We start from the raw sequence: 60,948 nt of genomic DNA, 5'->3' as shown, positions 1-60,948 counted from the left end.
CTCTGTGTTCATTTATTTGCAGCCCATGTCCCGCAGCCCCGCCTCCTGTACTATGATGGAAGCTCTGTGAGGGAAGGAACCTTGTGTTTTGTGTCTACAGTAAAGACACCAGTGCCCACCATTTAATGGTGCTTAATAAATGGCTTTGAGTGAACAAATGAAAGTATAAGTTTACAGTACATTAGGCATTACTGTTCAAACCTTTGAATGCCAACGTTTTAGCATAATCCACTAATAAGAAAGATTTAAAGAATGCAAATTACAGGTAGTCTACCAAGTAAATACTGCTTCCTAGGGCAATGTGGCAGGCATGATGACTCTCTTTAATGCTGGCCGTCTTTAATGCCTACTCATTTTTTCAAAATTATACTGGAGCTGAGCACTTGGAGGTCCCTTAGTGACCTAAAGAGGAACAATCCACATCCCTGAGAGAGGCTTAAATGCTAAGGGGGGGAAACCACATCATTTAGTGGAGGCTGAAATCCTGCCTTAAGAATATCTCTGTTCCCAGCATTTGGAACTGGGTAAATATTCATTTTGCCCTACTTAACTGTTGTTTGTTCACTTTTTAACTATGTTATATAAGACTATAATATAGTTATATATTATTATATATTATATAGTTATAGAATCTTTCTAATCACCTTCCTATTTATTTTCACAGTACTTCTTCAAAGTAAGGTCAGTTTTTCAGATGAGCAAAGTGTGACCCAGAGAAAAGAGCAACAATGCAAAAACTAACCTTGGCAATACACGATCTCAGGGCAAAGGTGGGTATTTCTTTTTTTAGAGATTTGATTTGATTTTTAAATATGTACTTTTTATTTGAAAGATGTTTTATTTGAATGAATTATTTATTTCAAAGTCAAAAGTGTCGAAGATTTTCCCTCTGCTGGTTTACTCCTCAAATACCTGCAACAGCTGGGGCTGAGCCAAGCTGCAGTCAGGAGCCAGGAACTCCAGGCAAGTCTCGCACATGGGTGGCAAGGCCCCAAGCACCTGAGCAATCATTTGCTGCCTCCCAGAATGCACATTAGCAGGAAGCTGCATAGGAATCAGAGAAGCTGGGACTCAGTCGAGTATGGGATGCAGGTGTCCCAAGTGGCGTCTTAACTCCCCATACCACAATGCCTGCCACCAAGGGTTGAAGAGTTTCTAAACAGACCAGTAAGGGCCAGGTGCTTGGCTTAGCTGTTAATGCACCACTTGGGATGCCCACATCCCATGTCAGAGTCCCTGAGTTTGAGTCTAAGCTCCACTTCTGTTCCAATCTGCTGCTGATGCACACCCTGGGTGACTTGGGGCCCTGCCAACCATGTGGGAGATCCAGATTGACTTCCAGGTTCCTGGATTCAGCCTGGTCACTCCCAGCTGTTGTGGGCATTTGGGACATGAACCAGCAGATGGAAGATCTTAATTCTCTTTCTCTCCCTCCCTCCCTCTCCCTCTCCCCCTCCCTCCCACTCTCCCTTTCTCTCCCTCCCTCCCTTTCAAATAAATATTTTTAACAAATAATATAAATGAATCATAAGACTAAATGGGCATCTGTGGCAGAAACTGCTTCTTTTTTTTAACATGTATTTATTTATTTGAAAGGCAGAGTTAGTTAGAGAGAGGCAGAGGCAGAAAGAGAAAGAGAGAGAGAGGGAGGGAGAGAGAGAGAGAAGTCTTTCATCCCCTGGTTCACTCCCCAGGTGGCCACAATGGCTGGAGCTGTGACAATCTGAAGGCAGGAGCCAGGAACTTCTTCTGGATCTCCCACGTGGGTGCAGGGGCCCAAGGACTTGGGCCATCTTTTACTGCTTTCCCAGGCCATAGCAGAGAGCTGGATTGGAAGTGAAGCAGCCAGGACTTGAACCGGCACCCACATGGGATGCTGGCACTGCAGGCAGCAGCTTTACCCACTATGCCACAGCATCAGCCCAGAAGCTGCTTCTTATCAGTTGCTTTTATGCTCCGCTTAAACCATGAATAAGCAAATCTGAAGGTCAGCAGAGTGCCTGGGTAAAAGACTTACATTTCCTCTACAGATTGGAATGGTCAATCTACCGACATTATGGCTATTGAAATATATTATATTTGCCTTTCATCAGGATGGCTGCATGAAGGAAAATGACAACTGGGGCCAGTGACCTTTGACCATTTTGCTTCTACCCCTCCTCCTTCCTACAGCCTAAAACGCATGTGATAGTTGGAGCTGCTAAACCCCTATTGGACCATGAGGCAGCACACCGAAAATGGAAGCCATAAACTAGAACATGGAAAAAAAAGATAGGAGTCACAGTCCCTGGTAACCAGGAAGCTGCCACACAAATCTTTGAACTACCAACTTCCACATATCTATTACATGAAAAATAAAGCAATTTGCTTCTTATGTAGAGTTTCTGTTCTATATAAACAAACCTAAATCTGCATATGTGAGTATCTAATTGCAGATGTTATTGGATAGGTGTCCCACACACCTTCCCACTCACTCCAGCAAAGGCATTCAGTGTCAGAGCAGACCAGTAGCTGACTTGGAGCAATCATGCATCTATTCACACTGCTCTCCAAGGAACATTTTCTGTTTTGCCTTCTTTCCTCTTCTCAAATTAGTAGGGTCTCTTATTATCCTACAAGTCCAGATACTCTCTACATCTTTAAATGACATTCTCATTGTATTTCACACATAGTCTTAGTAATCTAATAATAATCTTCACCCATCTTCAGCAATTCTATTCCCATTGCCTCTTTTAGGCCTAGTATTGACAACACCACTGATTGGGTGCAACCATATGGGATGCCGGCACTGCAGGCTGAGGCTTTAACTGGCTGTACCACAGCACCAGCCCCAAGCACTATACTATGATGAGATCCAAAACAATGGTTCTCAAACTTGATGTGTTTTAACAAACACATACTGGTGGCCCAGTAACCACAGATTATGATTTGGGTGAGTCCCACTTTCCATCGCTGCTTTGGCACCTAATTCAAATGCCACACTTTGAGAGCCACTGGTCTAAAGTCTGGCAAGCAAGTTGGGCCCCTCCAAGCATAAGCAGCCTGCTTGGTTTCCAGTCGTGGCCTACCAATTAAGAATCAGGAAGAAAAATTAGAAAAGTGTTTTTTTGTTGTGCTATGGTCTGAATGTTGGCTTCCCCCAACATTCATATTGTTGGAACCAAGCACCTGATGTGATAGTGTTAAGAGGGTGGACCTATTAGGAAATTTTTAAGTCAAAAGAAGTTAACGAAGGTTGCCCTGCCCCTTCAACAACGCGAGAATTCAGCAGGAGGTATTAGCTACAAAACAGAAGGTGAACCTTCACTAGGTAGCCAGTCCTTCTAGAACCTTGATCTCGGACTTCCCAGCCTCCAGTACTGTGAAAAGCAAATTTCTGGTATTTATATCAGTGTATGCAGCCCTAGTGGACCATGACACATTACTGCTTGGCACTCATGCCTAACTTGGCACACATGGCCAAACACTAGCATCCTGTCTAAATAAGAAGCTCACCATTCACAATAGCCAAGATGTGGAATCAACCTAGGTGTCCGTTGACCAATGAGTGGATAAAGAAAATATGGTATATACCCAATATTATGCAACCATTAAAAAGAACAAAAGCCTGTCATTTGCAGAAATATGGATGGAATTGAAGGACCTTATGTTACCTGAAATAACCCAGGCATGTAAAGACAACTATTGCACATTCTCACTCATATGTGGAAGCCAAAATTAATCTCAAAGAAGTAAAGATAGAACAGTGGGCCTGGAAAATAGTGAGCCTGGGAGAGGTTTGGGGGGGGGGGGTGGATAGAGAAAGGATCATTAATGGATACCTGAGTACAGACAGAATAACTTTTAAAGTTCTTTAAAACTATCCTCTTCAATTCTTTCAGGTTGTTTTGTGTGGGTCAAATACAGAATGAGGAGCAGAAGTACATAACCTTTCAGATCTAAAAGACTACAATTCTGGGAATCTGGAGGTTGAACTGACGGAAGTTCCACAGTTAGGAGGCAAATGTAAGTAGCCAAGTTGATGGTTTCAGATGTTCCTAAGTGACTAGTATCTCAAGGGATTTCCCTGAAATGTCACATGCGATAACATGCTGGGCCGTGGGGGGAGACTTTTAAGCTGAACTGATGAATTATTTTGTATGCTTTACAGTAGGTATGTATAAACATTCACTTTTTTGTTTCAAAGTCTCTAGCTGACTTGATTTCCCTGTGGGTTTCCCAGCAGAGAGCTTTAGCTGGAAGTGTATGTAAAGGTTGGAAAGTAGGTAACAGGTGGATGGGCCTGGGTGCAGCATGGCAGCCTCTGATCTGGCTCAGCAAGTGGCACAGTCTCAATTCTGTGTGCACTACTTATTATATGGTCCCCTGGCTCTTTCACAATAACCCATGAGATAAGAAGGGCCTACATCTAACAGATAAGGAGACTGAATCTCCAAGATGTTGAAGGTGATTTACCCAATGTTATTGACGTGTGAGAATAAACTACACCTTTCTCTGAAGGGAGGAGAGAACTTCCACTTTGATTATGGCCTTGTCTAAATAAGGTCAGAGTTTGTGAACTCCAGAGGCTTCCATAGCCTTGGAAGCTCATGACAAGAGCCTCGGGTGATTACTGATGCCATAAATAAGAGTGTCAGTTGTTAAATCAACAACGGGAGTCACTGTACACTTACTCCCCATGTAGGATCTCTATCCTTAATGTGCTGTACTATGCGAATTAACAGTAAAACTAGTATTCAAACAGTACTTTATACTTTGTGTGTCTGTGTGGGTGCAAACTGTAGAAATCTTTACTTAGAAAATATACTAAATTGATTTTCTGTATATAAAGATAATTGAAAATGAATCTTGATGAAGAATGGGATGGGATGGGAGAGGGAGTGGGAACTGGGATGGTTGTGGGTGGGAGGGAGGTTATAGGGGGAAAAGCTGCTATAATCCAAAAGTTGTACTTTCAAAATTTATATTTATTAAATAAAAGTTTTTTAAAAAGGGAGAATAAGGCCAGCACTGTGGCTCACTTGGCTAATCCTCCACCTGCGTCCCTGGCACCCCAGGTTCTAGTCCCGGTTAGGGTGCCAGGTACTAGTCCCGGTTGCTCCTCTTCCAGTCCAGCTCTCTGCTGTGGCCCGGGAGGGCAGCGGAGGATGGCCCAAGTGCTTGGGCTCTGCACCCTCATGGGAGACCAGGAGGAAGCACCTGGCTTCTGGCTTCGGATTGACACAGCGCCAGCCATAGCAGCCATTAGGGGAGAACCAATGGAAGGAAGACCTTTCTCTCTGTCTCTCTCTCACTGTCTATAACTCTCTCTCTCTCACTGTCTAACTCTGCCTGGCCAAAAAAAAAAAGAGAGAGAGAGAGAGAGAGAGAATAAACTACACATCAAAGGCATTGTCTGAAGGGCATCTTATGAAGAATATAACCATGTATTGGCATCATTTTTTATTGAGAAATTAGGAAAGATATTAATACCCCCAAAGCTGTCTCAGTGAAATGAACATACCCAAGTTTGTGAGCTCCCCCACCATGCAACTCCCACCGTCACACTTTGTTTTGTCATCATCAGGCAGTTCCAAGGCCTTTGGGGATGTATACCCTTGGTGAGCTCAGAAACTATTTTTATGACATTGCTCATGCCCAGACGGTCTGCAAATACCATAGATGCTGTACTGTGAAGAATGTTGGAATAATTCCAGAAAAGTTTATTAAATATTACAGTGTTCTTTGGAAGAAAAAAATGATGTCTGGTCTGTGCAAAGAGGATGAGACATCTATGTTAAAAAGAAGAAGAAAAAGAAAGAACTCAAACCAATAACCTTATTTTATACTTTAAGGAGCTAGAAACTAATTTCAGCAAACTAAAGTCAAAGTTAGCAGAAGGAAGAAAATAATAAAGATGAGAGCAGAGACAAATAAAAGAGACAATTGAAAAAAACAGAAAACAAAACTAATAGTTGATTCTTTGAAAAGATCAATAAAAGTGACAACCCTCTAGTCAGGCTAAGACAAAAGAGAAAACTCAATTTATTAACATACACCAAAATGAAAGTGGGAACATTACCACTGACCTTACAGAAATAGCAAGGATTATAAAAGAATGATAAACAATGGTCCATGAATGAATTAGACAACCCAGATGAAATGGGAAAACTAGAAACACAAACTACCAAACATAAGTAGGAAATCTGAGTCAACCTGTAACATGTAGAGATTGAATTAATACTCAACAACCTCCCAAAAAAGGAAAGCCCAGAACCAGATACTGCAGGGGTGAATTTCATCATTAAAGGAGAATTAATGCCAATCCACTTCAAACTCTCCACCCACAAAGAAATACATAAAGGAAAGAAGAATCCCTAACTCATTCTGTAAGGCCAGCATTACCCAGATACTGAAACCAGACAAAGCACAAGAAAACTATAGACTAATATTCCTTATTGCCAAAGTGGGAGAAAGGTATAATTTTTTCTCAGCCCTATTAAGTTCATAGCTGAGATACACTCCTGTAGCAAAATGTGGATTAACAAGAGAAAAGCAAGCACATTTATTAGCAGGTGCAGTACACATCCAACAGGAGAAAATACACCCAAAGCAGTGGAACCTGCCTTAAATAGTATTTCAGCAAAGAACACTATATTTTACAGGAATGACAAGACAAGGGAAAAGCAGTCCAAGCCTTCAGAGGTGGGGAAGTTGTGGAAAGGTGAATGTATGCGGACAAAATCTGCTTCCAGATTCCTCTGGAGCGGCCATCTCTGAGCTGACCAGCAAGTGTGGAAAAGCAGAATTGTCATCCAGTCTTCAGGTGGGATAAGAGGGTAGCAGCATAGAAAGTTCTTTGTCTTTGAAGATCTGTGTTGTGCTTTTCATGAGACAAAGAGAAGGCAGAGAGTTCCCTTGCATTGTGAACCTCTCCAGCTCAACAATCTTTTATATTTTAGGGGAGAAATTTTTCTTTGAAAGACAGAGAAAAAAACAACACAGAGCGATCTTCCATCAGGAGGTTGGAAGTCAATCCAGATCTCCCTCGTGAGTAGTAGGAACCCAACTGCTGAAGAAATCACCTGCTATCTCCCAGAGTATGCATCAGCATGGAACTGGAATTGGGAGCAAGATCAAGACTCAAACCCAGGCACTCCAATACGAGATGTGGGAGTCCCAACTGCTGAACTAATCATGACACCAAGCACCTGCCTCTGAAACTTTTTCAGAGAGGCAGAGAGACTGGGAAAGGGAGAGATTTTTTCATCATTCATAACTCCCCTTATGCCTGCAACAGCCAGGTAGGGCTGACCAGGCTGAAGCCAGGAGCCCAGAGCTCATTCTGGCTCTCCCACTTGGGTAGCAGGGACTCAAGTACTGCTGCTTCCTAGGGTACACGTTGGCAGGAAGCTGGTTCAGAAGCAGAGTAACTGGGACTTGAAGCAGGCGTTCAGGTATGGGATTCAGGCATCACAAGCAGTGACTTAACTGCGGGGGAGTGAGGAAAGTATTTTGTCCTCTTGGAACTGTACCTGTGGAATGTATAAAATCTGTACTCTTTATACCAATAAAAAATTCTTCAAAAAATTAAAAAATAAAAAGAAATGTTTCTTTTAAAAAGGGAAGGGAGGTTTTTATTGAAAGAATAGAAAAATAAAAGTTAATCATTGGAACAGCCAGTAAACTTGTTTCTGAGTCCAGATGACATCCAGCTGAGAATTCTAGATGCTGGGCTCTTCAGATGCCGCAGGGGCAGGCAGAAGCAGTCTGACAGATGTTTCTGGACTGCAGTCCAGGTCAGATGCCCCCTGAACTCTCTAAGTAATCTGCATAGCAACAGGCATACAAGTTGTTCACTAATAAGTTGTGACTTCTCTGCAGTCTGTTTATCAATCAGCGTCAGCCTGCAGGGTTTCAGGAAATTAGCAGTTTTAATTCCATGGATTCCAGGTCAGAAAAACAGGAAGAAAATTGGAAACGTGAGTTTAGAGACTTGTAGCCAGATATTGGAGGAAACCAAAAAAATTCAGCATCCAGATTGCAGGGAAATAATCAAATCTCAAAAACAATGAAGAGTGTCACAACAAATGCACTATATTTTTCCTGAAACATAATTTTTCTACCAGTCATTCTTACTTTACCAATGACTATCATGGTGCTACTAATTTATTTACAAAGTCGGTGTAGGGTCATTAAACTTGACCTGATCATTTACGTAAATTCAACAAGAATAGTGATTGATTACATAGGCTCATTGTTTACATCTTTATTTATTTGAAGCACAGAGAGAGAGGGAGAGTTTCCATTGGAGTTCTGGAAAATTCTTACCCAGGAGAAACACATATTCAAGAATATTTGTCAGGAGTGGTGTTAGAGCTCTAGACCACCTTGGAGCCCGTTGCATTCTGCATAGCTGGGAAATTCTTAGTAATGCGCTTATGGGGAGAAAAGATTTTTTATTGTAACATGGTTTAGCTTCAGTGCTCCTGCGATCAGGGGAACAGTGGGTAGTTAAAGGCTCCTTGAATTACATTAGTATTTTCTAGCTGGAATTGTCCTATGAGAAAGAGGGAAATGAAATGAAATTCCCTACGTACAAGCCTTTATGCTATTATAGTAAAGTGAACTGACCCGGAGAAAGTGCAGTATGCCTAGAATAATGGTTCAGGAAAAAAAAGCCTCCCCAAAGAAAAGGAGAAAAAGAGTTAACACCAGAAGCCAGAAGATGAGAGATACTCCTTCAACAGATAACTACTCCCAGGGCTCCCCATCACCAGACAGGGAGCAGAGGGAAGAAGAGATCTAGCTGGACCGACTCCTGAGAAGTTGTAACAGGCCCCCAGCAAAAGCCCAGCAACAGCAGTACATTGCTTGGCCAGCCCAGCAACAGCAGTGGTTCATCTGTGAGATGAGACCGAAGTGGGGGAGGGGTGACGATCTCCCCATCACATATCGGTTTGGTCAGGGAGCCACCCTGGGTCAGGCAGGGCACTTGCGTTGTCACATCCCAATCAGAGAAACAAATGACGCAGGTAAGACAGAGGCTTTCTGTGGGTGCACTCTCCGCCTTCCACCTCTGACTTGTACAACTGAAAGAATGACGTGGTTGACGCAAAACAGATGGAAGAGTTTTTCTCCCCCATCCTCAGTACTCATAATCCCAACTGGGCAGATGTCCCAAGCCCGTCAAAACTGTTGACTGCCGAGGACACACAGACGGTCATTAGGAAGGCCCGTGCAGAGGCCGGCGGCTGTCTGCATGAGCAAAACCCAGGCAGTGCAGTCACGACAGACCAGAATGCGATGGTGCCTCTGTCCTCTCGCAGCCGTTCTTAATGCAATGGGAATGACCCGCAGGGAGACTCCGCCTCGAGCATCAGAGACATTACATTTTGGTAGGCTTGAGAAATGGGGTACCCAGGCAGTGTCGTTTTAACAATGCACAGGAAGTCTGGCAAAAGTCACAGCAGAACTCCTCTGAGTGTCTGGAAAGAATTTACAAAGCTCACCGACAACACGCGGATGTGGCCACAGGCGACCTTGAACATTTTAAATGGATTAACCAGACCTCTCTGTCGCAGAACTAAACAAAAATAAATAAATAAATAAATTGTAGCAGCAGAAAGGGTCTTTGTGCTCCCTGGGAAGCATCTCAGTAGGAATCACTGTGAAGGCTCTCAGTATCAGGGAAGAGGCTTTGGAATGGAAGAACAAGACAAGGAGAAACCAAGCAACCCTGCAGCCAACAGCACTAAGTGGACAAACCGAAGTCAGACTGGAAGGGCCCAGTGGCCCTGGGAACACAGGGGAGAACCCCTGAAGGGAACCCTGGAACAGAGCATGCAAAAAAGGCCCCAAGCAATGTACTCACTGTAACAAAAGGTCCACTGGAAGAAGGAATGCCCGGGTTTGAAAAGAAGGCTGGGCAAGGAAAGAGAGGAGGAAAAGGTGCTGGTCACACCAGGAGCTGCTAGGAGTGACAGAATGAAGGGGCCCAGTGTATCCCATGGGGGAAAAGGGCTCCATCTCCATCCCTTACCAGGGACCTGGGAAATCCTATCAGTGGGAAACAAGCCAATGGATTTCTTGATTGACACTAAAGTCACTGTATCACTTTTGAACATAAGACTGACAAAATTAAGCAAAGAGACTAGGATAGTAAATGATGTCTCAGGGAGGCCATCGCAGAACACTTTTTGCAGCCTATAAATTGTCAGTTGGGAGCTATTCATTTAAAGCACAACTTTCTAAACTTGCCAGGATGTCCCATTGCCTTGGTGGAGAGTGACTTGCTAATGAAATTAAATGCCAAGACACTTTTTCTTCTGGCACAGTTGGATATTGAAGTGCACCTCCAACCCTCACCCCAACAGGCCTGCACTCTCCAGCTGCTCTTCTGAATCAGCACACTGAGGACCCTGCACCGAACATACCTGAAGGCATTAAAAAAAAAAAAAGATTATTTATTTATTTATTTATTTGAGAGGTATACAGTTACAGACAGTGAGAGGGAGAGACAAAGAGAAAAGTCTTCCTTCCATTGGTTCACTCCCCAAATGGCCACAACGGCCGGAGCTGTGCTGATCCAAAGCCAGGAGCCAGGAGCTTCTTCCAGGTCTCCCATGTGGGTGCAGGAGCCCAAGAACTTGGGCCATCTTCTACTGCTTTCCCAGGCCATAGCAGAGAGCTAGATTGGAAGAGGAGCAGCTGGGACTAGAACCGGCTCCCATATGGGATGCCAGCGCTTCAGGCCAGGGCGTTAACCCGTTCCGCCTCAGCGCTGGCCCCTGAAGGACATCTTGATGCAGGTAAAGTCAGGACTGTGGACCACTGGGAGATTGGGAAGAGAAAAGAACTGCCATTCCCACAAAAATGAAAGCTAAAGCCTCACATGCAAGGTCCAACCCCAACACAGCAGCCCTGGAGGAGCAGGTGAGAAGGGAAACACAGCCCCCTCCCTCCCCTTACAGCCATGCTGAATCCAAACTCACCCATCCCTGCAGGTCACCTTGTGACACTCAGCTCTTGCCTATCCAAAAAGCCCAGCATGGACGAGGATCACTTTGTTAAGATCTGAGGCCTGTAAATCAAGTATTCAAGCACATTCAGCCTGCAGTGCTGGCACTCTGTATTAACAAGCTTGTTCGGGAATGTTTGTTCTTTCACTGCGTGGGACTTAAGGAACCAGTCCTCTGTGTACCTCTAAGCCCCAGGTCACAGGAGACATTTACCTTTGAATGGGAAGACTGTGCTGTAGAGCAAGCCACAGTATTGTTCGGCTGTTTTGCTGCAGGGATTCACACACTCCTTTGTCCCGATGCACTGGCTAAAGACAGAAAGGAACTGCAGCTCCAGGAAGGGGCTTGCTTCCATATATGGATGACGTCTTGATAGCAAGCACCTGCAAAGACCCTACAGCTAAAAACACCATGACCACTTCGGCAGAGCAGGGTATAAGGAGTCTCCTGGGGGAAAAACTCAAATTCTCAGCCTTCAGTAGAATACTTGGATTCTGATTTAACTCACAGGCAAAGAAATGTGCTCATGACAGCAGCCATCCTCATTACCAGAAGCCAGCTGTAGGGGTTTTTTAGAAATGGCTGGGTTTTGTTGCATTTGGATACGAAATATTGAGTTTATTGTAAAACCTTTCCATGAAGACTTAAAAGGAGTTGTTGATAGTGAACCTTTAGTGTGAGATGGGGAATGTCAGAGGGCCTCTTAGGATATTAAAGGAAAGTTGTTAGTGTCCGGTGCTGTGGTATTATAGGTTGGTCCTCAGCCTGCGGAGCTCCCACATGGGCACTGATTTGAGTCTCAGCTGCTCCACTTCCAATCTTTAAAAAAAAAAAAGAAAGAAAGAAAGTTGTTGACAGCTCCCACACTAGAGTTTCCAGATCTGCTGTGCATGAGAGGCAAAGATTGGAATGGAATATTTTGAAAAGTATTATTATTATTAATTTCTTTATTTCTGAGACAGAAAGAAAGAGACAGAGAGCCCCCATTCATTTGTTCACTTCCCAAATTTGCAGCGATGGGTTGGAAGTTGGAATCTGGGCACTCAGTCTGAGTCTCCCATATAGATGACAGGAACTCAATCATTTGAGCCATCACCTGCTGTCTTCCAGAGTCTGCATTAGCAGGAAGTTGGAATTGAGAGCGGAGCTGGGATTCCAACCACTCACAATCCACTCCCCAAATGCCTGCAGTGGCCAAGCCTGGACCAGGCCCTAGCCAGGAGCCAGGAGCCAGGAGCCAGGAATTCAGTCAGGGTCTCCCATGTGGGTGGCTGGCATCCAACTACTTGAACCGTTACCTACTGCCTCCCAGAGAGCACATTAGTAAGAAGTTGAACCCAAGCATTCCAATATGGAATGGGGGAAACACAAGCAGCATCTCAACCACTGGACCAAACACTAATGAGTGCTTTTAATGTAGACTTATCAGAACCACGTCTCCCCTGGCTGTCTCTGCCCTACTTTGATGATTGCAAACCAACCTCTTACTGAAGATTAACCCACTAAATTAAGGAAGTAGTGCATGAGTCAAGCTGCCCACAGCACTCCAGATCATAAGACTCAAAGCTCATTTATCTTCTCCATAGATAACATCTTGCTGCAAGGCCCTGTCCTGAGATGTTTTACAGGAACCCCATGCCCTGATCAACAAAGTAACAGCCACCCCATGGACCCACTCTGCCATCACAGCATTCCCAGATCACACTGGCTGTCCTGTCACTGACCAAAGGAGGGCCATGAGCTCTGTTAACCAATCAGAGACCTGCACATGTGCTGATCACGCATCTCTCAACAGCAACTTCAATCTCCCTTCATCCCTTGGGGGAATCTTGGAATTCAGCATTAGGTGCCCAACTCCAGGTTCTGTGCTTTGCAAACAATTGCCCACTGTGTCAGTGATTGGCTATCATCATCAATACTACATGAAATTTTTGCTTTTTTTTTGACAGGCAGAGTGGACAGTGAGAGAGAGAGACAGAGAGAAAGGTCTTCCTTCCGTTGGTTCACCCCACAATGACCGCGGTGGCCGGCACACTGCAGCTGGTGCACCACACTGATCCAAAGCCAGGAGCCAGGTGCTCACTAGCCAGGTGATTCACTAGCCAATCCAGATATTTTTTTTTAATTTAGAAGCCAAAAGTAAATAAACCTACATTCATAAATTAATGTTTTAGTATTTTATGCTATTTGGAAATGATCTAAGTATTAAAAAATAATCATTTAATTTAACTTAACAACACTCTAAGGACATAGTTACCAGAGATTTGGGCAACTTGTTAAGTAAACATAAAATATAATAATTATTTAGAAGTTTATAAATTTTTATCACATCTATGGCTTACTTAGTTTATTTATTCTTAATTATGCTTGGAAAATGTCATGAAACATTTGACAAGAGTGCAGACTCTGCGTCATTTAAGAGTCACTTATTGAGGCTGGTGCTGTGATGTAGCAGTTAAAGCTGCCACCTGCAGTGCCGGCATCCCATATGGGCACCAGTTCAAGTCCCAGCTGCTGCACTTTTGAGCCAGCTCTCTGCTATAGTCTGGGAAAGCAGTAGAAGGTGGCTCAAGTCCTTGGGCCCCTATATCCACGTGGGAAACCCGGAAGAAGCTCCTGGCTCCTGGCTTTGGATCAGTCCAATGCTAGCCATTGTGGCCATTTGGGGAGTGAATCAGTGGATAAAAGACCTCTATCTGTCTCTGTCTCTCTCTCTGTCCATAACTCTGCCTCAAGTAAATAAATAAATATCGAAAAAAAAAGTCACTTATTAGGCAGAAGTCCAAAGGTCATTCTAGGTTGTTGATTGCCCTGGAGTCAGTGTAATTTCAGGACTATCTATTTGGAAGCATTTCCTTCCCATGTTGGCTAGAATGCCAAGAAAAACAAAACCTCCAAACAGGCTTAGAAATCAGTAACAGAGTCTTCCTGTTTCATCCATAGGTCAGGTTAATGGATCAGTCTTTGTGGGCAGGAAACACCTTAGTAGCAACTTCAGAAGTTTACTTGTAGTGTTTTTCCTTTTTCTGTCCCATGTGTGGCAAACAATGTATTTTTTATGTCAAATATGGAGAACAATCTATAATTACTCAGAGATCAAGATTTAATCAATGTATAAGGATGGATTAAAAGCAGAATTGGCAAATCTGAAGGCCTACATTTTACAAAAACTTACCTAATTCTTTCCTAGTAACTCAGAAGACATTGTTGCTATCACCAAACCAACAATATTTTTACTTCTCAAAGATTTACCCAAGTCATGTGAACTTGAAATCATGTGGGTTAGTTCCTATGTTTTGACAGATATAACTGTGTTTTTGTGCACTCATTTATCTTTCAGAGGGGCCTGGGAATATATATTTACCTATTAGAAGTCTAGGATAACAGCTGCTTATTCCTTATCTTCCTTGTTCTTAAATACAGGGCAGATCCATTTGTAATGTTCTGATATTTTACAGTATTTGCAGGCTCCCAGAGATGCCTAGGCAAGTTTTAGGTCTTGGTAAGGATATGTGGGCTTGCTTTCAGAGGCACATTTCTGGTTTTGTAAAGACTCAATATGCCAGAGACAAGGACAGTTTCTTTTAAACACTGAAGAATTTTGGTTGCATATCCATGGGCTGACCCATCTCTTCAATAGCACTATCTTAAATTGGTTTCCTTTTATCAGTGAACAAATTTCCAAATAAGGAAGAAATCAAAGAATTTTTTCTATTCCAGATTTAGAGCTTCTGTCTTTGAAATGTTTTATTATTTCTGAATATGTAATTTCTTTTTAGTTCAGGAGAAAAGACTAAAACACAAAAAAAGTCCCTGTGCCTTGTAGTATAACAGGTTGGAGCCACTGCTTGGGACACCCACATCCCATGTTGGAGTGCCTGGTTCAAGTCCCTGCTACTCCTGCTGCCTTGGAAGGCAGTAGATGATGGATCAGGTACTTGTGAGTTCCTGCTACAAATGTGGGAGACCCTGATGGAGTTCCAACCTCCTGGCTTCAGCCCAGCCCAATCCTAGCTGTTGCGAGCATTTAGGGAATGAACTAGCAGATGGAAGATCTCTCTGCTTCTGTCTTTCCCTCTATCTCTCAGCTACTTTTGCAAATAAATCTTTTTTTAAAAAAAAATCATATTCTAAATACAAACTGCATTCTAAAGCAAACCTATACAATTAATTTTAGACAAAAACTAAGAATATTTTTATAATTTTAATCAAGTTTTCCAAAGAGGGGGCAAAAGAATGCGTCCTTTCCAAGATTCAGACCGTTGCCATGGGGACAGCCAGAAAGAGAAAGAGCAAGAGTGTGTGTGTGTGTGTGTGTGAGAGAGAGAGAGAGAGAGAGAAAGAAATAGAGGAGAGGCTTGACTGGCCACAAATGAGGTGTAGCCTACATTTTTATCCAGCCATATTCTCAGGGGTCCCAATCTTTTGGTTGACCTCCTGTACACAAAATCAATATGACCCATATGTGCCTAGTAGAAAGAAAGCCAAAAATGGAGAGAACAATTGCTAAAACAAAAAAGGAAAAAAGAAATTGCCAGCAAGTATGGAGGGAAGGATCATGATCAATAAGCCTTTTTTGGCTTAAAGTCATAGAAATGAGAATTGTGTCCCAAAGTGGGTGCAAAAGTTGCAGTCCCCACAAAATCTAAAGTTCCTCCCAAAGAGAGCCTAAGAAAGCAAATGCCTTCTTTTTTTTTTTTTTTTTTAATTTTTAAGGTCTATTCACTTATTTGAAAGGCAGAGTCACAGAGAGGCAGAGGCAGAGAGAGAGAGAGAGAGAGAGAGAGATCTTCATCCACTGGTTCACTCCCCAGATGGCTGCAACAGCTGGAGTTGTGCCAATCAAAAGCCAGGAGCCAGGTGCTTCCTCCAGGTCCCCCATGCGGGCACAGGGGCCCAAGGACCTGGGCCATCTTTGACTGCTTTCCCAGGCCACAGCAGAGAGCTGGATGGGAAGTGTAGCAGCTGGGACTTGAACTGGTGCCCATGTGGGATGCCAGGACTGCAAGTGGCAGCTCCACCTGCTATGCCACAGCAACAGCCTCACGCTTTCATTCTTAACAAAGTCTTCGAAGTAGAGATAGTGAGGGAAAATTCCCCTCAGAGGTGGCACAGCTGGACAAACATTTTGAACACTTTACCAACTGGCTAGTTGCCTGGTTCATCCCTAACAACCTATGTCCTCTAGGAGTACCCGTAGAGTAAAAGACTGCTGGTTACAAGGTCAAGTTCTCTAGACATGAAACAAAACGAAAAAGGAATTTCATCATGATTTTCCTCCTCATGACAGAACACACAAAACACAGACACAAGGAAAACAAAAGACTGTCTCTGGCCAGTGAAAGATCTATGTACCCAAACCAAATCCACAAGATTCACAGATTCAAAAAACTAATGATTTTTCTCTTCAAGTGTTTTTCTCCTGCCACTCAGAATCTGGTAAGGAGGAACAATGAAATGAATATGTTTACCATCCTTTCTTGGCCCGGCAAACTAGATAGAGATCCAAGAGAGCTAAATTTGGTAAGAATTCTTACATTTTTCTTCCAGCCTCTGTTATAGAACACCCCAAAAACAGGGTTGAGGGATTGCTATGGAGCCCCCAAAACAGAGTCTGCCAGCCTGACATGCAGCGAGCAATCACAGAAGCAGTGTGGTAGATGAAAGTAGGTACTCATTGCAAAGCACAGAGCCAGGAGTCATTCAGTTATCACTTAATTCCCCAGAGTTCCTTGAAGGGTTGGGCTAAGGGTTCTTAGGGACTGAAGTTGGGGCTAAGAGGCACATGTTCAGCTCACGTCCAAGTTCCTCATTGGTCTGCAGTGTTCATGGCTTTCCTTCAACTGATAAGCAATATTGTTATGGGAATATGTTTCCTGATGTATATTCCAAGTTCTTGTCCTCATGTGAGATAAGAATTCAAAGCAGAGGTAAAAATAACATGCAAAAATGAAAGCAGGACTTATTTAAAGTGAAAGAGTGAGTGTGGATGCAGGTAACTCCACGAGGAAAGAAGTTCCCCATGGGAGCTCCAAAGAGCTGCCCAAAAAGACAGAGAGCATGGGAGAAGGCAAGAGAAGGCCTAAATGGACAAAAAGAGAGCTCCCATGTCCATCAGTCACTTTATTTATTTATTTATTTTTATTTTTTGACATGTAGAGTTATAGACAGGGAGAGAGAGAGAGACAGAGAGAAAGGTCCTCATTCCCTTGGCTCACTCCCCACAAGGCCACCACGGCCGGCGCTGCGCCGATCCGAAGGCAGGAGCCAGGAGCCTCCTCCCAGTCTCCCATGCGGGTGCAGGAGCCCAAGCACCTAGGCCATTCTCCACTGCCCTCCTGGGCCACAGCAGAGAGCTGGACTGGAAGAGGAGCAACCAGGACCAGAACCTGGTGCCCATATGGGATGCCGACACCGCAGGTGGAGGATTAGCCAAGTGAGCCACAGCGCCAGCCCTCCATCAGTCACTTTTAAGGAACAGGGCATGGCCCCCTAATTAAATATACAAACATGGTGGAGTTTGGGTGGGATTTAGCATGCATGAGGTTTTCTGGGAGCTTCATGGTGTCTCCATTTGGAGTGAAACTTCCACGTGTTCGTCATGGCATCTCCTCCTTCCCAGCCCAGGATGAGACACAGGTACATCACGGGAAAGTTGGCCAACTGGATTGACATGTGACAGGGTGTAGTTACAATGTGAGGTAGTGAGACAGACATTATGGGAAAATCTTCTGGTTTATTTTCCCCTAACTTCCTGCCTATTGCCCATAGCAATATCTTGTCCTTCAGGAAATTTTAATGATGGCAAAGTGGGCTCCAGTCAGTCTAGGGGCTACATGGAGGTGGTAGTTGATTGTTGCTTGGGGCTTGGGGTTCCTGGAAAAGAAATCCCTCAAAACTACACTAGCATCAAAATGTTACCTACAGAGTACATAAATGACCTCATGAGTCCTATGATTAGCAACCTCATGGGGTGGCTGCACCACTCTCTCGATTCAGTAAGAGGTTGATTTACAGCCATAAAATCTAGACAAGGGAACTCTAAGCTAATGGAGAGAGGCTGGGAGACCTTGAGAGACTAGAACCTGAAGGTATCCAGCATCTACATCCAAGGCAGTGTATAGGGGCTTGGTTTCACTTCTGCCAGTGCTCCCAGGACCCCCTGCATAGGTCCTGGAGGGAGTAGAAAGTCTCAGACTATCCTGCCAACCACAACAGACTGAAGAGGGGGACAATATTTTGCCCATCCTTCATAAGTTCATAGCTGAGACAGTCTCCTGTAAAGAAAGATTAGAAAAAGGCAAACAAGTAAGTTTATTAACGTGTAGTGCACATCACATGGGAGAAATATCAAAGCAGTGGCTTAGAAACCTGTGCCAATAGAATTTCAACAAAAATAATAAATTTTGAGGAGTGGCAAGACAAAGGAAAATCAGTCCCAGGCTCTAGAGGTGAGAAAATTGTGGAAAGGTGAGTATGGGAAGAAAGTCTGCCCCCAGCTTCCTCAGGAGCTGCCGTCTCTGAGCTGATGAGCAAATAAGAGGAAGAATTTATACCCAGTATTTACCTGAGGGAAGGGGGAAGAAAGTAGAAAGGTCTTTTTTCTTTTTCAATCTCTGTCCTGTGTTCAAACAGAGATAGGTAGGAAGCTCCTTGCATTTTGATTGTCCTTAGCTTAACAATTCTTTATATTTTGAAGAGAAAGATTTTAATATCATTATGAAGAGATACAAAAATCCTCAACAAAATACTAGCAAGCCAAACCAAGCAGCAAATTCAAAACATTATAAACTAAACCAAATGGAATTTATTCCATGAATGCAAGGATGGTTCAACATATAAAATCAATCAACATAGTACAAAACACAAATAGAGTGAAACTTAAGAAAAAAGATCATCTCAATTGATGAAGAAAGTAATAGACAAAACTCTAACAGTCTTTTATGCTTTAAAAAAAAACCACTCAACAAAACTAGAACTAGAAGACAGTTCCTCAGCCTAATAAAGGACATATATTAAAAACCCATAGTTAAAAACAGACTCATTAGAGAAAGATCAAAAGATTCCCCCCTCCCACCAAAGTTCAGGAACAAGACAAGGATTCCTACCTTCACTACTCTCTTTCAACATCATGTAGAAAATTCTAGCCAGGGCAAGTAGACAAAGATGAAAGAAAGAAAAAATTCCCAAATTGGAAAAGAAGAAGTAAAACTATCTCTATTCAGAAAGGCTATGATCCTGTATATAGAAAACCTCAAAGAATATAGGGAAAAAGAAAACTACTTGAACTGTTATAGAACCAAACCTGGCTCAGTAGCCCAAGGCACAAAGCTATCTAACCACTGTACCACAGTGGTGGAAGAAGATAGATATTTATTTGCAAAGTCCAGAGCAAATAGTTAAATAGCTAATTCTTTCTCTCTCTCTCTTTTTTTTTTTCAAATATTCTTTTATTTTTATAGACTTGAAAGGCAGAACCAGGGAGTACAGGGAGAGAGAGAGATCGTCTATCCACTGGTTCACTCCCAAAATGCCTGCAACAATCAGAGCTGGGCCAGCACAGAATCAGGAGCCCAGAACTCCATCAGGTCTCCAACATGGACGGCAGGAGCCCAAGCACCTGAGCCATAATCAGCTGTCTCCCAGTTTGCACTATCAGGAAGTTGCATAAGAAGAGGAGAAGCAGGGACTTAAACTGGCACCCAAAATGGGATGCAGGTATCCCCAAGCAATAGCCTAACCTGCTGTACCACAATGGCCATCCCAAGCAGCTAACTCTGAATAAGGGTTAGGAATCACAGATTGAAGTTGAGATTAAACAAACAGTGCATGGTCAGCTCCTGTGCTGGTCTCTGGTTGGTCAACAGAGCTTGTGTCCTTTCTTTGATTGGTCAGTGATAGGATGGCCAACGTGTTCTGGAAATGATGTGATTGCACAGTCAGCTCTACTCTGTTTGGGGTCTCCATGAAAGTGGATGTTGATTTGTTTGTCAGGGCCTAAGGTTCCTGTAAAACATCTCAAGACAGGCCTCGCAGGAAAATGTTGTGCACAAAAGTGACAGATGAACTCAGAGTCTTGTGATCCGGGGTGCTGTGGGCAGCTTGCCTCATGCACCACTCCCTTCATTTAGTGGATTATCCTTTAGTAAGAGGCTGACTTGCAGTCATCACAGCAGGGCAGAGAAAATGTAGGCCAGGGGAGAGAAACTTGGGCCTGATAAGGTCTACATCAAAGGCAATAAGTATGGGGGCTTGGTTTCAGAACTAATAAACCAATTCAAAAAATTGAAGAGTACAAGATTGCATAAAATCACTTGTATTTCCTTTCTTAAAATATACTTTTTTTTTTTGGCCAGCGCCGAGGCTCAACAGACTAATCCTCCGCCTTGCGGCGCTGGCACACCAGGTTCTAGTCCCGGTTGGGGCACCGGATTCTATCCCGGTTGCCCCTCTTCCAGGCCAGCTCTCTGCTGTGGCCCGGGAGTGCAGTGAAGGATGGCCCAAGTGCTTGGGCCCTGCACCCCATGGGAGACCAGGAGAAGCACCTGGCTCCTGGCTTTGGATCAGCGAGGTGCGCCAGCCGCAGCGCACCAGCCATGGCGGCCATTGGAGGGTGAACCAACGGCAAAAAGGAAGACCTTTCTCTCTGTCTCTCTCTCTCTCTCACTGTCCACTCTGCCTGTCAAAAAAAAATAAAAAATAAATAAATAATTTTATTTAATGAACATAAATTTCCACAGTACAGCTTATGGATTATAATAGCTCCCCCCCCCATAACTTCCCTCCCACCCACAACACTCCCCTCTCCCACCCGCTTTCCTCTTCCATTCACATCAAGATTAATTTTCAATTATCTTTAAATACAGAAGATCAATTTCTTAAAATATACTTCTGATTGACACATAGTGACTGTACATATTTGTAGGGTACAGTGTGACATTTCAAGACATGCACACATTCTGAAATTATCTCATCAGGGTAACTGGCATATCTCCCCAGACATTTATCATTTCCTTGTTTTGTGACCATTCAAAATCCTCTGTAGAAGCCATTTTGAAATATTTTATTATTGTCAACTTAGTTATCCTACTGTGCTATAAAACTTATAAAATTACTTGTCCTAGAGCCAGTACTGTGGCTCAGCAGGTTAAGCCATGCCTATGATGTAGACATCCCATATCAGATTGCTAGTTCAAGTCCTGGCTGCTCCACTTCCGATCCAGCTTCCTGCTAACATAAATGGGAAGGTGGAAGATGACGGCCCAAGTACTTGGACCTCTGCCACCCATGCGGGAAACCAGAATGGTTCTGGCTTGGGCCTAGCCCAGACCTAGCTGTTCTAGCTATTGTAGCCATTTGAGGAGTAAACTAGTGGATGGACGATTCCTCATGTGCTCTCTCTCTTGCTCTGCCTTTCAAATAAATCTTTCCTTAAAAGTGGCATACCATCATTTCTGGCATATTCTAATTTTTTTCTTTTTTTTTTATCTTTTATTTAATGAATATAAATTTCCAAAGTACAGCTTATGGGTTACAATGGCTTCCCCCCCCATAACTTCCTTCCCACCCGCAACCCTTCCTTTTCCCTCTCGCTCTCCCCTTCCATTCACATCAAGATTCATTTTCAATTCTCTTTATATACAGAAAATCAGTTTAGTATAAATGAAGATTTCAACAGTTTGCCCTCACATAGCAACACAAAGTGAAAAATACTGTTGGAGTACTAGTTATAGCATTAAGTAACAGTGTACAGCACATTAATGACAGAGATCCTACATGATATTTTTTTAAAAAAATTAATTTTCTATGTAATTTCCAATTTAACCCCAAGTTTTTTTTTCATTTTCAATTATCTTTATATACAGAAGATCGATTCAGTGACATATTCTAATTTAAAATAAAAGCTTTTTTTTTCCTTGTATCCAAGTACACTTATGTACCCACTTAACCATTCTCTCTGTATCCTCCCTCCCCAATACCTTAACCTCTGGTCATCACTTTTCTATTATTCACTTCTTTGAAATCAACTTTGACTTCCACATATGGGTGAGAACATGTGGAATTTCTCTTTCTGTGCCTAACTTACTTCACTTAATATAATGTTGTCCTCCATTTCCATTCATGTTGCTGCAACAACAGAATTTCATTCTTTTTTATAGCTAAATAACCCTAGGTATAGATGCCTAGACTTATTCCATATCTGGGCCCTTTGTGAATAGACCTGCAACATATGTGGAAGTGCAGATGTCTGTTTGGTATATTTATTTTAATTTCTTCGGGTCTATACACTGTATTGGGGTTGCTGACCATATGGTAGTTCTAATTCTGTTGGGTTTTTAAAAATATTTATTTATTTATTTACTTGAAAATCAGAGAGACAGAGAGAGAGAGACATTGAGAGAGATATTCCACCTGCTAGTTCACTCCTCAAATACTCCCAACACCTGTGGCTGGGCCAGGCCGAAGCCAGGAGCCAGGAACTCCATCTGGGTTTCCCACATAGATGGCAGGAACCCAAGTATTTGGGCAATTGTCTGCAGCCTCCCAGAAGTATTAGCAGGAAGCTGGATCAGAAATGGAGGCAGGACTTTATCTGAGGCACTCTAGTTTGTGATGCAGGAATCACAAGCAGTGACTTAAACCACTGCACTATAACACCTGCCCCTATTTCTAGATTTTCAGGAAGCTCCATGTGGTCTTCCAAATTCATGATACTAACTTACAGTCCTCCCAACTGAATATGAAAGTTCCATTTTTTCCACATCCTCACTAGCATTTGTTATTTTTTTTATTTATTTGACAGTGAGAGAGAAGGAGAGACAGAGAGTAAGGTCTTCCCTCTATTGGTTCACCCCTCAAATGGCCACCATGGCCGGAGCTACGGCGGTCCAAAGCCAGGAGCCAGGTGCCTCCTCCTGGTCTCCCATGCAAGTGCAGGGGCCCAAGCACTTGGGCCATCCTCCACTGCCTTCCCTGGCCACAGCAGAGAGCTGGACTGGAAGAGGAGCAACCAGGACTAGAACCCGGCGCCCATATGGGATGCCGGCGCTGCAGGTGGAGGATTAGCCAAGTGAGCCAGGGCACTGGCCCTGCATTTGTTATTTTTGTCTTTTTGAAGTAGCCATCTTATCTCATTGTGGTTTTTATTTTAATTTCCTTGATGATTTGTGATGCTGTACATTCTTTCATGGACTTGCTAGCTTGTCCTATATTCTTTCTTGAAAATTGGATATTCAAGTCATTTTTAAATCAGATTTTGATTTTGTTTTGCTTTTGAGGTGTTTGAGTTCCTTGTGTATTCATGTTGACAGATGAATGGTTTGCCAATATTTTTGTCCATTTTGTAGGATGTCTCTTTGTAGTTTCTGATGCTGTACTGAATCTTTAGTTTGATGTAATCCCATTTTTTTTTGCCAGTTTTTGCTTTTGTTGATTTCTGCTTTTAGTGTCATATACAAAATATCTTTGGCATGAAAATCCTGGATATTTTCCCATATATTTTCTTCTAAGTTTCATGGTTTCAGGTGTAACATTTAAGTTCTCAACCATTTTGAGTTTTTTATATGGTGAAAGATAAGGATCTAGTTTCTTTCTTCTGCATGTAGATATCCAGTTTTGGGGTGGGCATTGTGGTGCAGTGGGTTAAGCTGCCCCTTGGGATGCCCCCATCTCAGAGCACCAGTCCAAGTCCTGGCTACTTCACTTCTGATCCAGCTTCCTGCTAATGCAGCCTCCGAGGCAGCAGATAATGCCTCAACTGCTTGAGACCCTGATGATCCTGTGGGAGAACTGGGTGGAGCTGCAAGCTCCTGGCTTCATCTTGGTCCAGGCTTGGCTTTTGTGGGCTTTTGGGGAGTAAATCAGGGGGTACAAGATTCCTCTATCTCTCTCTCTCTCTTTTTCTCTTTTTCTCTCTTTACTCCTTCCTCTGTCATTCTGCCTTCCAAGTAGATGTAAATAAATAAACTTTTTTTTAAAAGATATCCAATTTTTCCACACCATGCCTCCAGCTTTGCTCTTTTCACTCAGGATTGATTCTGATATTCAGGGTTTCTTTGTGATTCTGTACGCAAAGTTTTAGTGTTTTCTTTTTTTCTAATTCTGTGAGGAATATCATTGGTGTTTTGACAGGAAATGCACTGTATCTGTAAATCACTTTGGGTTATGGGGACATATTAAGAATTTTAATTCTTCCAATATCTGAACATGAAGTGTCCTTCCATTTTTGGTTTCCTCTTTGATTTCTTTCATCAGTGTTTTGTGATGTTTGTCGTAGAGATCATTTGCTTCCTTGGTCAAAGTTACTCCTAATTGGTTTTTGGTTTGGTTTGGTTTTGTAGCTATCATGAATGGCTTTGTTATTTGTGTATAAAAAAAAAAAAAAAGCTACCGATTTTGTAGGTTGAGTCTGTATCTTGCAAACTTGCTTAATTCATTTGTTAGTTCTAAGAGTTCTTTGATGAGAACTTTAGGTCTTTCTGTATATAAAATTATGTCATGTGCAAGCAGAGATAATTTGATCGTCATCTTTGATGTTTGAATGACCTTTATTTCTTTCTCATGCCTTATTGCTCCAAGATTTCCAATGCCACATTGAATAAGAGGGGAGAGAGAATATTCTTGTCTTGTTTCTAATCTCTAAAGAAACAATTTCGATTCTTCATGAAGTAAGTTGTATGTTTGTCATGTGTTGCCTTCACTGTGCTGAGGTACATTTCTTCTGTACCTAATTTTTTGTGGGATTTATCATGAAAGGATGCTGAATTTTTTGCTCTTCCTGCATCTATTGAGATAAACCTGAGGTTTTTATCTTTCATTCTGTTGATGTGATATATTGTACTTATTCATTTTTATTCATCAGGAATATTAGTATGCAGTTTTCTTTTTTGTTGTTAATTTTGTCCTTGTCTGGTTTTGGTATCAGGGTAATGCTGGTCTCATGAGTCAGTTTGGAAGGGTTCCCTCCCTTTCTATAATTTGCAATACTTTCAGATGAGTTAGTTCTTTAAAGGTCTGACAAAATTTAGCAGTGCAGCCATCCAAGCACAGGCTTTCTTTTTTATGGAGAATATTTGCTAGTGATTCAACTGCATTGCTTGTTATTGACCTGTTCAGATTTCCTGTCTTCATGGCTGTATTTTGGTAGACATATATATTCAAAAATTCATGCATTTCTTCTAGATTTTCCAATTTGTGGAATAATAATCGTTTATTTGTCCTTAATGAGCCTTTATATTTCTGTGCTATCAATTGTACTCTCCACTCTTTCTCCTCTGGTTTTATTTGTTTGAGTCTTCTCTTGTATTTCTTGGTTAGGGGTTTTTTTTGGGTGTTTTTGTTTTTTAAAGATTTATTTATTTATTTATTTGAAACTCAAGAGAGAGAGAGAGAAATATTCCAACCACTGGTTCACTCCCCAAATGACTGCAATAGCCAGAGCTGGGCCAGACCAAAACCAGGAGCCAGAAGTTTCTTCCGGGTCTCCCACACATGAGTGCAGGGGCCCAAGGACTGGGGCCATCCTCTGATGCTTTCCCAGGTGCATTAGCAGGGAGCTGGATCAGAAGCAGAGCAGCCAGGACTCGAACTGGTGCACATATGGGATGCCAGCACTGCAGATGGTAGATCAATCCACTGCACACAGTGTCAGCCCCATCAATTTTGTTCATGTTTTAGAAAATACAAATTGATTTTGTTGATATTTTGTATTTTTTGAGTCTCTATTTCATTTAATTCTGCTCTTATATTTGTTATTTCTTTCCTTCTACTAGATTTGGGTTTGGTTTGTTATTGCTTTTCTTGTTTTTTCTTTCCTTGAGTTGTGTCACTGTTTATTTGAAACCTATTCTGTTTTTGATATAGACACTTACTGCTATATAAGGCCATTTTGGTAATACTTTTCCTGTATCCCATATATTTTGGTATGTTATGCTTCCATTTTTCATTTGTTTCAAGAAATTTTTTATTTCCCTTTTGATTTCTCCATTGAACCATTGGTCTTTTGAGATAATGTCTTTTAACTTCCATATATTTGTACAATTTCTAAAATTTCTCAAGTTTCTTATTTCTAGTTTCATTCTGGTGTGGTCAGAGAATATGTATGGTATGATGTAACTTTTTTAAAATTTATTGAAACTTGTTTGTGGCCTACCATGTGGTCTATCCTAGAGAGTGTTTCATGTGCTGATGGGAAGAATGTATGTTCTGCAGTTGTTGGATGAAATGTACTATAAATATCTGATAGATCTGTTTGGTCTATAGTATAAACTTCAGTTGCATTTGTATACACTAACAATAAACAATTTTTTTCAAAGATTTATTTTTATTTACTTGAAAGACAGAGTTACAGAGAGAGGTAGAATGAGAGAGAGGTCTTCCATCTGCTGGTTCACTCCCCAGATGGCAGCAACAGCCAGAGCTGTGCTGATCCAAAGCCAGGAGCCAGGAGCTTCTTCCGGGTCTCCCATGTTTGTGCAGGACTTGGGCCATCTTTTACTAATTTCCCAGGCGATAGCAGAGAGCTGGATCGGAAGAGGAGCCCCCGGGACTAGAACCGACACACATATGGTATGCCAGTGCTTCAGGCCAGGGCTTTACCTCGCTGCGCCACAGCGCCAGCCCCACAATAAACAATTTAGAAAGGAAATCAAACATAATTCTCTTTGCAATAGCATCAAAAAGAATAATATACTTGGGAATAAAATTGACAACTAGGTGCAGACCTTGTAGACCAAAAGCTAGAAAACACTACTGAGAGTAAGTAAAGAACTAAATAAATGGAAAGACCATCTGTGTTCATAGATTGGAAGACTTAATATTTTTAAGATATCAGTGCTCCCTCTCTCTGTATCTGTGATCACATGGTATCCACTCCCTGTGTGGCTTCCTGTTCCTCTTCTTGAAGGACATCAGTTATACTGGATTAAGGACCTACCCAACTTCACTGTGGCCTCATCTTAACTTACATATTCATTTTTTTAAAAATATTTATTTACTTATTTATTTGCAAGGCAGAGTTACAGGGAGAGAGAAGGAGAGCTAGAGAGAAAGATCTTTCATCTGGTGGTTCCCTTGGATTTGGTAATGAATTCTTAGATAAGAAAACAAAGGCATAAATAAAGAAAAATATTAAGTGGATTTCACTAAATTTAAAACTTTTGTACATCAAAGGACACTATCCAGAAACTGCATAGACAAATTACAGAATAGTAAAAGTTATTTGCAAAACATACATCTGATAAGTATGTAATATCCAGAATGTACTTTAAAAACTTACAGCTCGACAAACAATAGATAAATGGGTGGGCCTTGATGTAATGGTTCAAATGCCACTGGAGACGACCACACCTCATGTTGTTATGCCAATGTCCAAGTCGCAGCTCTGCTCCTGGTTCTAGCTTCCTGCTAATGCACATCCTGGGAGGAATCAGGTCATAGCTCAAGTACTTTGGAGCCCTAGCAACATGGAGACTCAGACTGAGTTCCTGGCTCCTAGCTTTGGCCTGGCTTAGCCCCATATCTTGCAAGCGTTTGGGGGAGAGAACCAGTGGAAGGAAGACAGACCTCTCTCTACCTCTGCCTCTCTGTAACTCTTCCTTTCAAATAAATAAATAGCTTTTAAAAAATAATTCTAGGGACTTCTTACAAGAAGTCAACTCAAATTTTGGAACCTCAGATAAGGAAGGAATTTAGGATCACCAAGTCCAAAGCCAAAAGGACCACCACATGGTCAGGAATGTATGACCCAAGATAAGCAGTCCATCCCTATATCAGACTACTCCCTGATCAGAACCTCAACAGCCAACCATGCCCATTATTCTCTCCAACTCCTTTTTTTCTCCTCTCAAAAGTCCACCTACTAACTTGAGAATTTGGGAAGGGCTGTGAGACAGGAATGTCCACCTTCCTCTTTAGTTTCCGGTTTCTTGAATAAACCTGACTTCATTATGTTAACTCTTGTCTCTCAAAAACTGGCCTCCGAGCAATGAGCAGCATGGACCTTTGTTTTTCTGGTGCCAATATCAGGACAAGCAGAGGCACCAGGTTCAGAGATCAAGGCTGCTTTTGCTCATGCTAGCTGCACCTAACCAGCCTCTCTCCTCTCACTCGGTTCCTGCAGGTGCCAAACTTCTTTGTTCTCTTCTATATGAAGCCCCTTTGATGCAGAACCAGAACTATTATCTTCATGGTGGGAAACCAAGAAATTAATGCCAATCACCCTGGGTATCTGTTTCCTGCCGGCTGAAGATGGCCCTCCCCAGCATGGTGGTGATCTCTGATCCACAGTCATGTGAAAATAAAAAGTTGGAGACAGGAGGGATTTCAAAAAGTGTAGATAGATGCATTGAGAACTGAAACTACCTGCTACCCCTTACACACAAACATATACATACTGCATTAACATGACTTTGGTATCCATTGCCTTCATGGCTATAACTCTGGTACTTTGGGAGACTCTTGCTTAAACAAAGTAACATCATTGAAGGACTCTAGGAAAGATGCATTCGCACTCCCATAGCCTCAATAGACAGCTTATGTTCCAAAATTCTTAGAATCTCTCACTCTCCAAATCTCTACCATTTCCTCCAATCCCAAACTGTTCATATCATGCTCTTTACCCAGTCCTCATCAACTGCCCACATTGAAATTCCCACCTGAGGGGTTGGCACCGTGGTATAGCAGGTTAAGCTACAGACCATAGCACCAGAATCCCATATGGGCACTGGTTCAATTTTCAGCTGCTCCACTTCTGATCCAGCTCCTTGCTAATGTGCATGGGAAAGCAGAGGAAAAATGGCCCAAGTGCTTGGGCCCCTGCACCCAAGTGGGAGGCCTGGAAGCAGCTCCTGGCTCCCATCTTTCATCTGCCCAACCCTGGTTGATGCAGCCGTGTAGGGAGTAAACCAGCAGATGGAAGATTCTGTCTCTCTCTCTCTCTGTCGCTCTCCAAGTCTCCTCTCTCTCTCTCTCTCTCTCTCTCTCTCTCTCCCTCTTTCTCTCTCTCTTTGTAACTCTACCTTTCAAATAAAATAAAGAGATCATTAAAAAAAAAAAAGAAAAATTCCCACATGAAATCAACCTTTTCTGAATAATTCCCACTTTGCTTTCCTCCTTTCAAGACACCACTAAATTTCTCACTAGGGTAGTTCCTCTTACCATGATAAGCAATAGACTCAGCTGTGTCCTTATCAACAGGCAGGCTAGGTGATATTTGGAGAGTAGGCACTCAACATTTGGAAACAGGAGTTTGTGTGCCTGCCCATCACAAGGGCAGCAGATGTGCAACAGCCTCTGTGGTTAGCTCCCTGCCTGAGAATGACAGTGTCCCCAGAGCAGGATTCACTGGTGCACAGTCATGATGATGTGTCAAACAAGCTGGCAACGATAAGAAACAAGCAGGAAGCAATTTAATTCTGTTTCTTATCGCCTCTCTGATTCAATTATTTTCTGCTCTTGTGTGGAATCTTGGACAGCTTCCATAGCTTTTCATGTCACTTTGGGAAATTCAAGGATCTAATATAGGCTGAAAATCACAAAACTCCAAATGTCATTCAATTTAAAACTCCCCCCAAGCCCCATTTCAAGCTTCTCACTTTTTCCTCACTTTTTTTTAAAGATTTATTTTATTCATTTGTAAGGCAGAGTTACAGAGAGAGGGAGCAACAGAGAGAAAGGTCTTCCATCCACTGGTTCACTCCCCAAATGGCCACAATGGCCAGATCTGGGCCTATCAAAAGCCGGGAGCCAGGAGCTTCTTCCAGGTCTCCCACGTGAGTGCAGGGACCCATGCACCTGAGCCATGTTCTGCTGCTTTCCCAGGCCATTATCAGGGAGCTGCATCGGAAGTGGAGACTTGAACCAGCACCCATATGGGATGCCGGCAATGCAGGCTGCGGTTTTACCCACTATGCCACAACACCAGCTCCTTCTTCCCACTTTTGTCACAAACTGCAGTGTTGGGATCCTCCTAGAATGACAGAGATAAAAGGCATGGAAACAGAAGTGTGTAACCTAGCAGTCAAGATGCCCACATCTCACACTACAGTGGATTTGTTTCTTGGCTCTGGCTCCTGACTCTAGCTTCCCACCAATGCAGACCCTGAGAGGCAGTGGTGATGAGTCAATAATTGGGTTTCTGTCACCAACATGGGACACTATGATTGAGTTCCCGCCTCCAGCCCCTTGCTGTGGAGGTTCAGTAGTCAGCCGAGCCCTGCATCCCCTCTTCTTATACCCCCTCCAATCCCTCTCCCAGAAGCCCCAGACATTTGGGGACTGAATCAGCAGATGAGAGCACTCTCCATCTCTCTCTCTCTCTTGCTCTCGCTCTCTCTCATAAATAAAAATATAACTCAAAAAACATTTCCTCTGGCTGTAGCAGATCACACATGCTGATCCTTCCGCACACAAGGGTAACCTTTGACGACTCTGCAAGTATGAAGGATCATATTCCAGCCCAAAACAAAAGTATAATCTCATGAGTGAACTGTCCCTGTGCCAGAACTCTTCAGCTAAGCCATGCGCCGGCCCCTCCAAAGGGACTTTTTTTAAAGAAAGAAAACAGGGTTTAGTTAAATTTTATCTTTTTTTTTTTTTTTTTTTTTGACAGGTAGAGTGGATAGTGAGAGAGAGAGAGACAGAGAGAAAGGTCTTCCTTTTTGCCATTGGTTCACCCTCCAATGGCCGCTGGGGCTGGCGCATCGCACTGATCCAAAGCCAGGAGCCAGGTGCTTCTCCTGGTCTCCCATGCGGGTGCAGGGCCCAAGGACTTGGGCCATCCTCCACTGCCTTCCCGGGCCATAGCAGAGAGCTGGCCTGGAAGAGGGGCAACCGGGATAGAATCCTGCGCCCCAACCGGGACTAGAACCCGGTGTGCCGGCGCCGCAAGGCGGAGGACTAGCCTGTTAAGCCACGGCGCCGGCCAAATTTTATCTTCTTTTTATACACTATAAAATCTATAAAGTGGGAGCCGGTGTTGTGGCATAACGGGTTAAAGCTGCTGCTGGCAATGCCAGCATCCCATATGGGTGCTAGTTCATGTCCCAACTACTCCATTTCCAATCCAGCTCCCTGCTAATGCACCTGGGAAAGCAGTGGAAGATGGCCACAGTCCTTGAGCCCCTGCACCCATGTGGGAGACCCCGATGATCTGGCTTTGATCTGGCCCAGCCCTGGCTGTTGTGGCCATTTGAGGAATGAACCAGAGGATGGAAGGCCTTTCTCTCCCTCTCCCTTTACTTTTCCATCTCCCTCTCTCTCTAATTCTGTCTTTCAAATAAGATAAATCTTAAAAAAAAATCTGTAAAGTGAACAGATGCTACTTTTCACATTCCTGCAGTGTAATACAGAACTAAAAGCACCTGATCTTTGTCCTGCTTCCTTAAATAGAAACTTTATCAATTAGAATTCTGACCTAACCTTGAATGGAAGAATATAAACTTTTATAGTAGAGAATATAGCCCTACCATAATCTTTATTTCCACAAATTACTTTGTAGCCAGTAGAAGGAACGTGCACACTCATTCTTTTGGAAGCTTCTATTATATTAGACTCTGGGGGGGTGGGGGAGGCGGAATGAAAACTTCCATATCTACTTGGCCTGACTTCTGCAAACAAAATTGAAAACCCTAGAAATTCTTTTAATCTCCTCTTCCCCCACCACAGGGCTTCTCCCACACACATCCTGTGGTGCCTCCTAGTACCTATGGCCACATTTGCCCTTTCCAGCCTCCGGATTTTTTAACTCATGATGTACTCCTCCTCGTTCATTTACTCATCCCTTCAACAAACTTCTACTGCAGCCTATTATGAACAAGGCACGATGCTGGACCTGCAGGTGTACAGATGGATAAGAAACTGAGCTTGGGTTAGAACAGGGCAGTCCCTAGTAACTAGTAATTAAAAATGAGGTCAGCCATTGTGACACAGTTAACTAAGTTGCCACTTGGGACTCCCCCATCCTATATTAGAGTGTCTGATTCAACTTCTGCCTACTCCATTCACTTCCAGTCCAGCTTCCTGCTAATGTGCAGGATCATGATCCAAATGCTTGAGTCTCTGCCATTCATCTGGGAGACTCAGATGGACTGGCTTTGCCCTGGCCCAGCTTCCACTGCAGCAGGCATTTGGAGAGTGAACCAGCAGATGGAAGATTCTCTCTCTCTCTCTCTTTTTCTTCCTTTCAAATAAATAAAAATAAACTAGGACACATTCATGTTTTGTGGGCCTGAAACTTATAAAAATGTGGGAGACTTCTTTAAGCAAAAGAGGAATTGGGGCACAAAATTATGTATGAAAAAATGAGTATTTGGAATGAGAAGATCAATCGCTATAAATCCCCCAGGGCTTGCAGTTTTTCACTCCTTTTTTTTTTTTTTTTTTTGGCAATTTTAGGCAATTTATCAGAAATGTTTTCATACAAACACATCCTGGTTCCACCTGACTATTCCTCCCCTTAGGTCACCCTGCAATTCTCAGACCCCACAGGAGCATGGGCAAGTGAATGACCAGGAAGTTTAAACATTAATGTAGTGGTGCTAAGAGCAACCTGCCTCTGAGCATGCACACCCTGTGAAACATACCAATAACATTTGAGGATGACCTGATTTTCTTTTAGTCAGGGAAGATTTTCCTGGAGGACTTAGTTTAATGTTAAATTAAATTTGTCCGGAAACTGCCTGTATACTTAGTGACCTTCAACATAACTTAGCATATAGGCAACCTGCAACCTAACAATGTATTCTTGTAACAAATAGCTAAATCTCAGGCAATCACAGCAGCTGAGCCTCAGTCAATCACAGGCTGCCAACTCATAAGACCACGCCCACTTAAGTCAAAGGCTGAGCTGAACCAATCAAGCTGCTCTTGTATGTTACCTCCTTTCTCTATAAGTAATGCTTGTGTGGAGCTCTCTGAGTCTCTCCTGGTTCCAGATGCTTCTAAATACATGAGTAAATCACTCTCTGCTCAAATAAAGACTGCTAAATTTCATTTGTACAAAAAACATTTTTAATATTTTAATAATATATAGAAAATGTTAAAAATGGAATGGAAACTAGAAGTTCTGCCCAGTTAAGAATGTCAAAGTTTACAAAGCACTACCCAATTTCCTTTATGAAACACTGTCTCATTTGTTGTCTTCTTCCTGGAAAGACGAAAGTCTTCTCCAGGGAGTAGTGTTTGGCACAGTGGCTAAGGGACAACTGCTTCCCATATGGGATGGATTTGTGTCCTGACTTCACTCTCTGGTCCAGTTTCCAGCCAATGTGTACCCTGGAAAGAAGCAGATGATGGTTCAACTCCTTGGGTCCCTGCCAACCACATGGAAGACATAGACTGAGTTCCAGCCCTATACTTTTGCCTAACCCAACCCTAACTGTTGCAGGCATTTGCGGAATGAACCAGTAGATGAAGATCGATCTCTCTCTCCTTCTCTCCCTCTCTCCCTCTCTCCCTCTCTCTTTCTCTCTCTCCATGTGTGTGTTAGCTCTCACTACCTTCAAATAAATAATTTTTAAGTCTTCTCTGTAATGTTAAAGATGCCATATTTCCTTTTAGACTCACTTTGTCCAGCTGGTTTCTAATCTTTTCATTTTAAGTGTCCCCTTTAAAGGCCAAGAGGTTAAAACTGAACACCAGAGCTCATTATGATACAGATTAAAAAAAAAAAAAGTAAGTCTGAAAACTTAAGTCCTGGTTAGTTCATACTCTCACTTACATACATGAATACTCTCATAAAGGAGAATTTGTTGTTGCTGATGGTCACCTTGTCACAGAGACAGAAGTCTAAGCCCCTCTGGGAGATGGTCCCTGTTCTTATCACTCCATACCCTTCATTCTCTTTCCTCCCCCAAACTATAAGACCCCATACACACCAGCCCTAGCCTAACCCAGAAGTTTTGTTTTGGGCCTTTTCTAATTCCATGCTGTTCTCTCTATGGAAAATCTGACCTACTACCCTTGTAAACTGCCATCTGTAAATCTGTATTTCCAACTTCAATCAAGTTACCAACTTGGTATCTCCTCCCACACTTCTCATGGTCCATTAACTCTCCCTGTCAAACTGCTGGAGAACTCAGAGACATGGCTGACTCATCTCTCTCTCACCCACACAGTGGATGAATCACTGAGTCCCATTTCACCTTGGTGTTACTCTTTCTTTCCATTCACCCAGAATCTGGGCTGGTAGCATGTCAACATCTCTCATTCAGATGTCCAGTGATCTCACTGACTCTAATCCTTATCTCACCAATGAATGCTTCTCATCAGGCAGGCAAAGTGGCACAGAATAAGTGGTTAAGTTCTCACCTGATTCACATAGGACCTCAGCTCCTTTGCTTCATGACCCCTGGCAGGTCATTTAGTCCAACTAAGCTTCCATTTCTGCATATAGAAAAGTGGGAGTGATTATCACTCACAAGGATGTGGTAAGGAGTATGTAAAATAATCTAGTATGGAAAATAAAATACCTCATACATATAAGTGCTAAATACAAGGGTCTTCAAAAATGTGTGGAAAATGGAATTGAAATATAAGCTCATTTTTATGCAAGAAAAAACCTTGAAATCCATGCAAGCTTTTTTTTTCATAATATGACTTTTCCAGAAATTTTTCAAAGAACTCTTGTGTACATGGGTTTAAAAGGGTTTTTTTGCTCCAAAATAAACATATCTATAATTACATTTTTCACATATTTTTAAAGTACCCTTGTACATTTTACCTGTTATTACCAATCTTTAGTCTTATATTCTAAAAATATAGGCTTGTTCATGTGGTACATATTGCTGATGTACATTAAGTCTTTTCACCTTTGAGGCACATGGAGGATTTTATTTCCTAGCCAATTCTCAGTCAAGTGGGACCATATGACAAGTTCCTACAAGTGGATTCAAAACAAGATTAGGTATGATATTTTGATAAATTTATTTTCTCACATTTGATCACAAAAGAAAATAATGTGTACCAGATGGTGCTTCTACAAGATGGTGGAGGCTCCTTGAGCCCGGGTCCCTCTGGGTGACCATGGAGCACAGCTGTCACCAAGTTGCAATAGGATTAGTATAAGCAACTCATATTTTGAAGTTTTAAGAGCATTAAATTGGGGCCAGCACTGTGGCATAGCAGGTAAAGCTGCCACCTGCAGTGCCAGCATCCCATATGGGTGCTGGTTCAAGTCCCGGCTGCTCTACTTCCAATTCACCTCCATGCTAATGCGATTGGGAAATGGCCCAAGTGCTTGGGCCCCTGAACCCATATGTGGGAGACCTGGATGAAGCTCTTGGCTCCTGGCTTCAGATCAGCCCAGCTACAGCCATTATGCCCATTTGGGGAGTGAACCAGGATAGAAGATCTCTCTCTGTCTGCCTCTGCCTCTTTCAAATGAATAAATAAATCTTTAAAAAAAAAATCAAATCATTTCCTACTGCTCAAACTATGTCATGTGCCCTAGCACATGTAAGATTTCCTGAAACAAATGGACCAGCATACACCAAAAGTTCTGTTTGTTTGGGGATAAAGGAATGTCTGTAGTTTTCATTTCTTTTTTTTTTTTAAGATTTATTTGTTTATTTGAAAGTCAGAGTTACACAGAGAAAGAAGGAGAGGCAGAGAGAGAGAGAGAGAGAGAGAGAGAGAGAGAGAGAGAGAGAGGTCTTCCATCCGCTGGTTCACTCCCCAGATGGCTGCAACAGCCACCAATCAGAAGCCAGGAACCAGGAGCTCTCTGGGTCTCCCACGTGGGTACAGGGGTCCAAGGACTTGGGCCATCTTCTACTGCTTTCCCTGGCCTTAGCAGAGAGCTGGATTGGGTCTCAAACCAGCGCCCATATGGGATGCTGGCACTTCAGGCCAGGGCATTAACCCGCTGTGCCACAGCGCCAAGCCCCATGTAGTTTTAATTTCTTTTTCAAAGTTATTACCTCTGTACATATTTTATTGCAAAAGATAAACACCTCAATAATGCTGGCTTAAGCACAATAGGGAATTTAATAACTACATAAATTAAAAGTCCAACAGCATAACAAGCACTGAACATGCTGGAAGCAGGGGCCTAAGGACGCAGTCAAAATAAGTCAGGTGTTTTCTTTTGCAGTAGCCGTGTTTTCAGGCAAGGTTGCCAGCATTCCGGAATTGCATTGTTTCCTCTTAGCAATTTCAGCAGAGTGATTCTTCTCCTGTTAGTTCTAGAAGTACTGACATTCAACCCAACTGGAACAACACAAGTCACGTACCCAGCACTACACCAGTAAATGTGACCAGAGGAATACAATGTTCTCATTGGAAACCCCAAGTCACACATCTATCCCTGATTCTGGAAATAAGGCCACCTATAATGAAGCTACCGGGACTAAGGGCACTGGAGGTCCCCAGAAAAACCAAGGTGTACTCTTCAATAGACACGAGATAGATAAAACAAGACAATTACTATAAATAATTGTACAAAACACATGGTGATATTGGTGAAAAATGCAACCAATTAAGGGACTTAAAATCTTCATGGGAGGAGGGACTACATCTGTTTTGCTGACTTAAGTATATTTTGAATTAATAAATAAAAGCAACTATCCCAATTAATTGTCTGTGAGTAGTGTTTACTGACCATCACATGTACCTTATCAGGAGAAGAGTAATTAAATTGAGAGTGAGAATAAGAGAGTAAGATATACACAGAGAGAAAGGGGAGAGAGAACACATGCTTTTCCAGTACCAAAATAAACCAAAGTAATCCTTCTGTGCTATGTCGTAGAATTTCAGAAGAGGTGAGGATGCCTTCCCCCAATTTAGTTGGTTAAAAAGTTACTCAGTAGCCATAGTGCTCAAAGTCATCTTGGTGGCAGGATTAAAAAGATTTTTATTTTATTTTTATAGTTCTCTATTCTTTTTTAAGAATGTACATATTATCATAATAAAAAACTCGAGTATTCTTGGAAGATGCTCTAGCTTTAGTCACCTTTCCTCAAAATACATCTTCAAAACAAAATTTAGGGATTGGTCTTGTGGTGCAATGGGTTAAGCCACCACCTGCAACACCCATATGGGCTCCAGTTTGAGTTACAGTTGCTCCACTTCTTTTTTTTTATTTATTTTATTTATTTGGAAGACAGAGTCAGAGAGAGAGGTAGAGCCAGAGAGAGAGAGAGAGAGAGGTCTTCCATCCGCTGGTTCACTCCCCAGATGGCTGCAACAGCCAGAGCCACACCAATCCGAAGGCAGGAGTCAGGAGATTCTTCCAGGTCTTCCACGCAGGTGCAAGGGCCCAAGGACTTGAGCCATCTTCTACTGCTTTCCCAGGCCATAGCAGAGACGTGGATCGGAAATGGAGCAACCAGGACTCAAATCAGCGCCAATATGTATGCTGGCACTGCAGACCAGGGCTTTAACCTCCTGTGCCACAGCATAGGCCCCACAGTTGCTCCACTTGTGATCCAGCTCCCTGAGCCAACACATCTGAAAAAGCAGCAGAAGATGTCTAAGTGCTTGGGCCCCTGAACTGATGCTGCAGACCCAGATGAGGCTCCTGGTTTTGGCCTGGCCCAGCCCCAGCCATTGTGGCCATTTAGGGAATGAACCATTGGATAGAAGATCTCTCTCTCTCTCTCGATCTCTCTCGATCTCTCTCTCTCTGTGTCTCCCCCTTTCTCTTTGTAGGTCTGCCTTTCAAATAAATAAAATAAATCTTTGTCTAAAATTTTTAAACGTGTAATTAAAAATTTATTATTAAATTATTAGTTCTTAAAGTGATAATAGAATGTTAAGAATTTAAATTATATCTTTAGTGATCATTTATATAAAAATACTATACTAAACTTGAATTTTAGTTCATGAAGACATAATGCCATATTCAAAATTCAGAAATATTTTTTATAAGAATACACAGACTGGCCGGTGCCACGGCTCAATAGGCTAATCCTCCGCCTGCGGCCCCGGCACACCGGGTTCTAGTCCTGGTTGGGGCACCGGATTCTATCCCGGTTGCCCCTCTTCCAGGCCAGCTCTCTGCCATGGCCCGGGAAGGCAGTGGAGGATGGCCCAAGTCCTTGGGCCTTGCACCCCATGGGAGACCAGGAGAAGCACCTGGCTCCTGCCTTCGGATCGGCGCGGTGCGCCGGCCACAGCTGGCTGTAGCGGCCAAAGGAAGACCTTTCTCTCTGTCTCTCTCTCTCACTATCCAATCTGCCTGTCAAAAAAAAAGAATACACAGACTGTTAGCTGTGATTTATTCCAGGGATTAAAATAGGATTGGATTATGGAATTATGAATCAATCAGGAAACTTAATTTTCACTTTATAAATCTGTAAAATATGTATTATTTACCTGAACATTATTATTTTTCATAACTTTAGAAAATCTACTTTCAAAAATGTGTCTGAAGAGATTTTTAATAAAAATCAAATGACTTTGCTAGCTTGTGACCCAACTCCATCCCTCTCCCTTATCACACATATTCATCAACAAACACAAACACACAAATGCACACATTGCAAGCTCAAATAGAACAGTTCTAATATACACGGTGAAAGAGAGGAGATTTGCTTTGCCCTCCTAGTTTCTTTGTGGTCCTGGAAATTAAATTGACAAAATACACATAAACAAGAGAAAAATACATAAGCATGCCAAATGACACACCCACCAGCTGCCATGACAGCAAATATCAGACCACATGAAACAATGAAAAGAATTAATAGCTAGATTCCTGGAAATCTCCCACTTCCCAGAAAGCCATAAATGTGCCTCCCCTTTCATTAAACAACCCACATAATGTTAAACTCAGTTCAGAGCAGAGAACTCTTCCCCTCCAAGTGAGCAATGTGGAGTGTGTACTTTCACTTCCTCAATAAAACACTTGCTACCTGCTATTCATTATCCTCTGACTGGCTCATGAGTTTTTTCTTGAGGCAAAGTCAAGAACTTGGGTATTAGTGAGCACCACTAGGAAAGCAACCATTGCTTAGGCAAAGCACCCTAATAACTGCCTTGAGGACTTTTCAGTCACGCATCCCTTAACTGCAACAGCACATTCTGATAAACGCATTGTTGGGCAACTTCACCATTGTGCAAAAATCATAGAGTGTAATAAGTAAACCAAGATGGCATTGATGTTACTAGTAATTACTGGTGTAATCTTACAGGACTACCAATGTGCACACAATCCTTCATTGACTGGAATGTCATTATGTGGTGTGTATATCCTTCCCTTGAATGACTTCAAGTCCTGAGACACGTTGACCTTTGCATTACAATTTTCTGGAAGCTTCCATGGTGCAACATAATCCAGAAGCAAAATGTTACAGATCATAGGATATATTTCTGCTTATTCATTTTATTTTTTAGATTTATTTATTTATTTGAAAGACAGAGTTACAGAGAGAGGTGGGCACAGAGAGGTCTTCTATCTGCTGGTTCACTCCCCAATTGGCCGCAACGCTGGAGCTGAGCCAATCCGAAATCAGGAGCCAGGAGCTTCTTCCAGGTCTTCCCATATGGGTACAGGGCTCCAAGAACTTGGGTCATCTTCTACTGTTTTCCCAGGCCATAGCAGAGAGCTGGATTGGAAGAGGAGCAGCCAGGACTCAAATCAGCGCCCATATGGGATGCCGGCACTGCAGGCCGGGGCTTTAACCCTCTGTGCCACAGTGCCGGCCCTTTCTGCTTATTCTTTTGCTCCTTTGTATGGTGTAAGATCCATATTCAGTTATGTGAAGGAACTCCACTATCAGCAGCCTTCAACTTTAATATACTTTGTACACTCATACTTCTAACCATCCAGCCTACTTTACTTGGCCACTTATAATTTCAGGCTATCACATGGTGACAGCACCTGCATGCTACTGTCACTGTACAGTGTCAATATAAGGCAGAAGTCTTGGAAAATTGCCTGCCTTCACTCATGTGGCACCATCCATTGCTCCTCCAGGTTCTCTGGTTCACATTCCTGTGTCTGCAGCCAGAGTTTACTTCCCACAGCCCACATCCACCCCATCCTGCTCTGGAAAGTCCACCTAACATCACTTGCCTGAGCCCAATATTTCCCTTCACCTGTTTGCCTTCCCTCTTCTCAGCCTAGAGCCAAGTGCACACAAAGTTTCTGACTTACTCATTTTGTTACCTGTTCCCAAGCAAAGAAACCCTACATTAACCAGAACTCCTTGATATATTTTACCTTCCTGGAACTGCCTGCAGTGCTGGCATCCCATATGAGCGCTGGTTCGAGTCCTGGCTGTTCCTCTTCCAACCCAGCTCTCTGCTGTGGCTTGGGAAAGCAGTAGAAGATAGCCCAAGTGCTTGGGCCCCTGCACCCATGTGGGGACCTGGCAAAAGCTCCTGGCTCAACTCCAGCTGCCGCAGCCATTTGGGGGAGTGAACCAACGGATGGAAGAACTCTCTCTCTCTCTCTCTCTCTCTCTCTCTGCCTCTCTGTAACTTTGTCTTTCAAATAAATAAATAAATCTTTTTTTTTAAAAAAGTTTTGAAATCCATGTGTAGTTGTTTCATAATAGATCTTTTCCATGAACTTTTTGAAGATGTCTAGTATTATCAGACTTCATATTGCTAGTAGCTGGCCCACTTCTGGCAGGTGGCAGTTTATTGATCAGCGTTCACTGAATAACTAATGTCTTAAATAGCTTTTTTCATGGATTAATTATTTTATTTAAATGTATATTTTTAATATGGGATGGGGGTGTCCCAAGTAGCAGTTTAACCTGTTGCACCACAATTCCTGCCCCCATCCCCCCAGGATGGGTTTTTAAGTGTATGTTCAGCTTGTGTACAACTGAGCTCCATCACATGTGACAGACAAGATGCTTTCTTGGGAAGAGATAGAAAACCAGGACACAGAGGGAAAGGGGGTTGTGATTATGGACACAGAGGTTAGGGGCAGCCATGAATTTGCTGATCTTAGTTTACATCACACATATGCTTTTGTTGCCCTTTACATACTGCACCGAGCTGTATTTGGTTATAGTGTAAGCAACATCACATGCTGGTTGCCATCCTTCTTTTTTTTTTTAGTTGACAGGTAGAGATATAGATAGTGAGAGAGAGAGACAAAGAGAAAGGTCTTCCTTCCGCTGGTTCACCCCCCAAATGGCCGCCACGGTTGGCACTGCGCCAATTCAAAGCCAAGAACCAGGTGCTTCTTCCTGGTCTCCCATGCGGTTGCAGGGCCCAAGCACTTGGGCTATCCTCCACTGCCCTCCCGGGCCACAGCAGAGAGCTGGACTGAAAGAGGAGCAACTGGGACTAGAACCCGGCACCCATATGGGACGCCGGTGCCTCAGGTGGAGGATTAACCAAGTGAGCCATGGCGCCAGCCCCACGGATTGCCATCCTAAATAATACTTCGACTGTGGATTTCCCACATATGTGTATAGAGAAGTCAATTATTTATAACACTGCCTACATATCAGGATAATCTATAGAACTTCAGCATTTGTATTGCTTGGGCTCCACTTCAAACCAAATGAGTCAGACTTTGTGGCACAGAGCTGGGCTCAGTAGCTACAGAGTTCCCCAGGGGATTCCTTGTACACCCAGGGTGGTAAAGCACTGATTAATCCCATCTGCATCTTGCCGTTCTGCAGCTCAGGGGGTGGTTTTCCTTAGTCACTGGGATCCAGAACGGTGGGTGTTGTTATCTGAGAAGTGAGGCTGTGTCCCAAGCTCGCTCTGTTGCATGTCTGTGGCAGGCAAAGCAAGTGACAAGGGTCAGCATGGGTGTGTTTGCTGAAAGAATTAAGGTCAAATGCAAGGGAAGTTTCAATCTCTGGAACTGGCTATAGGTGATTCTTCTGGTGTCCCTGCTGTAGGCTTGTGCTTGGGGGGCACCAGGCACTACAGAGATGGGGGGAGGGAAGGACTTTTCAGGAGAAGGGGACAGCTCAGTGTAACCACCCAGGTTCTGGTTTTGTATCCAGTGACTGGGGATCCAGAGGTGGGAATAGTAGGCACTAGGGTGAGATTAACGGAGCCTTTGCAGGCTAGTTAGAGAAGTGCAAATTTGGTGTGAGGAAGGAAACTTGGCAGCTCCGCTTGCTGACTCTGTGGCCATGGTCACCTCTCATATATTCATATACTCATAGTAATTTTAAGGCCACATGTGTAGGGGCTGGGAAAGAGCAGACACTAGAAGGCAATCTCTGTTTTCTTCTGAGAGGAGAAACAGAAAGTGCTCAGGACAATGCTCCTCTCCAACACAGTGTGCCCCTTGAGGCGGAAAGATGCAAACTGTCAGTTGTACTTTCCTTCTCTGAATTCATCTTGTTGACAAACCCTATACGTGCAGCCATTAGGCAAAAACCATCCAAGCAACTGTAGCTGATTAGGAAGAATTTCACTGTTTCCCCTAGGAACCATTTAGCTTCCACTTTGTCCTGGCTGACTTTGTCCTGAACATGTATCATTTCTGAAAGAGTTTGTATCGCTTCAGCTCCAGTCATCTTCGATGATTTATGGTTGCTGTTCACAGCAAGGACACACAGTTAAGGGAAGGTTTGCTGGGATCTCTCCCTCTCCTCTTTTGCTTTTTGGATTCTCACTAGAGTTGCAGAATGCAGGGGTTGGGAACTGAGCCTTTTATCTGCCCCCACACCTCGTCCAGACAGTGTGCATCGGACAAAGGGCTGCTCAGACTGTGATTGTAACAGGGGACTTCAGTTTACTGAGTGTGGGCTTACGATCTACAGTGAGCACATAGTTCTTTGTTCAGAGGGTGACTAACCTGAGGTGGCAGCCAAACTCCTACACCTGTCTGTTGATGGCGCCAGGGTTTTTTTATTCCAAATCCCACCCACCATGTTACCTGGAAATCTTAGATTTAGAACAACAAAGTTAGTGGGTGTGTAAATGTGAGGGGGCTGTGTATGTATGAAGCATCCATTATTTCTCGGTTAGGATTTTGTGAATATGTTGATATTTAGTAAGTGTGTTGGTCAGAAGGATACTCAAAATACTGAATGGAAATACTTCTTCTAACTGTACCATGTTCATCCAAACCTTACCTAGAGACAGAAGTTGAAGTGGCACTAAACATCAGAAATGATATTCAGAGATTTTTCTTTCTTCTGAATTCAGGTTGGTTTATGTCTGATAGTTTCAATGACAGTTTCTCTTGACAAACAAAAAAATGCATTCCTTTGCCCAGTTTTTGTCATCTCAAATGTTTCTGGGAATCTGTTTGTCAATGAATACTGAAAGTCAAGTAAAAGACTTACTATACTGCAATGCCAACCCCTCAAAACATTTTTTGCACCAAAACAAATGCATCTTTTTTAAAAAATAAATTTAAATTTTTCATTCTATTTTCCACAAACATTTTTTGGTGGGAGAGACAGAAAGAGAGAGGGAGAGATACAGAGAGACAGTGGAAGGGAGAAAGAGAGAAAGAGAGCACTCCCATCACTAGTTCACTCCCCAGATGCCCACAGTGTCAGGGCTGGTGCAGGGATGGGGTGAAGGCTGGAAGACAGGGACACAACCCAGGTCTCCCATGTGGATGGCAGGGACCCAATTTTCTGAAACATCACTGCTGCCTCCCAGGAGCTAGGGCCAGAAATCAAGCCCATGTACTCCAATGTGGGATGCGGGCTTCTTAACTGCTGGGAAGAATACCTATTCAAACAAACTAATCTTTTAATCCTATTTTACATGAACTCTTTGAGGTATCCTCCTCATATGTGGTTCCTGCCCTCAATGAATTCAATCTGCCAGAGAAATAATGCAGAGCCTTTGAAGAATATATAAAAATCATCAAAAAAGTTCCCAGAAATATATGAGAAACATTATTCACAGATTTCAAAAAAAAATGTATAAAAATAAACTTGTCGCTTCCACAGGAGGCCTGCTCGGCGCCGGTTCTGCCGCCACCATGTCTCTAGTGATCCCTGAGAAGTTCCAGCACATTTTGCGAGTACTCAACACCAATATCGATGGGCAGTGCAAAATAGCCTTCGCCATGACTACCATTAAGGGTGTGGGACAAAGGTACGCCCATGTGGTGCTGAGGAAAGCAGACATTGACCTGACCAAGAGGGCAGGAGAGCTCACTGAGGACAAGGTGGAATTGGTGATCACCATCATGCAGAACCCGCGTCAGTACAAGATCCCGGACTGGTTCTTGAACAGACAGAAAGACGTCAAGGACAGAAAGTACAGCCAGGTCCTGGCCAACGGTCTGGATAACAAGCTCCGGGAGGATCTGGAGTGGCTGAAGAAGATCCACGCCCATCGAGGGCTGCACCACTTCTGGGGCCTTCGCGTCCGAGGCCAGCACACCAAGACCATGGGCTGCCGCGGCCGGACTGTGGGTGTGTCCAAGAAGAAATGAGTCTGTGGGCTTTCTCTGTTAATAAATAGTTTCTATACCTAGAAAAAAATAAAATAAAATAAAAAATAAACTTGTCTTTAAAAAATTTTTTTAAATTTATTTTAGAGACAGTCCACAATAAGTGGGGTTGTCCAAGACTGAAGCCAGGAGCCAAGAGCTCCTCCGAGTCTCCTGTGTGGGCAGCAGGAACCCAATCACTTGAACCATCATCATTGCCTCCCAGGACTGCATAAGCAAGAAGAAAGACTGAGGTTCAGACCCTGGAATTGAACATCGGTACTGTGGGCACATCAACTGGTATCTTAAAATATTAGTCCAATAGCTGGCCCCTAAACTTATCTTATAATTTCATTTTTCCATGTAATTTTTTAAAGTATCCTCATATACACAGTGCTGTTGGAACAAAGAGAACAAAGCAACTAGCTTTACCTGGGAAAATCAGGAAGATAAGGGAGTAGTCAACTATTGGATGTTAAATGATTGAGTAGGAATTCACTAGACCCCCTTCAACCAAAAGGGTGATCTGCTGGTGGAATAGCACACACAGATGCACTGACATGTGGAGCAGCTGAGGTGTGTAGTCTGCACCATAAGTGGTACTAACAGCAGAACTGCACATGTGAGCATCAGGAACTGACAGAGGGTCAGGCTGGAAGACAAGCATTGGGACCTTTGTGCAGCATTTGGTCTTTAGAGGATAATCAATGCTGCACAATGGAACTTTGTATGATGCTGAAAGTTAAGGGAATGATTCAGCAAGAAAGAGGATGGAAAATTCAAGAGTAAAAGGTGAAAGATTTATACGATCTGAAGAGAAACCAGAGTATAAGGAAAATTCAAGAGTAGATCTAAACTGAAATGGAAATTCTTGGGCCTACAACAAAAGTTTGAGAGTTCAGGTCAGGCATTTGGCATGGTGGGTAGGATGCCAATTGGGACACCTACCTCTCATATTAGAGTGCCTGGGTTTAAGTCCTAACTCCACTTCCAATGCAATTTCCTCTAATGCACACCCTGGAAGGTAGCAGGTGATGTCTCAAATAGTTGGGTCCCTACCATCCATTTGAGAAAACTAGATTGATTTCCCAGCTCCTGGCTTCAGCCTGGCCCAGACCTACATGTTGTGAGCATTTGTGGCATGAAGCAGTGGGTTGGCAATCTCTTTGTGCTTGTCTGTCAGTGTGTGTGTGTGTGTGTGTATCTCTGCTTTTCAAATAAAAAGTTTGAGAAGTTTGAAAAATCAATATATGCCTATATATTTTTAAATGTTTTAGATTTTTTTGAGAGGCAGAGAGATCGAGATAAACACATACAAAGAGAGAGAGAAAGAGGGAATTATCATTGCTGGTTCACTCCCCCAAACACATGCAAGGGCCACAGCCCAGCCAGTTGAAACCAGGGACCAGATCTCAATCCAGGTCTCCCAGATGGGTGACAGGAACCCAAATACTTGAGCCATCACCTGATGCCTCCCAAGATCTCTGTTAGCAGAAAGCTGGAATCAGAGGTGGAGCCAGGAATTGAACCTGGACACTGCAAGCATCTTTTTCTTTTAACTTTCATTTTATTTGAAAGACAGACAGAGAGGGGGACAGAGAGATTGTCTATGAGTTCACTTCCCAAATGCCCACAACAGCCAACACTAGGCCAGGAGAAAACCAAGAGCCCAAAACCCAAAATGAATCTCACATGTGGGCAGCAGGGACCCAAATACTTGAGGCAGCACCTCCTGCCTCCCAGGGTGTACATTACAAGGAAGCTGGATCAGAAGAACAGGAGCCAGGACTCAAACCGGACATTCTGATTTGGGATACAGATATCCCAAGCAGCACCCAAAGGTGTCAAACACCTCCCCAGGACATGGGCATGTAAGTTGGCAAATTCACACCTAGGCCAAACACTTGCTCTACTTAAAGGTTTTAATTTAGATAAAATACTTAAATTCTGCTTGTGGGGTTTTTAAAATGATACTCAACTCCTGGGGAGTGAATCAGCAGATGGAAGTCCTCATTCTCTTCTCTCAGTCTCTCTGTAACTCTTTCAAACAAATAAATAAATATTTAAATTAAAAAAAAAGATACACAACTCTTTTTTAGAAAGCTCCCATTTAATAAATATAAATTTCATATGCACAGCTTTAGGAATATAGCAGTTCTTCCCCCTGTACCCACCCTCTCACCTCCACTCCCATCTCACCTCCTACTCCCTCTCCCATCCCATTCTTCATTATGAATTATGAATTCATTTTTAATTATCTTTATATACAGAAGACCAACTCTATAATAAGTAAAGATTTCAACAGTTTGCACTCACACAGACACATGAAGTATAAAGTACTGTTTGAAGACAAGTTTTAATTTAATTGTTAATTCTCATAGTACAACTCATTAAGGACAGAGGTCCTACATGGGGAGCAAGTGCACAGTGATTCCTGTTATTGATTTAACAACTGACACTCTTTTTTATGATGTCAGTGATCACCCGAGGCTCTTGTCATGAGCTGCCAAGGCTATGGAAGCCTCTTGAGTCCACAAACTCCATCAGTATTTAGACAGGGCCATAAGCAAAGTAGAAGTTCTCTCCTCCCTTCAGAGAAAAGTACCTCCTTCTTTGATGGCCCTTCTTTCCACTGGGGTCTCACTCACAGAGATCCTTCATGTAGAATATTTTTTTTGCCACCGTGACTTGGCTTTCCACGCCTGAAATGCTCTCATGGGCTTCTTAGCCAGATCCGAACGCCTTAAGGGCTGATTCTGAGGCCAGAGAAGATACACAACTCTTAATAAACTTTTTCTGTTCATAGCCACTCACTCCAGTTCTTTTCCATACCACTAGTAAGGATGTAGATATGCCATTTACGTCATCATGCTACTCAGCAACATAATTTGCCTCTATTTAAAAGAAAAACCACCACCCAGGTACCGTAAGTACCTTACTTCTGATCCAGCCTTCTCAACCTTGTATTACTCCTTAGACTGTCTTGGTTTCAAATCTCCCAAGTACAAACCTTGATCTGGTTCGCAGATTGTCATTGCCTAACATCTCTGCCTCAGTGATCAATCCTGTTTTTCTAGCGGTAACTCGACTTCCTACACAGTCTATTTCTCCACCTCACCATGCTGTCATGGGAAAAACCCTTCCTGCATCAAGTGGGCCCAAGATCCAGGGCCACTATCCTCTGTCCACCACGATGGCTCCAGATTCTTGAGAAGGCCAGGGGGGCTGGTGTTGTAATGTAGTAGGTTAAACCTCTACCTGTGACCCCAGCATCCCATATGGATGTTGGTTCAAGACTCAGCTGTTCCATTTCCTATCTAACTCCCTGCTCACATGCCTCGGAAAGCAGCAGAGAATGGCCCAAATCCTTGTACTCCTGCACCCACATGGAAGACCTGGAAGAAGCTCCTGGCTCCTGGCTTCAGATTGGCACAGCTGCAGCCATTGTGGCCTTGGGGAGAGCGGATGGAAGATTCTCTCTCTCTTTCTCTCTCTCTCTCTTTCTCTCTCTCTCTCCCTCTTTCTATAACTCTGCCTTTCAAATAAGTAAATAAATATTAATAAATAAATAAGTAAATCTTAAAAAGAAGGAGGAGGAGGAGGAGGTGGTCAGAGTGAGTCCAGCATTATGAACCTGGCATCTCACAATGATTGGAGTCCCAGCTGCTCCACTCCCAACCCAGCTCTCTGCTAATGTGCCTGGGAAAGCAGTGGAGGATGGCCCAAGTACTCGGGCCACTGTCACTTACATGAGAGTACCAGATGGAATTTCAGGCTCCTGGCTTCAGCCTGGCAACCTTTTGAGGAATCAGATGGAAGATATATGTATATGTATATGTATATATATATATATATATATATATATATCACTTTCAAATAAATAAAAATAAATTATTTTTAAAAACAGGAAAAAAGGAAGGTCAGGAAAAAAAAGGGAATCTGGGACAACATCTTGGTTTCTTTCTTAGATGATTAGAAGGGAGGAGGTGACAAAAGGTGATGACTCCGCAGAGAAAAAACAGGAAGACAGATTTGGGGAGCAAGATGATGAGTTCAGTCTTCAGCGGATTGATTTTGAAATGTTTTTTACCATTCAGGTGTGATGAACACTGGCCCAGTCTTTGTCGAGGAAGCCTTACCTGAACTCTCTCCTTCTACCCTTCCCATTCTGATCTGCCTTATCACTGCACTGCTCAAACTTCCGTGTGAGCTTCTGGAGAGCCAAAGCTGTGGCTTTAGCCTTGTACCTCACTGCCAGTTTTCATATGCAGTACATGGCATGCATTACGTTTGATGAATGAATGAATGAATGAATGATATTCAATTGAATTGCTGTGATTACTTTAATGCATTAACATGAGCGGATAAGAGACTTCCAGGCAGCTGAGTGTGTCTGTCATTAATGTTTGTTTCTTGTTTTCTTTTTAAATCTGATCTTAAAAAAATTATTTATTTGAGAGTCAGAGTTACGAGAGCGACTATTCCATCTGCTGGTTCACTCCCCAAATGGCCACAGTGGCTGTAGCTGGCCTAAGCCAAAGCCAGGAGCCAGGAGCTTCCTATGGGTCTCCACATGGGTGGAGGAGCCCAAGGACTTGGGCCATCCTCCACTGCTTTCCTAGGCCATTAGTAGGGAACTGGATCAGAAGAGAAGCAGCTAGGAAACGAACAGGCACCCATATGGGATACAGTAACCGCAGGCAGAGGCTTAGGCTACTATGCCACAGTGCCAGTCCCTGATGTCTGATTCAGTACAGTGACTAGAGAAGATCTGCCTTCACCATCCAAACTGTTGAGGACTCAGATAGAAGAAAATGGTAGAGAAAGAGCAAACACAGTGTCCCTTCTGGAACTGGTGTGTGCCGCCCATCTCCTGCCTCAGGTCTCCCCTGGTTCTCAGACTTGGAGTTCAGACTGACAGTTACATCATGGGCTCCCTTGGTACGCACACTTTCAAACTGAGACTACATTGTACCACTGGCTTTGCAGGCTTTCCTGTTTTAGACAATACATCAGGCGACTTCTCAGCCACCATAAAATCCTTCTTATATATTCATATACTAGGGGTCTTCCAAAAGTTCACGGAAATGTGTATTCATAAACAGTCAAAAAATTCAATTATTTTGCAACAGAGTAAATTTATCTTTTAATCCCATTTTTCCTCAAACAAACAAAAAAAATAAATAAACTGTGTGTCTTTGGTAGGCAGAGAGACAGAAAGAGACACACAGAAAGAGCTTCTATTCACTGGCCCATATCCCAAACGCATGCAGCTGCTAAGTGTAGGAAGCCAGGAGCCAGGAACTCAATCCAGGTCTCTCTTGGAAGGGCAGAAACCCAATCACAAACCTCACCACTGATTCCCAGGATCTGCTGCACTGCAGGGAAGCAGGAATCAGGAGCCAAACCAAAGATCCTCTGGTGTGGAATACGAGCATCCTACTCAGTATCCTAAGTGCTAGGCCAAATTTAGAAATAGCCTCAAGCACACGTCCTGTTGAATCTGCTTCTCTGGGGAACCCTAACTAACACAATTGGCTTCTGTAATAAGTCAGAATATAGGATCTACATCGGGACAAAAAAAAAGAAAGAAAGAAAGAAAGGACACATTTTTCCATAGAAAAAAGAAAGGGCCAGCATTATGACACAGCAGGTTAAGCTGCTGCTTGGGGCATCCTCATCCCATATCCCAATGCTGGTTCAAGTCCCAGCTCTCTGTTTCTGACCCAGCTTCCTGCTAATGTGCCCCCAGAGAAGCAGCATAAGATGACCCAAGTACCTAGGCCACCCATATGTGAGATCCAGATGGAGTTCCTGGCTCCTGGCTTCAGCCTGGTCCAACTGGGGGACTGAGTCAGCAGATGGAAGATTTCTCTCTCTCTCTCTCTCTCTCTCTCTCTCTCTCATTCTGTCACTCTGCATTTCAAGTAATAAATTTGGGTTTAAAAAAAGGAGAAGTAAACTTTAGAGAAGTTTTCCCTAAAAGGTTGACATCCTTTCCTACCCTGTACTAAATGAAGTTCAAAGTCTATGATTCATTTTAATTAGGGAAAGTGCTAAGATTGGTTAAGCATGCACTTAGAGTCAGGGTCAGATTCCTTCTGGCCTGTTTTCAGGCTTAAAACACACTGAGTCCAGGGCTCACACCATTATATTACACTTAATAGATGTTTAATCTGACATTTAAGGAGTTCCTTGTTAATAATCACTGAAAAAATGAAGAAAACTTTTAACTTGGCAGGAGGGTTATATAAACTAGTGGCAGGAAGTCAAAAGATCAACATTTTAAAATTAAATAGAACTACTTCAGCCACCTCAGTAAGCTTACTTGTCTCATTATCACCCCTAAAAGCTGAGCATGGATCAGTGTTTTACTAACGACCTAAAAGACTAGAGGAGTCATTAAATTTAAGATAAGGCCAGTTAAGTTTACTGATAATTTCTCATTAAGTAAACTAATAGAGAACAAGATTCAACAGGACAGCCATCTATTCCCTGAACTCAAAAAAAATTCATCATGATAACAGTCTGTGACTTTGCTTGCCAGTTCAGGAGTATAATTATTTGCAGTGGAATTTTTAAATAATCTTTTTCTTATTTTTGCTTTGCTCATGTTGTTCTGCTCTCCGGTTGGGTTCAAATTCTCCCAATCATTTATTTTATACAGCCAACTAGGGCAAATATTTAATTTACAAGATAATAAGAAAGCATATTCCACAGAAAAAGTCAACCCACATGTGTTCAGTTGGCCGCAGTGGCTACCACAGAAATAAGTAAGCCATGGATGCAAGGACACAGATAAACCACTGTCCTCTGTTGCAGAGTGAGAACTCCCTTACAGCTCCCTGCACCGGGGCATTCTCCTGGCTGAGTGTCTTTCAATGTCACTGTCAAGAGAATCTAATGTTGCTTACTTCTCATTTGTTTTCATCAAAATATCTTTCATTCTTATTACAAAAGCAATACTTTGCATTATAGGAAAATGAGAGTATTGTAAATTATAAGAATGAGCGTGCTATATGATCATCATCATAAGATGATGCAAGGGAACTTATTCATAGGAAGACGTTCAGGAATGATACAATCCGGTGGATTTTGAACTTTGCGCTGCAGAATCCTACAGTGCCAGGAGATGCTTCAGGATTCAACCCGAGGGTTGAGGGTCCAACTGTTGAATTTTCTTGACAACCACCCCTTAACAACTGTCCATGTCTATGGGGGACAGTGTGATTGTTCTGTACGTATGTACATTGTGTATTAATCCACTCAAGATACTTAGATTATCTGTCATCTCAAACATTTATCAATGCCCTATTTTTATCTGCTCTATGTATGGACATTCTGTTTAAGATTTGTTTGAGGGAAAGATCCATACTCTGATTTTAAAATATTTATCTCTAGAGCTTTTCTTTCTGGTTTTTTTTTTTTTTTCTTTACTCACTCAAGTCCCAGCTGATCTATTAGCAGGAAGTCCAATTTCCTCAGGAGTAATTTTCTGTTTGCTTTGCTCATATGCACTTTCTCACACAGTATTATAAAGCACAAAGAGCTTTCCCTTCTAGGGTGGGTATTAAGCCTCGTGGGTAAGCCACCAGTTGGGACAACTACATTCTGTATCTGAGTGTCTGGATTCCAGTCCTGGTTCTGTTCGTGATTTCAACTTCTTGCTAATGTGTACCCTTGTGATATGAGCAGGTAGGATTAAATTAATCAGATCCATGAACTGGAGGCCACACCCCCTACATGATCTCACCTGTATCCACCCACCTGCCAATTAGACTACATAACCATTCCTCCCTCTTTTTTTTTTTTTTAAGATTTATTTTTACTTATTTGAAGGACAGAATAACAGAGGGAGGTAGAGAGAGAAAGAGAGAGAGAGAAAGAAAGTCTTCCATCCACTGGTTCACTCCCCAAATGGTTCCAATGGCCAGAGCTGAGCTGATCTGAAGTCAGGAACTAGAAGCTTCTTCTGGGTCTCACATGTAGGTGCAGGGGCCGAAGGACTTGGACCATCATCTACTGCTTTCCCAGGCCATAGCAGAGAACTGTATCGGAAGTGGAGCATCTGGGATACGAACCAGCACCCATATGGGATGCATGTGGAATGCTTGCACTTTAGGCAGTGGCTTTAACCTGCTTCGCCACAGTGCCATCCCCAACACTCCCCTTTCTGAAGTGCATAAGAGGCTGGGGAATGTGCTGTGCCCGCCATTACTCTCCCGTATGCCTCTTGGGCATGTGGCCATTTGGCCGATTCTCCCTCCCTGTTCCCCCAACACGCCACTCATATTTGCGGTAGCTCCTGCCCGCTCAGTTTCTCTGTGTGGCTCTGGCCTATGGATGCCCTCATGTGGCCCTTGATCTGCTCTCTGTCTGTTATGCAACTCCCAGTTCGTCTTTCTGACCACCCTCTCCCTTAAATAAAGCCCTCGTTCCTGTGGATTTCTCTCACTTCCCCAAATAAATTCTAAACCTTACTATGTTGTCTGCCTCATTTGAGCCAGTATTTAGAATTCTTGTCCAAATAAATGGCAAGGACCCATGAAATATTAATTTTAAAATATGCTGGTGCCTGTCTTGTCTAAGTTTAGGATGCTTCTCTCAGCTTGAGACAAAAACTCGAAATATTAATCTTGGCTTATAGATAGATGATCACTTGAAGGCAGCAGGTGACAGCTCAAATATTTGGGTCCCTGCCATCCATGTGAGAGACCTGAATTGAGTTTGTAGCTCTCAGTCTCACCCTGGCCCCAGTCTTGGCCATTGTAGACATTAATCAGTAAACCAGTATATAGAAGTTTTTCTCTCTCTCTTTCTCTCTCTCCCCCTCTCTCCTTCTCTCTTCCCCTCTCTCCTTCTCTCTCTCTCTCTCTCTCTTTCTCTGGTTCTGCCTTTCAAATAAATAAAAACAAACATTTTAAAAACCTTAAATGGGGCCAGTGCTGTGGCTTAACAGGTAAAACCATCATGTGCAGTGCCAGCATGCCATATGGGTGCTGGTTCCAGTCCTGCCTGCTCCACTTCCGATCCAGCTCTCTGCTGTGGCCTGGGAAAACAGCAGAAGATGGCTCAAGTCCTGGGGGCCCCGCACCCATGTGGGAGACCTGGAAGAAGCTCCTGGCTCCTGGCTCCTGGCTCCTGGCTGCTGACTCCTGGCTTCAGCTGCTCCGGCTATTTGGGGAGTGAACTAGCAGATGAAAGACCTCTCTCTCTCTCTCTCTCTCTCTCTCTCTCTCTCTCTCTGCCTCTGCCTCTCTGTAACTCTGCCTTTCAAGTAAATAAATAAATCTTTAATAAATAAATAAAATCTTATAAAATATAATTCTTTAGCCTTTATTCTCCTAATCATCTATCTGAACATAGCAAACCTCTCTCCCTCTCTCTGCATCTCAAATAAATATCTTTTTTTAAAAAGGAGCTGTGACTGAATAGAATGTCTTCTGTAACACTAATTATGAAAACACATTTAAATAAAGGGGTTTTTTTTGCATTTTTAAAAACAAGAGTTGATTTTTAGCAACTAAAAGTTAATTGTCATTACTCACCCACGTGAGAGATCCAGAAGAAGCTCCTGGCTCCTGGCTTCAGATCAGCTCAGCTCCAGCCATTGAGGCCATGCAGGGAGTGAACCTGTTAGCTGAGATGGGTGGGGTAGGTTCTTGTCTTTGTACAAGAAAGAATTCAGACGCAAGACAGAGAACAGTGGTAAGCAAGATAGCCAGGTTTATTGGGGTAGGGCATCTGTCAGAAAAGTTGGGACAGAATCTGAGAGAGGGAGAGCCTGGTCACTCAGACTGGGGAAAGCATGGTTGCATGGTTACATGGAGACAATACACCTGACAGGCTGGGGCGGGGGGCAGCTGAGCTGAGAGCTGAGCATGCTGTCTGTATTCAGAGTGGGGCTTGTAAGGGAAAGGGGTCCAGTTCTTCCCACCATTTCTCCTTCTCCTCCTCTTCTTCCTCTTCCAGACAAAGGGTTTGCTGAGTGTAAATTAGGAAAAAATTCCTTCCAAGGTTTCACTACTCAGTGTTATCAGACTGGGGGGCCAGGCAGAGGAGCCTCTCCTAAGGTACCTGCCTGGGAGGAAGGATGGAAAGGTCTTGTTGCTCAATGTTATCAGGCCAGGTAACCCACTTGGTGCTAAGGAGAGAGGATGCTCCTGGGGAGCTTCCCTTGAGGGGAAGGCTGAGACCACCTGTAAATATTGGGATATGAGCAGGACTTTGAAGTGTGAAATACTGGGCTGCTTCCAAGGTGAGCTTCTGCAGATGCTTTGTTCTCAGGCCCCCTCATACACACAGGCTAATTTCTAACTTCCTACCTAGTAAACCAGTAGATCTCTCTCTCCCTCTCTGTCTCTACCTCTCTCTCTGTAACTCTGCCTTTCAAGTAAATAAAATAAATCAGTAAAAATTTTTTCTCTTGAACATACTTGTTAATTATCCCGCTGACATTATATATTCTAAATATAAGCATTTTTGAATGTTTTTAAAAGAACCTGAAGGATAAAATACTAAGTCTAGCCTGCAGTGAATTTGCATATAGCAAATTAGTTTTTAAGCAAATTTTAGTAGGAGCAACAGCCCCCAGTTTCAACTATAATTTGTCCATGGACATTAATCAGACTAGGAAGTAACTATACAGTCAATCTTTATTTTGGAGCATTAATAGTGTGCTTGGAGGGTTGCAAAGAGGGGAATAAGACTTGTAAGCCCAAAACCTGGTAACATCTCCTAAGTTAAATAAAGAATAGCAGAGGCCAGCATTGTGGTACAGTGAGTTAAGCCACTGCCTGCAACACTCGCATCCCATATGGGCACCGGTTCAAGTCTCAGTTGCTCTACTTCTGATCCAGTTCCCTGCAGGTGCACCTGAGAAAGCAGCAGAAGATGGCCCAAGTGCTTTAGGGCCCTGCCACCTACATGGGAAACACAGATGATGCTCCTGGCTTCCGTCTGGCCCAGCCCTGGCCATTACGGCCATTTGAGGAGTGAACCAGCAGATCGAAGACCTCTTTCTCTTTCTCTCCTCCCTTTCTGTAACTCTGCCTTTCAAATAAATAAATAAATCTGTAAAAAAAAAAAAAAAGCCAAAAACAGAGAGAGAGAGAGAGAAAATAGAAAATCAGGTAGTGGTTACCTCTGTAAGATAGGGCTGGGAGCCTATGCTTTGGCGCAGTGGGTTAAAGCCCCTGGTCTGCAGTGCCAGCATCCCATATGGGTGCCGATTTCAGTCCCAGATGCTCCTCTTCTGATCCAGCTTTCTGCTATGGCCTAGGAGGGCAGTATAAGATGGCTCAAGTCTTTGAGCCCCTGCACCCATGTGGGAGACCCAGAAGAAGCCTCTGGCTCCTGGCTTCGGATCGGCACAGCTGTGGCCATTGCAGCCATCTGGAGAATGAACCAGTGGATGGAAGATCTCTCTCTTTGCCTCTGCCTCTCTGTAACTCTGCCTTTCAAATAATAAATACATCTTTAAAAAATAGAGAGAGAGATGGGCCTAGGATAAAGCTTTAAATGCTTTAATTAAGTTGTATTTCTTAAGCTCAATGAAGAGAAAGAGAAGAAAGAGGAAATGGGAGGAGTTTTTTATGGGCATTAAAAAGCCTACATTTACCCTATCTCAAAGATTATGATTCAATTGGTTTGGGCTACAGTTTGAGTTGGCATATTTTTTCCTTTCTTTATCACAAATTTTGTATGAGAGCCAGAGAGGCAGGCAGATGGAGAGAACTCCCACCTACTGAACCAGTTCCTAAATGTCCAATATGGGGGAGGCTGGGTCAGGGCTGCAATCAAGAGCCAGCAGCACAAACCAAGTGGGAGAAATCCAATTACTTGAGCCATCACTACTGCTTCCCAGGATCTGCATTAGCAGGAAGCTGGAGTTAGGAGCTCCACAGGTAGTCTGCTGTGAGACACAGGTGTGGCAGGAGGAGTCTGTGGCTCCAGTCACTGGGGTCTGTGTCCAGGGATGGCACAGTTCCCATGTTGCAGCTCTCTGTGCTACAGCCTCTCCCCTTCCACAGGCTCATAGTTTCTCTTCTCTGCAGGGTTCTTTGTGTTGTGACCATAAAGAATGAAGCACGGAGACAAAGGAGGAAAGCCAAGGGCTGAAACAAGCAGATAACGTTCTCTGGCAGCCAGGACGGTCTGCCCCACAAACAGCTTCCTGCCCTAAAGGGCTGCTTGCCCTGGGACTGCCGCTCCAAGACTGCTTGGCTCCAATTGTTAGGTTTCTAGAGGAGGAAGTTCATCTGATTGTTTGAGGTATATGCTGATGAAATATCCTACCAGAACCAACCAGGAGACTGATGTTGGAGCAGCCTGTTTGTACAGAAGTTCACAGAGTGCTCAGATGTAACAACATCTCAAGGTTACGTTGCATGTGTTCCTCCCGGCTCCGCCTTCCTTAGGGCTCCTGGTAGGTTATGTCATGTATATTTCTTCCTTGCCCCTCCAGTGGCCTGTGGAGTGCCTATCACTGGGATCTTACTTCTAGGCTAAAGGCCTCCTCTCTCCCCCCCTTCCTCTCCCCTCCCCTCCTCTCCTTCCCCTCTCTTTCCTTCTCCCGTTCCCTCTGTTTCCCTTTCCCCCTTCCCCGCTCACTTCCTCTTCCTTTCCTTTCTTTCCCCAGGTATTCCCATGTGGGATGCAGGCATCCTAACCCGTGTCTTACCACTGCTCCAAAAGCCTGCCCCTCTAGTTTTGCTTAATAAATAAATAAATAGTAATAAGGGCCAGCACTGTGGCATAGTAGGCTAAGCCTCTTCCTGTGGCACTGGCATTCCATATGGGTGCCAGTTCGAGTCCTGGCTGCTCCACTTCCAATCTGGCCTCCTGCTAATGTGCCTGGGAAAGCAGTGAAAGATGGGCTCAAGTACTTGAGCCCCTGCATCCCTGTGGGAGACCTGGATGAAGTTCTTGGCTCCCGACTTCAAATCAGCCCAGCTACGGTCATTGCAGGCATTTGAGGAGTGAACCAGAAGATGGAAGATCTGACTCTCTGTCTCTCCTTCTCTCTGTCTGTAACTCTGCCTCTAAGTAGCTTCTAAGTATTTTTTGATATGAATTATGTTCTATAATGTGTATCTATTTTTAAATAGTTTCAAAATGTTTTTGGTAACTTAAAATCTTAAAGTTATGCTATATGAATTTATGAAATATCTGTTAAAATACTAAAACATTCATTACTAAGTATAAGTTAAAATTTATGTACTTTGGTATCTTGTTTCTATGTGCTATAGAATAAATATTTAGATATGTGAATCATGAGAAGTTGAGGAAACCTATCTGTCTAGAAATTATGAAATACTAAGTGCTGGGGAAGGTGTTATGGCCCAGCAGGTTAAGCTGCTGCTTGGGATGGCTGCATCCCATCTTGACATGCCTGATTTGAGTCACAGCTACTTGGTACTACCAATCCAGCCTCCTGTTAATACACCTTGAAGGCACCAGATGATGGCCTAAGTAGCTGGGTTCCTACCACCCATGTGGAAGATCTGGATGGAGCTCCTGGCTCTTGACTTCAGCCTGGCCCAGACCGGGCTATTGCAGGCATTGAATAGTGGACCGACCAACAGATAGAAGGTATCTCTCTCTCCGCCTTACAAATAAATAAGTAAATTAAAAAAAAAGAAATTATGAGGTAGTACATGCAGGTACAGATGACAGTTCTCAATGCTTAATAGTATTCACTAAAATCAAGATTATTAAAATTCATATGGTATGTAATTAAAACTCCTAAAAATGAGAGAAACAATGCTGCTTGTAAAAGTCACAAGGAAAATGAGATATGCTTTTTTATTAATAAACTTTGTTACAAAGTTATAAAAATGTGTTTCAGTTGTAAGAAGGATAATTTTGTTTATTTAAAGATGGTTTCAGTTTCAAATAAAGGAAAAATGACATAGATAATACTAAATAGAGAAAATTAGTGAAAGCAAGAAAAATTTTAATCTTATGTGATCAAACTGACTAAAATAAATACATTTATTTTAAGGGTATAAAATTAAACTTTAGGGACTGGCACTGTGCATAGTGGGTTAGGCCTCCACCTGTGAGACCAGCATCTCATGTGGGCACTGATTCAAGTCCAGGCTGCTCCATTTCTGATTCAGCTCTCTGCTGTGGCCTGGGAAAGCAGGAGAAGATGGTCGAAGTTCTTGGGACCCTGCACCACATAGGAGACCCAGATGAAGCTCCTGGCTCCTGGCTTTGGTGTGGATCAACCCTGGCTGTTGTGGCCATTTTGGGAGTGAACCTGCAGATTCAAGACTTCTCTTTAGATAACTCTCACACTTTCCATTGGTCCCCTTCTCTTTGTCCCAGTCCTCTTTTACCAGTCCTTTAACCCTAGTATAACAAGTCCACTCTTTCTCTGCTGTTCATATGGCTGTCTCAGTAGTTAAGAGCTCTTGGTGTGTACCCTCCCAGCATGGCTGGAGGTTGTCTTCCTTCCAGGTTTTAATCAGCACCAAGTCACCAGTTTGAAAGTGATAAATCACGACCCCAGGAGGTAGAGTCTGGGCAAGGAGGGAATCCTTTTAACCTTAGGGATGATAAAGCAGAGGATCTGACCAGTACATAGTTCCTCGGAAACTGATCTTTGGTTTCCATGGTAGCAAGGTCTGTAGTCCTACATTGAACAGTTCAGAGGGGGACACTCCACCTCCCTTCTCAGAGCCTTCCAATCCTAGGGAGTGCTATTGGGAGGCATTTGGTCCAAGGTAATTTAGTTTCCAAGGTTAGTTTAGCAATCTGCTTTTTAAGAGTTTGATTTCTCCTTTCTCCCCTTCCTGAAGAAGGAGGAGGTTGGGGAGTGTAGTAGTCCCATTTAGTATCCAGGGTTCCCATAACCCCTTCAGTACCATTGCTGTAAAATAACGCTCGTCTGAATCAATATACTCTACAAGGCCAAATCTAGGTATAAGCTGTCCTAATATTATTTTGAGTGAGAAAGTCAACAAGTATTCCAATCTCTTCCCCCCCTCCCCCGTAAACATTTCTGTGAAATCTATCTGAATACTAGGAAACGGCCATAGTCTAGGAGGTCTTCCTCCTGTGATTTATTATATTATTATTATTATTTGACAGGCAGAGTGGACAGTGAGAGAGAGAGACAGAGAGAAAGGTCTTCCTTTACCATTGGTTCACCCTCCAATGGCCGCTGCGACCAGCGCGCTGCGGCCGGCGCACCGCACTGATCCAAAGCCAGGAGCCAGGTGCTTCCTCCTGGTCTCCCATGCGGTTGCAGGGCCCAAGCCCTTGGGCCATCTTCCACTGCCTTCCCGGGCCACAGCAGAGAGCTGGACTAGAAGAGGGGCAACCGGGACAGAATCCGGCGCCCCGACCGGGACTGGAACCCGGTGTGCCGGCGCCGAAGGCGGAGGATTAGTCTATTGAGCCGTGGCGCCAGCCAGTTTATTTTCTTTTTTTTTTTTTTTTTTTTTTTTTTTTTTTTTTATTTTTTTATTTTTGATAGGCAGAGTGGACAGTGAGAGAGAGAGACAGAGAGAAAGGTCTTCCTTTGCCGTTGGTTCACCCTCTAATGGCCGCCGCGGTAGCGCGCTGCGGCCGGCGCACCGCACTGATCCGATGGCAGGAGCCAGGTGCTTCTCCTGGTCTCCCATGGGGTGCAGAGCCCAAACACTTGGGCCATCCTCCACTGCACTCCCTGGCCACAGCAGAGAGCTGGCCTGGAAGAGGGGCAACCGGGACAGGATTGGTGCCCCGACCGGGACTAGAACCCGGTGTGCCGGCGCCGCAAGGCGGAGGATTAGCCTGTTGAGCCACGGCGCCGGCCAGTTTATTTTCTAATTACCTTTTTATTCCTCCTCTACATACCTGCCTAGCAGTGGTGTAGATTCCCACACACCCAGAGTCTCTAAGTTTTGTATCACACATATCTTGGGGATCCCAAAGTCTTCCTTTATACAACAAGGACATTAGTCCCCTCATCATGGGTTCACTGATCATTTCTCTCCCATAGGGGAGCACCAACTTTCCATCTTCAGTTTGGGTGGCCCCTATTCTGTGTGGTTCCTCTCTTTTCTCTTTAGTAAACTGGGGCCTTAGTGTTACTCTAGTGATGTATGGGATTAGGTTGAACAATTGAATTTCCCCCTTCTAGGGAGGCTTACTTAGCAGCTTCATCTGCAAGTCTGTTCCCTACAACTTCTGTAGAATTTCCCCTTTGATGAGCATTTACATGAACTATAGCCACTTCTATTAGAAGGAAGAGGCTTTCTGGAACTTGTGTTTTGTTTTGTTTTTGTTTGTTTGTTTTTGACAGGCAGAGTGGACAGTGAGAGAGAGACAGAGAGAAAGGTCTTCCTTTTTGCCGTTGGTGCACCCTCCAATGGCCGCCGCGGTTGGTGCGCTGCGGCCAGCGCACCGCGCTGATCCGATGGCAGGAGCCAGGTGCTTCTCCTGGTCTCCCATGGGGTGCAGGGCCCAAGCACTTGGACCATCCTCTTCTGCACTCCCTGGCCACAGCAGAGAGCTGGCCTGGAAGAGGGGCAACCGGGACAGGATCGGTGCCCCGACCGGGACTAGAACCTGGTGTGCCGGCGCCGCAAGGCGGAGAATTAGCCTAGTGAGCTGCGGCGCCGGCTGGAACTTGTT

The 60,948-nt window shown here is 43.3% G+C and overlaps 1 protein-coding gene across 1 annotated transcript; it reads left to right on the top strand.

Annotated features, from left to right (window-relative positions):
- The first annotated feature begins 707 nt into the window (after positions 1-707).
- Positions 708-44,357, top strand: LOC133771857 (small ribosomal subunit protein uS13-like). Its single transcript, XM_062208221.1, has 3 exons — positions 708-770; positions 3,882-4,005; positions 43,832-44,357. Exon 3 carries the CDS (start codon positions 43,864-43,866, stop codon positions 44,320-44,322), a length of 459 nt encoding a protein of 152 aa, XP_062064205.1. The 5' UTR covers positions 708-770; positions 3,882-4,005; positions 43,832-43,863; the 3' UTR covers positions 44,323-44,357.
- The last annotated feature ends 16,591 nt before the right edge of the window (positions 44,358-60,948 follow it).

This window comes from Lepus europaeus, chromosome 12 (assembly GCF_033115175.1).
Source record: "Lepus europaeus isolate LE1 chromosome 12, mLepTim1.pri, whole genome shotgun sequence".
NCBI classification, from domain to species: domain Eukaryota; kingdom Metazoa; phylum Chordata; class Mammalia; order Lagomorpha; family Leporidae; genus Lepus; species Lepus europaeus.
This window is presented reverse-complemented; position numbering and strand designations above follow the sequence as displayed.

Excerpts from the sequence above, each read along its gene's own strand:
- LOC133771857 (XM_062208221.1), top strand. The coding sequence starts at position 43,864 with ATGTCTCTAGTGATCCCTGAGAAGTTCCAGCACATTTTGCGAGTACTC.